The sequence below is a fragment of the Schistocerca cancellata genome, chromosome 7 (assembly GCF_023864275.1).
Source record: "Schistocerca cancellata isolate TAMUIC-IGC-003103 chromosome 7, iqSchCanc2.1, whole genome shotgun sequence".
NCBI classification, from domain to species: Eukaryota; Metazoa; Arthropoda; class Insecta; order Orthoptera; family Acrididae; genus Schistocerca; species Schistocerca cancellata.
Window position 1 is genome coordinate 68639643 of NC_064632.1, and position 72089 is coordinate 68711731.

Sequence of the window (72089 nt, forward strand, 5' to 3'; positions counted from 1 at the left end):
CTCTACATTAGCAAAAGATCTCCAGAAGCAAGGGGTGAGATGACCATGAAGAAAGAGTGAACAACCAATGAAAAGATAACGTTCTACGAGCCGGGACGTGGACTGTCAGAAGTTTGAAAGTGGTGGGGAAGCTAGAAAATCGGAAAAAGGAAATGCTAAGACTCAATCTAGATATAGTGAGGGTCAGTGAAGTGAAATGGAAATAAGGCAAGTATTTCTGGCCAAATGAATATAGGGCAATATCAATAGCAGCAGAAAATGGTTGACGGGAGTAGGATTCGTTAAGAATAGGAAGGTAGGCCAGAGAGTGAGTTGATGTGAACAGTTCAGTGGTAGGGTTGTTCTCATCAGAATTGACAGCAAAGCAACGCCGACAACAATAGTTCAGGTGTACATGCTGAAGTCGCAAACTGAAGGTGGACAGATAGAGTTAGTATATAAGAATATTGAAAGGGTAATACAGCATGTGAATGGAGATGAAAATCTAATAATCATAGGGGATTTGAATGCGGTTGTGGGGGAAGGCGTAGAAGAAAGGGTTACGGAAGAATATAGGCTTGGTACTAGGAATGAGAAAGACCAATTGAATTCTATAACAAATCTCAGCTAGTAGTAGAGAATGCTCTGTTCAAGAATCACAAGAGGAGGAGGTATTGGCCACCTGGAAAAGAGCGGGAGATACTGGAAGATTACAGTTAGATCACATTACTGTCAGGCAGAGATTCCGAAATCAGACGGTGGATTGTAAGGCTTACCCGGGAGCAACTACAGAATCAGATCACAATTTAGTAATGATGAAGAGTAGGCCGAAATTTAAGAGAGTAGTCAGGAACAATCAGTGCGGAAAGAAGTGGGATACAGAACTACTAAGGAATGAGGAGGTACGCTTGAGGCTGTAGATACTGCGATAATGAATATCTCAGTAAGCAGTTCAGGTGATGAGGAATCGACTTCCTTAAAAAGGGCACTGATAGAAGTTTGAAAGAAACCTGCAGGTACGAGGAAGGCAACTGCGAAGAAACCATGAGTAACACATAGAATATTTCAGATGACTGACGAAACAAGGAAGTACAAAAATGTTAAGCGAAATTCAGGAATGCTGAAATAGAAGTCACTTAGGAACGAAATCAACAGGAAGTGCAGGGCAGCTAAGGCGAAATGGCTGCAGGAAAAGTGTGAGGAAATAGAAAAATAAATGATGGTCGACAGGACTGACTTGGCATATCGAAAAGCCAAAACAACCTTGGGTAAAATTAAAAGCAAGGCTGGTAACATTAAGAGTGCAATGGGAATTGCACTGTTAAATGCAGACGAGAGAGCGGATTCGTGGAAAGAGTACATTGCAAGCCTCCATGAAGGGGAAGACTTGTCCGATGACGTGAGAGAAGTAGAAACAGGAGTCGATATAGAAGAGATAGGGAATCCAGTATTAGCATTTAAAAGAGCTTTGGAAGACTTACGTTCGGATAAGACGGAAGGATAGATAATATTCCATCAGAATTTGTAAAGTCGTTGGGGGAAGTGGCAACAAAATGTGGTGTGCGTGATGTGCAGGCTGTATGAGAGGCGCGATGTACCATTCGATATTCCGAAAACCCCATCCACACAGTTCCGAAGATTGTAAGAGCTGACAAGTGCGAAAATTATCGCAGAATCAGCTTAACAGCTCATGCATCTAAGCTGTTGATAAGAATAATATACAGATAATGGAAAAGAAAACTGAGGATGTGTCTGACAACGATCAATTTGGGTGTAGGAAAGGAAAAGTCACAACAGACGCAGTTCTAAAGTTGCGGTTGATAGTAGTAGTGAGACTAAAAAGACATCAAGACACGTTCATAGGATCTGTAGACCTGGGAAAAACGTTCGACAATTAAAATGGTGCAGGATGTTCGAAATTCTGCGAAAAATAAGGGTAAGCTATACAGAAAGGCGAGTAACATACAATATGTGCAAGAGCGAAGAGGGAACAATAAGACTGGAAGATGAAGAAAGAAGTGCGCAGAGTAAAAAGGGTGTAAGACGGGGATGAAGTCTTTCGCCCCTGCTGTTTGATATACACACTACTGGCCATTAAAATTGCTACACCACGAAGATGACGTCCTACAGACGCGAAATTTAACCGACAGGAAGAAGATGCTGTGATATGCAAATGATTAGCTTTTCAGAGCATTCACACAAGGTTGGCGCCGGTAGCGACACCTACAACGTGCTGACATGAGAAAAGTTTCCAACCGATTTCTCATACACAAACAGCCGTTTACCGGCATTACCTGGTGAAACGTTGCTGTGATGCCTCGTGTAAGGAGGAGAAATGCGTACCATCAAGTTTCCGACTTTGATAAAGGTCGGATTGTAGCCTATCGCGATTGCGGTTTATCGTATCGCGACATTGCTCCTCGCGTTGATCGAGATCCAATAACTGTTAGCAGAATGTGGAATCGGTGGGTTCAGGAGGGTAATACGGAACGCCGTGCTGGATCCCAACGGCCTCGTATCACTAGCAGTCGAGATGACATGCATCTTATCCACATGGCTGTCACGGATCGCGCAGCGACGTCTCGATCCCTGAGTCGACAGATGGGGACGTTTGCAAGACAACAACCATCTTCACGAACAGTTCGACGACGTTTGCAGCAGAATGGACTATCAGCTCGGAGACCATGGTTGCGGTTACCCTCGACGCTGCATCACAGACAGGAGTGCCTGCGATGGTGTACTCAACGACGAACCTCGGGGCACGAATGGCAAAACGTCACTTTTTCGGATGAATTCAGGTTATGTTTACAGCATCATGATGGTCACATCCGTGTTTGGCGACATCGCGGTGAACGCACATTGGAAGCGTGTATTCGTCATCGCCATACTGGCGTATCACCAGGCGTGATGGTATGTGGTGCCATTGGTTACACATCTCGGTCACCTTGTAAGTAGACTGTATATGTTTTTTATTGGTAACGCCACATAGCGCTCTGTATGAAAATCACTGGCTGTGCTGTGTGAAGTCTGTGGCTAGTTTGCATTGTTGTCCGCCATTGTAGTGTTGGGCAGATGGATGTTAACAGCGCGTAGCGTTGCGCAGTTGGAGGTGAGCCGCCAGCAGTGGTGGATGTGGGGAGAGAAATGGCGGAGATTTGAAATTTGTAAGACTGAATGGCATGAACTGCTATATATATTATGATTATTAAGGTAAATACATTGTTTGTTCTCTATAAAAATCTTTCATTTGCTAACAATACCTATCAGTAGTTAGTGCCTTCAGTAGTTTGAATCTTTTATTTAGCTGGCAGTAGTGGCGCTCGCTGTATTGCAGTAGTTCGAGTAACGAAGATTTTTGGTGAGGTAAGTGATTTGTGAAAGGTATAGGTTAATGTTAGTCAGGGCCATTCTTTTGTAGAGATTTTTGAAAGTCAGTTTGCGTTGCGCTAAAAAAAATATTGTGTGTCAGTTTAAGCACAGTCTTGGTTCTAGGGATTCGAAGGGGATATATATTATCATCTCCTGTATTCTACATAAGGTGCAGGTCCTTTGTCTCTCTATTTTAAGTGAAACATTGTTTCCCTTCTTAACAGAACGCAGCGTGTCATTCTCCATGGAGAGAAGTCTTCCGAAGTAAGAGTGATTTCAGGTGTGGGACGTTACATTTCAGATGTGTTACGACCCGTGGCTCTACCCTTCATTCGATCCCTGCAAAACCCTACATTTCAGCAGGATAATGCACGACCACATGTTGCTGGTCCTGTACGGGCCTTTCTGGATACAGAGAATGTTCGACTGCTGCCCTGGCCAGCACATTCTCCAGATCTCTCACCAATTGAAAACGTCTGGCCAATGGTGGCCAAGCAACTGGCTCATCACAATACGCCAGTCATCCCTGTTGATGAACTGTGGTATCGTGTTGAAGCTGCATGGGCAGCTGTACCTATACACGCCATGCAAGCTCTGTTTGACTCAATGCCCAGGCGTATCAAGGCCGTTATTACGGCCAAGGGTGGTTCTTCTGGGTACTGATTTCTCAGGATCTATGCACCCAAATTGCGTGAAAATGTTATCACATGTTCTAGTATAATATATTTGTCCAATGAATACACGTTTATCATCTGCATTTCTTCTTGGTGTAGCAGTTTTAATGACCAGTAGTGTATCAATTGATGAAACAGTGACGGAACTGAAAGGAAGGTCAATGAGTGGGATTAAAATTCAGGGTGAAAGGAAATCAGTGATAGGTCCGCTAATGACATCGCTATCCTCAGTGAAAGAGAAGAGAAATTGCATGATATGCTGAATGGAATGAACGGTGTAATGAGTACAGAATAAGGATTGAGAATAAATCGAAGTAAGACGAAAGTAACGAGAAGTAGCAAAAATGAGAACTGTAGAACTGTGAGAAACTTAATATTAGAATTAAGGATGGTGAAATAGATGATAGTAAGAAATTCTGGTACCTAGGCAGGAAAATTACCCATGATGGTGGGACCAAGAAGGGCATCAAAAGCAGACTAGAAATGGCAAGAAGGGCATTCCTGAACAAGGGAAGTCTACTATTATGAAACACAGACCTTAATTTGAGGAAGTAATTTCTGAGAATATACATTTGAGCACAACATTTTATGGCAGTTAAACATGGACTATGGGAAAACCAGAAAAACTGTAGCACCCCACCCGTCACTTATCTGGTTTTGGTGTGTGTTCACCCCAGGTAATTGACTAACAGATCAACAGAGAGTGCAAAATTGCCACAATGTCAGATAACGCAAAGAAAGTAATAAGGCCCTGTGACTCCTGATTGAACTGCGGTGGTAGTGTTGACATTAATTGATTCAGAACTGATTCCTTTTAATTAAGAAGGGATGCACATTGATGTTATATTCAGCTATTGAACACCAGATGCAAATGTTGAACATAAAATTAATTAAGAAAGTGACTTGGGATTTCAACTACTTGATTGAAAACAGATGCAGTCGATTAGCACAGATTTATTTTAACTCACGACATGCAATCATCACATTACATGACTCTCCTAACATGCAGTGGTAATAAATTGCGTTTGCGTGGAGTAAAGCGCGATAAATCAAAAGTAATTCCGATCGACTAACCCAGTTGTAATGCAAAGTACGAGAAGAATTCTACGATGCACGGCCTATGAAACCCTCGTGGAAACTTTGCCGAAGTGTTCCAACAAATTAATCAGTGGCTGGAGCGGGCGTAATATCACTGGATACAGCATGGCGGAGCAGCGTCGTTGTGCAGACATCGGCCGACCTCGTGGTGCTGCAAGGCTGCACTCGTCCATTCACTCCTAGCTATCTTGCTCAGTACATAGCTGAACCAAAACTTCTTATCTCCAAGCTCAATCGTTCCATTTGCTAAGTCCTAAACTGCAGAGATGCTCACTCTTTCTCAGGCAAGCTGAGTAAAGAAGCCACGTCTGCACTCTAGGCAAGCTGGGAACAGAAGACCTCTACTGAGACTTCTGCCAGTCCGCTCTTCACCTCGGTATCCCCTCCAGCAAAATCACTTACTCCAATTGCAGCGCAAGTCGCGTTAATTATGCGTCGCTTCCCAGCGCCGACCAATGCCTGCTCTGGGAAGTGAACAAATTACCACAAAATTTCCCTTCCTCTCAACTTCTTCTATTTAGCTTCCCTCCAGGCCACCCATCAAGGTTAGCGTCTGCACAAACACCAAGTTTTCCGGAATTCTGACTCCCAGGAGAGTACTTCAAATTCCTTGGTCCTACGTTGCCATTGGAGGCTGTCGTATTTCATTCTGTCGCTCTTCACCTGATTTACTTCAGATTCTGCGGACCATGAATTCAGCGTGAAGTCGCTATAGTCACGAACACGCATATTTTGACCTCTGTTGACCGCTCCACCGTAGCTTTGCGTGGCTTTCTTGCATGTTTCCCTGAAAACGGGACAACGGACATTTATCAACAGGCGTACAAATTCTCTGTCTGCTTCCCGGTACATCAGCATGGGGTCGGGGCCAACCACACATGCTGTCACTCATCTTAAGGTGGCTGGAGGCCGCGCCGCATTACCGTTTTCTCAGAGCTTGAGCCGCCCTAAGCTGCCTATTGTTGCTTCCCTTCGCTGTTCCCCAGCCAGCCACGGTCAACTCTAAATACTTCCCTGGGATAAACTAGCGTCCAGTAAATCGACTCGTTTCCACAAAGTTTTGATGTCGTGTGAATTACTTTAAAACCATCACCCGACATTAATTATTCCACTACGTCCATACTATACCCTCTACAAGATTCATTGTGCCTTGTCAGTCATTTTGTTCAGCCCTACTGTTCGCTCAACGTGAGTTAGGTGATCTTTAATGACTTCATGTAAGGGGCATAGTTCTTACCATCTTACAAAACAGAGAATCAAAGGTGTGGTGTCACAGAATAATGTAAAAAATTATGTGGGATGATGAGGAACGAGGAAGTTCTCCAGAGAATCGGCGAGGGAAGGAATATGTGGGAAACACTGAAAAAAAAAAGAAGGGACCGGTTGATAGGACATCTGTTGAGACAACACGGAGTAGCTTCCATGATACTAGAGGGAGCTGTAGATGGTATAAACTGTACGGGAAAACAGTGACTGGAATACATTCAGAAAATTATTTAGGACGTAGCTTACAAGTGCTACTTTGAGATAAAGAGGTTGGTACTGCAGAGCAATTCGGTGCGGCCGCATGAAACCAGTCAGAAGGCTAGTGACTGAAAAAAAAATAACCAGGAGAAATTATTCTGAGACGATGAAAGCTGTTGATGGTATACTCTGTTCGTTATAAGAATACACCTGATGTAAACAAACACGAATGCGAGGATCGTCAGAGGCCATAGCGCCGCACGCTGGTGTTGTTATGCTTTTGGAAGTCGGTCCTACTTATGTATTAGATACATTATTACTAATTTACGTTAAATCAAACGATAAGATATTCTAATGTACACTCCTGGAAATGGAAAAAAAGAACACATTGACACCGGTGTGTCAGACCCACCATACTTGCTCCGGACACTGCGAGAGGGCTGTACAAGCAATGATCACACGCACGGCACAGCGGACACACCAGGAACCGCGGTGTTGGCCGTCGAATGGCGCTAGCTGCGCAGCATTTGTGCACCGCCGCCGTCAGTGTCAGCCAGTTTGCCGTGGCATACGGAGCTCCATCGCAGTCTTTAACACTGGTAGCATGCCGCGACAGCGTGGACGTGAACCGTATGTGCAGTTGACGGACTTTGAGCGAGGGCGTATAGTGGGCATGCGGGAGGCCGGGTGGACGTACCGCCGAATTGCTCAACACGTGGGGCGTGAGGTCTCCACAGTACATCGATGTTGTGGCCAGTGGTCGGCGGAAGGTGCACGTGCCCGTCGACCTGGGACCGGACCGCAGCGATGCACGGATGCACGCCATGACCGTAGGATCCTACGCAGTGCCGTAGGGGACCGCACCGCCACTTCCCAGCAAATTAGGGACACTGTTGCTCCTGGGGTATCGGCGAGGGCCATTCGCAACCGTCTCCATGAAGCTGGGCTACGGTCCCGCACACCGTTAGGTCGTCTTCCGCTCACGACCCAACATCGTGCAGCCCGCCTCCAGTGGTGTCGCGACAGGCGTGAATGGAGGGACGAATGGAGACGTGTCGTCTTCAGCGATGAGAGTCGCTTCTGCCTTGGTGCCAATGATGGTCGTATGCGTGTTTGGCGCCGTGCAGGTGAGCGCCACAATCAGGACTGCATACGACCGAGGCACACAGGGCCAACAACCGGCATCATGGTGTGGGGAGCGATCTCCTACACTGGCCGTACACCACTGGTGATCGTCGAGGGGACACTGAATAGTGCACGGTACATCCAAACCGTCATCGAACCCATCGTTCTACCATTCCTAGACCGGCAAGGGAACTTGCTGTTCCAACAGGACAATGCACGTCCGCATGTATCCCGTGCCACCCAACGCGCTCTAGAAGGTGTAAGTCAACTACCCTGGCCAGCAAGATCTCCGGATCTGTCCCCCATTGAGCATGTTTGGGACTGGATGAAGCGTCGTCTCACGCGGTCTGCACGTCCAGCACGAACGCTGGTCCAACTGAGGCGCCAGGTGGAAATGGCATGGCAAGCCGTTCCACAGGACTACATCCAGCATCTCTACGATCGTCTCCATGGGAGAATAGCAGCCTGCATTGCTGCGAAAGGTGGATATACACTGTACTAGTGCCGACATTGTGCATGCTCTGTTGCCTGTGTCTATGTGCCTGTGGTTCTGTCAGTGTGATCATGTGATGTATCTGACCCCAGGAATGTGTCAATAAAGTTTCCCCTTCCTGGGACAATGAATTCACGGTGTTCTTATTTCAATTTCCAGGAGTGTATTAACATCAATCAACGTTTTTCTTAATTACACTTTAGCTATGTAGTTTTTATTTCAAAAAACGTGTTCAGTCACCGTCTCTCTATTGTTGTGCGCTGATTATCGCGCTGTTAATACGCAATATAAAAATGGCTGAGGCTGCTTCCTGCTCCATAGCGAAAGACACGTGTGGGACACGGTTGAACAGTGTCGATAAATAGGTTGTTCTTAATGCTTTTCATAAATTTACAGAAAAAATCGGCTGTGAAGTTTTCCGAGGACTGTATTTGATACAGTTGAAATACAGATACACATTGGATATATAGCGGTATCTGTAGTGTACTAGATGGATTGTTCAAATCTCGCTTTGTTCATCCTTTTTTTCTCGTTGAATTTGAAATACCTACATCTGATAATTGTAAATTTAATCACAATTTTTTATGAATAACGCAGGTCTTGTTGTATCTAATTACATATTGCACGCGGTGTTCCTGTTCTCGTTACATATATAAATTCTTAATCATCGATATTTTATCAAACATTGTTATCAAAGTTTGCTTAAATTAAGAAAACCAAATGCCCGAATGCTTTTTATTTGGTCTATGTCCATTGCTGTATACCACAGATGTAGTCTCACACGAACCAGGGTGATAAGTGTCGTAGAGACATGAAAATCAGTCGTTTTCGCAGCATCGAGCACACCATACAAACGCTGAATTTTTACATTTGTCACTGTACCATTAGAATATGAACCCTACAGAACTTTTCCGAAGCCTAGTTAGGGGATTTGTCGCCAGGAATAACGAGACTGTCAAGCTGCCAGACGCACTGAAACTAACGTACGCAGCTTTTTCACGTGTCACATGTCACGGCCGAACGCTGGCGGGATATCGAACGGCACGTCAGTAGAGGAGAAAATGCGGCGCATGTGTGAGTTCATGGACTCTGTTGTTGATCGACTCGTTACCAATGTAGCAGATGACAATTCCAGAACTGAAATATATTTCTCGGATTCGGATAAGGAAGGAGCTAAGAGATTACCGGACATCTGACCGTAATTAATACCTTCGGTGGCTTCAGTATTCAACGATACAGGGAAATCCCTGCAGTATGCGTTTGCATCACACATGGCTCGCTCGGAAAAATTACACTGTGTTTAAGGAATTGACATCACTGTTGTTTGTAATTAGAACTCTATATTAGGTGAGAACGAGAGCAATTTATGCTTTCCTTCTGGTCACCAAAGAAGCATGCGGTAGTACTGGAGTTTTGCCGAATATTATATCATTCTCTTTAAGAACTAAATGACATTCGAAGCTATATTGATTGTCTGCTGATCTCTTTTTACGTGAACAGAAACTGCTCAGCCAGCCGCTGTGGCAGAGCGGATCTAGGCGCTTCAGTCCGGAACCGCGCTGCTGCTACGGTCGCAGGTTCGAACCCAGCCTCGGGCATGGATGTGTGTGATGTCCTTAGGGTGTTAAGTCCCATAGCGCTCAGAGCCATTTTTGAGCAACCACTCACATCACTGTACGTTAGCTGGACCAGCTGGCTGGCCAGTGCGGTCCAAGTTAAATGCGCCGGTAAAGCTGCTGACTTGCATTATCGCTCAATCTATGTGCGTGTAACACAACATAAAAAGTATCTTTTTGATCGTACTTCACTGTACTGGACGCAACGTGGCTTCCGCTACCGGTGAAACGAAATCCAATGAGATGCAACCAGACGCGGAAGAATACATGCTGTAATGTTTACATCAGGTTTACTCTTACTATGAACACATTACGAGGTGCATTCAAGTTCTAAGGCCTCCGATTTTTTTTCTCCGGACTGGAAAGAGATAGAAACATGCGCATTGTTTTAAAATGAGGCCACGTTCATTGTCAATACGTCCCAGAGATGGTAGCACCGTACGGCAGATGGAATTTTACCGCCAGCGGCGACAATGAGAACTGTTTTAAATACTTAAAATGGCGACGTTTTCCTTACTTGGACAGCGTGCAATCATTCGTTTTCTGAATTTGAGTGGTGTGAAACCAATTGAAATTCATCGACAGTTGAAGGAGACATTTGGTGATGGAGTTATGGATGTGTCGAAAGTGTGTTCGTGGGTGCGACAGTTTAATGAATGCAGAACATTGTGTGACAACAAACCGAAACAACCTCAGGCTCGCACAAGCCGGTCTGACGACACGATCGAGAAAGTGGAGAGAATTGTTTTGGGGGATCGCCGAATGACTGTTGAATAGATCGCCTCCAGAGTTGGCATTTCTGTGGGTTCTGTGCACACAATCCTGCATGACGCCCTGAAAATGCGAAAAGTGTCATCCAGGTGGGTGCCACGAATGCTGACGGACGACCACACGGTTGCCTGTGTGGCACGTTGCCAAGCAATGTTGACGCGCAACGACAGCACGAATGGGACTTTCTTTTCGTCGGTTGTGACAATGGATGAGACGTGGATGCCATTTTTCAATCCAGAAACAAAGCGCCAGTCAGCTCAATGGAAGCACACAGAGTCACCGCCACCAAAAAAATTTCGGGTAACCGCCAGTGCTGAAAAAATGATGGTGTCGATGTTCTGGGACAGCGAGGGCGTAAACCTTACCCATTGCGTTGCAAAGGGCACTACGGTAACAGCTGCATCCTACGAAAATGTTTTGAAGAACAAATTCCTTCCTGCACTGCAACAAAAACGTCCGGGAAGGGCTGCGCGTATGCTGTTTCACCAAGACAACGCACCCCCACATCGAGCTAACGTTACGCAACAGTTTCTTCGTGATAACAACTTTGAGGTGATTCCTCATGCTCCCTACTCACCTGACCTGGCTCCTAGTGAGTTTTGGCTTTTCCCAACAATGAAAGACACTCTGCGTGGCCGCACATTCACCAGCCGTGCTGCTATTGCCTCAGCGATTTTCCAGTGGTCAAAACAGACTCCTAAAGAAGCCTTCGCCGCTGCCATGGAATCATGGCGTCAGCGTTGTGAAAAATGTGTACGTCTGCAGGGCGATTACGTCGAGAAGTAACGCCAGTTTCATCGATTTCGGGTGAGTAGTTAATTAGAAAAAAAAAAAAAATTGGAGGCCTTAGAACTTGAATGCACCTCGTATAGTCGTTCTCCACATATTGTAGCGGATCATTTACACGTCGCTATGGTCACTATTATGAGTGACAGCGTCGCTTTCCCGGCCTGCATGGGACGGGAACGGTTCTCACGCCTGGAGAGAAGTGTCCTATATCTGATTAATCCGGTTAAGGAGTGATGGCCTGACCCAACCTGGCGGTTTTCAGAGGCAAATGTATTCAGCAGAAGTGAGCTTGGAACCCTTAGGTGCAGAGACTGTGTGGAGGTGTAAACTGGCAGTGAGAGCAGAAGGACCACCTACCTAATAGCCGGTACGTCCACCTTTGGCACGGATTACAACGGCGACACGTCGTGGTATGCAAACTATAAGGTCTCGGTAAGTCGTCGGAGAGAGTCCACACCACATCTGCACACACAAATCACCTAACCTAGTTCCCGTAAATTGCGGGGGAGGGGGGCGATGAGCTCTAACGCTACGTTCAGTCGCATCCCAGAAGTGTTCGATTGCGTTCAGGTCTTGAGTACTGGGGGGCGAGTACATCAATTTGAACTCGCCGCTGTATTCCTCAAACAGCTCCATCAAACTCCTGGCGTTGTGACATTGTGAGGTGCCGGGGCAAGCAGTGTATTTAACACTAAATTCTTCTAGAATCTACATATGTAAATGATGCTCTAAGCCCCCCCTATTCTAACTCCGACTTTTGCTGTTGCACAAGGATTAAAAAAAAATACTCGAACTGACTCTAATCAACCCTGCCAGTGGAGTAGAAGAGAGTTTGGCACCTGCAATAATTTAATTTGATAAATAAGTTAAATAAACGAAGGTTTCATTAACATAGTGAGGAATGATAGGGTTGCTCTACCGATTAACAGAATGAAAGTTCTGTCCAAAATAACAATATGATTTATTAAGACTAAACACAAAATAATAAACAAAAACACATGAACATTTACAATACATCAGATTGGCTCAAATTGGATACTCAAACAAACGCTGTGAATGTGAAGTTGTCCCTAAACTAGATTGCGAGGATTATGACGAAGTGGTATGTGCAGCCAATTCCTTGCAACTCAAATCTTAGAGAAAACACATAGCCAACCCAACATTAATTGCTGCTACCCAAGACAGAACAAAGTTAGAAAAAGACGAACAGGCGCGCTCTGCTGAGCTCTGATTATCACCTAGGAAAATCCCTATCTGCCGGTGCTGCGGACATACATTACCAAACTGTCTTCTTAACTGCCAGAACACGATCTGGCGTACCGGAGGCGATGGCTGGTTGCTTCGACGTCCTCGACCGAAAGGCGAGAGCCGACTACCCCCAAGAGCACCCATACAAAATCGAACACAGAACATTCCCGCCCCCACGACAGTGGCCGTGGTTAACCGTTCCAATCAGCAACTCGAAAACCGGCGGAAAATTCCACTCCATTGCCGGAACACTACCATTCCACCAATGGAGATTCTTGGCGCCAATTTCTGCGCCGATTTTGCTACGTCACGGAGCTATGCCCTGAGTAAGCCAATCACAGTTACGATTTTGCAGAAAGCGCGGGAATTTGCCCGCCACAACTGCCTGGGTACACAAGTCATTCCCACGCCTCGCTGGTAGCCCGCCAGAAAGTGTTTTCGCCAAGTTTCTGCGAAGTAACGGAACCTCTAGCCCAGCCGCTACTTCAGGCACCTCCGGGCGTGCCTCTTGACAATGTCGGCGTCTGGAAAGCATTCACTCGACTCTCTCTCACCCATCGGCTTACCCTTTCAAAGTCAGCAGAGCCCGCCTGTCACCGGACCACCCGGGTGACGAGAGACGCTGTGTGGGAAGTCTGCGTGTGAAGCAATAGCAACTTTCCACCGCATGCAATTAAAGAGGAGAATCGTAAGATAGAAATATGAGAGGGGGCTCATGCCACCTCTCAACATGGCGCATTGTCTTGCTGAAAAATGCCACTGCTGTCGGGAAACATGAACGTCATGAAGGAGCGTGTGTGGTCTGCAGCCAGTGTACGATACTCCTTGGCCATTATGGTGCCTTGCACGAACTCCACTGGACCCACGAATATCCACATGAATGTTCCCAAGAGCACAATGGAGCCGCCGCCAGCTTGTCTCCGTCCCGTAGTACAGAAGCTGTTCCCCTGGAAGACGACGGGTTCGTGCCCTCCCATTGGCATAATGAAGAAGGTCGGAATTCATCATACCATGCAAAGCTCTGCCAATGTGCCAACGTAGTGCGGCGACGGTCACGTGGTTATTTGGGTCGTAGTTGCCGAAATCGAGGTGTTGACATTGGCACGTGAGTGGGTCGTCGGCTGCGAAGGCCCATCATGAAAAGCGGTCCAGGTATTGTGATTTCAGACGCACTAGCACTCTGCCCAGCCACAGTTCTCCACCTGTCCTGCTTTACCAGTTCGTCCAGCCTACAAAGTCCGACATCTGTATTGATGGGTGACTGCCCAACCCTACGACGTCTGGACATGGTTTCACCTTGGTTTCGTCACGTGGTCAAGACACTCACCACAGCGCTCCTCGAACACCCGTCGTTTCCGAAATTCTCATGCCGAGTAGCCGGGCCGTCACAAGCTGCGTTCGGCCAAACTCAGATAGATCGCTCGCCTTTCCCGTTCTACACACGGCCAGCACGCTCATTGAGACTACATGCCCCGTCCGTGCGTCTGACTAGCAGTCCTACCTTTCCAGGTGACGCTGCTATCCCATGGGCGAGTTTACATCGATAGTAGATGTTGTGGCCGTTCCGTGTCTTTCGGAAGTCAGTAGTGAAGGTTCAGTAAAGCTGTTCTCTAAGTGTCGAAAGTCTAGAAAGTGAAGGGAAGTGTATTCTCGTGCGCTGGCATGGGAAACGACTTCATCTATTGCCTCTTTTCGAGGTGAGGGTTGTTGTTTATCGAGCATGCACGTACTGCTTAGGAAGAGACTGTCTAACAGAGCTTCTGCCGGCCGGTGTGGCCGAGCGGTTCTAGGCGCTACAGTCTGGAACCGCGCGACTGCTACGGTCGCAGGTTCGAGTCCTGCCTGGGGCATGAATCCGTGTGATGTCCTTAGGTTAGTTAGGTTTAAGTAGTTCTAAGTTCTGGGGGACTGATGACCTCAGATGTTAAGTCCCATAGTGCTCAGAGACATTTGAACCTTACAGAGCTTGGAGCAACTTGCTTGCTGGAGCTGTTTTCTAACGGACGACACGGACATGGAAATACTCATTAGAAGATTACAAACTGCGTTTCGCTTCAGTGGAAACTGTGGAGTTCTTGTGTGTGACCTTATCCTCTTTAACTTTACACTGTGATTCTGTGTTGTTCACAGACGAAATAGTAGAAACGAGTTGATGACGACGCAGACACTGATTGCGGTGTTTGTAGTCCAGTCCATAATTCGGATTTGGGGGTCTTTTGAAACAAAAAATTTTCGATTTTTCGATAGTGCTGAGCCCAGTCATGAAGAGGGTTTTTTTTTAAGAATAAACCTCCGTTTGACTGTATATTACTATAGTTTTCTGCTGTACTATCTCGATTTTGGCTCTTACGCCATTATTGAGTTCAATGCTAAAAGTTCTTCGACCGTTAACACGTCATATCTGGTAAAATCAGCCCCAAAGGAACTGACCTTACCAGATTTGAACTGGTAATGATCTGAGAACTTTTAACAGTGTACTCGATAATGGCCCAAAAGTCGATATCTAGAGAGAACAGAAGAAAAATATAATAATATACAGTCATATAGCGATTTATTCTTTCAGAAAATCATTTGAAAGTAGTTAGATACCTCCTACAGGACTATGTTTAGTTCGAGGGCACTCAATAAGTAATGCAACACGTTTTTATTTTCTGAAAGCTTGTTGGTTTTATTCAGGATTCCAAAAAAAGAACATCTGAGGTCATCAGTCCCCTAGAACTTAGAACTACTTAAACCTAACTAACCTAAGGACAGCACACAACACCCAGTCATCACGAGGCAGAGAAAATCCCTGACCCCGCCGGGAATCGAACCCGGGAATCCGGGTGTGGGAAGCGAGAACGCTACCGCACGACCACGAGCTGCAGATCACTGTTGCAGTCACAGCTGTGTGCCGCCGGCCGGCACGCTTGAATTCGGACAGGTTTGCGCGACCTTGTTGCGATGACAGTAGCAGGGCGGAGTGGTCGCGTGGTTTGAGGCACCATGTCACTTACTGCGCGGCCCTTCCCGCCGTAGGGTCGATTCCTCCCTCGGGCATGGATGCGTGTGTTGTTCTTAGCATAAAGGCCGGTTTCCACTAGGACTGCCGCGCGTCAAAACCGCGCGTCAGCGCCGTGGTTGCCATGGAAACGGCGTCAGCGGCACGGCGCGGCGGGCTCTGCGTCGCGGTTTGACCATGTCGAACCGCTTCCGCTGCCGCGTGACGCGCCCCAGGTGCGCGCCGCCAATCACAGACCGCGCTGAGCATGACGTCAGGTACGCAACCCCGGACCACAAGAACTTTCGCCGAACCGCTGGCGCGGACGCGGCGGCAGCTATGAAATACTTATCATCCGATTCCAAGGAAACTATTCGGTAGAAAAATTTGATTCTTGGGCATGTTACAGCCTGATATCTTCTCTCGATAAAGGGCCGAATTTCTTTTCGATATTCGTCGTGGTTACTTGCTGTATCGCATTTACGTAAACCTTTACACGAAATTTTAATGAGTGTGCAGAGGTAAAAACGCATTGCGTGGACTTTGCGTACAGTTCATTTTAGGTAATACGTTATTGCGTATGAAATTTAGTCAACATTTCGAAATTTCTTTTCAAGCTGAGAGCAGAACGATAGCTATCACCGTTCTCGAGATATTGAGTGATATGTCGGCGGACGGGCTGTGCGGTGACCGCGCGCGGGTCGCTCGCGACGCGACCGATACTTCGTCCTGCTCGTCGTAAACCATGTGGTTGTATCAACTGCAAATTTCGTAAACGGTTCAAGAAATCGAAACGTGTTTTTTTGCAAACGATAACTTGTAAAAAGTCATGTATTTCGTCCCATGATAAATATCCAAAATCTGTTTATCTACCGAGATATGAAAGAAACTACAGTTTTCAGAAGGGATAGATGATTTTTTTTAAACAGCATTTAATAGCGTGTGGAATGAGAAGTTAAACAGAAACTAATTTGCTCGTATGTCATAAGATATAATTTGCTAAGTATCTACAGCTATTGATTATTTCCTTTGGTAAGTAACAAACTTTTTTCTTTATCGAGTGTACTTTATTGGTTCAAGACGCGTTTCGCCTTTTACTTTAAGGCATTTTCGGTGGAATCTAGAATGATTCAGTTTTGTTTTAACTGATTACTTACAGTGAATCGAGTTTTGGCGGACATGTACATATACGTTTCCCCACACCTGGTCACATGCTGGAGGTTGAACTAAAACTTAGATTATGGAACATAAGCACATTTTCATGTTCGCTCTTTTTTCTTCTGTCACTAGCTGTAGACATTTTACCGAAAACACTGATTTGAAGTCGTAACCACAGTGTGTTCACCTCATGCCCCTTCCTGTTTGGTTTGTTTATGTACATGTTGCCAACCTAAAGAATTATATGCTGAAATTGTTTGTTTATTTCTGTTCTCCTTATATCTGTATATGTGTGGGGCTAGCCAGTGATAGTATTAGAAAGTTGAAAGTGAATCCAGTAGTTGTCAGACAGTGGTTGAAAGGTTTGGTGTTCAGCTGATTTCAGTTTTAAACCAAAACTGAAATCAGCTGAACACCAAACCTTTCAACCACTGTCTGACAACTACTGGATTTAAACCAAATGTTTTGTGGAGGAGTGCATGGAAGACTAAATTTACTGCTTACATTAACAGATAAAATAGTAGAATAGCATTTGAACAAATGATTATTATCAGAATACTATCACCCAACCCCTTTGTCCTCACTCTTTGACGCCTCATAATATGTCCTGTCAACTTACCCCTCTTGTAGCCAAAGTTGTGCCGTAATTTCCTCTTCCTACTCTATTTAATTCCGTACCTCTTCTTTAGTTACACGATCCTCACATCTAATCTTCAGAATTCTTATTGATCACCACGTTTTGAAAGCGTCCATTGTCTTCTCGACAGAACTGTTCATCGCCCACGTTTCACTTACAAGGCTGCACTCCACACAAATACCTTCGTAAAATAGTACCCAATCATTACAATTTATATTCCATGTGAACAAATTTTCTTTTTCAGAACGCTTTTCTTGCTATTCACAGTCTCCATTTTATATCCTCTCTACTTCTGCCTTCTCAATTACTGCTTCCCTTTAAACTCATTGAAGTCTTAGAAATGCAGTTTGGTTTCTGTACAAGTTGTAGATAATCTTGTGTCCCAGTGTTTTATCGATGACATCTCCAGAGCTTCAAAGAATGTTTTAATTAAGATTGTCAAAACCTTTCTCTAAACATGCAAATGCTATAAACACAGTTTCGCTGTTCTTCAGTGTGTCTACTTAGTTAAGTGGTAGGATCAGAATTGCCTTGCGTGTTCAAACATCTCACAAGAATCTAACATTGTACTTATGTTAGTTTGTACAACCCCTCCTCCTCTCCTGTCTACATATTCCTTCCACTATGTAGCCTTCTCTTATTTGCTTAGTTCTGGCTTGCCAAATGAGTTCTTGACAGTTGCTTCTCCTTTGAGCAAAGTTTTCTTTGTTCTTTCTCATTTTCATTCCCTTATGTTTTCCAAGGGCAAAATCACGTTGCAATTTAGGACATTCTGTCAACGTCATGTTTAGACATTTCTATTTCCAATGGCCTACTTTATTTGCTGCATCTTTATATTTTTCCCTCTTGTCAGATTTAATATTTCACGTTTTATCTAACGATTTCTACTGTACCTTCTTCCCGTTCTCATACTCTGCTGCATTCACCACATCTTCTCTCAAAGATATCCATTCGTATTCTAGCGGATTCCTTCCTCTGTTTCAGTCAGTCGTTGCATTACGCTAACTTTAAGATTATCGAAAAACTGTGGGTCTTGACTTATTCAAGTTCCATTTCCTTAATTTGCTACCGTTTACTGTCTCTTTTGCCGGCCGCGGTGGTCTAGCGGTTCTGGCGCTGCAGTCCGGAACCGCGGGACTGCTACGGTCGCAGGTTCGAATCCTGCCTCGGGCATGGGTGTGTGTGATGTCCTTAGGTTAGTTAGGTTTAAGTTGTTCTAAGTTCTAGGGGACTTATGACCTAAGATGTTGAGTCCCATAGTGCTCAGAGCCCTACTGTCTCTTTAGTTGTAAACTGCAGCTCGTAACTAATAAAGTATTGTGGGTTTGCGTCTGCACCAGGAAATGTCTTATAATTTAAAATCTGGTTTCGAAAACTTTGTTCCAAATATGTATTATTCTTTCATGATTCTTAAGCAATGTGCTAGATAGTGAACAATGATGAACGGTAGTCATGAAATCTGTTTATGGTGAAATGAGAAAACATGCATAATGGAATATGTGAAAGAGTACATTGCACAGAAAATGAAAAATTGGTATGTCTTCACCCAACTAGATACTGTTTTTCAAACGCACCGCGCGTTTCAGTGGGTCCTGCCCCGTACCTCAGTGGCTGTCCGTCATTGGCTACCGCTAACGTCTGCCGCTTCCAGATGGGAACGCCAATTCCGCGAGCCGCCGCGTCAACGCGGAAAACGCTTGCCGCTGCCGTTGCCGCACGCCGCGCTGCCGCGCTCTAGTGGGAACCGGCCTTAAGTTAGTTCAAGTTAGTTTAAGTAGCGTGTAAGTCTAGGGACCGATGACCTTAGCAGATTGGTTCCTTAGGAATTCGCAATTTGAACGTTTTTCGATGATGATAGTCGCTGATACGCTCGCTAAACCCGCCAGGCACAACAGGTAATTAGGATTGTGGAAAGGGCCAAATAAGTTTGGGATCTTTTCACCTTCTAAACGTAGTTTATTGTAATTTAATAACACTTTTACAACCAAAGCAGCACTTACCCGGACCTTTACCCAATACAACTCTTTCACGGCTGAAGACCTCCAAACAAGAAATCTTGACAAATCAACAAGATAAAAATCCAATTAAGATAGCAATAAAATAATAAAAATAAAAAAAAACATCACAGCAAGGTGGACAGAACAAACATATGCAAGGTGCAACACCAAAGGCTGAAGGCTACACTTAAGTTTCAAAATTTTAGATTATGTTACCACAGACTTTTAAAGGCAGAAGGCCAGAATGTTTAAGAACAATAATCTCAAAAATCAACAAAATAAAAATGCAATTAAAAGGCACCTTGCATATGATTGTTATATATGCCTCAAGGCAAAGCATATATAACAAACATATGCAAGGTGCAATACCAATGGCTGAAGGCAACAATTAAGTTTCAAAATTTTGAAATATGTTACCATAATCTTTCAAAGTCAGAAGGCAATGAAAGATAAATTTAAGAACAATTTTTTTCAAATTTTTAAGAAAAAAGAATAAATAACCATAAGCCTTAAATTTTTAGTAGCTGAAAACAGATAATTAAACACTGGTGGCACTCCGAAGCCTCCAGGGAGGTCGGTTTGCCCTCTTTCACTTAGGCGAGACAGGTGGTGAGCCCAACTACACTTGATCCGTCGGAACCAAACCAGGGGACAGCCACGGACCGACCGACACAACGACTTGCTTCCCATCAATCAGTAAATGAGAGCTCAAACAGAAAACGTGATAATCCACAATACAGTCTGTATTAGCGGTCAAAATTACACACCATATTGGACAGCGACAACAGGTGAGGAAAGGACGCTGCCTGAAATTACGTTAGTGGCCAGGGCAGGTAACCGGAACACTAACGGCCACTAGGCAGAAAATTCCACTGGTGCACTCGAATTGTAGTGAACCAAAATAGTTAATTGCACCGCATGGCGGCTAAATTTCAGCACTAGAAACATTCAGTGCTGCTCACAGGAAAACCTCGTCAACAGCAAACCACCGAAACGAACCACCACAATATGAATGAACGTGGCTTGGGTAGTTGAAACCACTTCTCGACTTTGACGTCCTGAGTCGGTGAACCACGAAGCTCGTAGCGATCGGACAGCTCCACACACGCTCCGACACTGCGCAGGGACTGCCAGCGGACCCAGCCGACTGCACCGCTCGGAGACAACTTCCCTCGTCCACAACAACCGACGGACTCGCCTCAGAAAGCCGACATCTACAATCGTCGTCAGTGCAAATAACGCCAAGTAACACACACAACCTGACAAACATTTGCACGAACACCAGAACAATAAACAACAGTAACTGAGCACGCACGATGACAAATCGGCAGTCGATGCAGACACAGCCGACTCATGAACGATCGGCGAGCCAAAACGCGTCGTCCGGTATGACGACCGACCGACGATCCACCAACACCGTCGCCCGGATCAAGTGTTGCGTGGCGGCAATGGTCGGGCGAGCCATGTAGACTCGGACCTTACTCGTGCTCCACCCCGACTGCACTAGTATTGCATTGCAACTCCCAGCTCACTGACAGCCAGAACTCGCCTCCCGAACTCCTTTACGACAGACAACGACCGGGGAGTAATAGTAGTCGAGCAAAGATACACTACTGGCCATTAAAACTGCTACACCAAGAGGAAATGCAGATCGTAAACGGGTATTCATTGGACAAATATATTATACTAGAACTGACATGTGATTACATTTTCACGCAATTTGGGTGCATCGATCCTGAGAAATTAGTATCCAGAAGAACCACCTCTGCCCGTAATAACGGGCTTGATACGCCTGGACATTGAGTCAAACAGAGCTTGGATGGCGTGTAGAGGTACAGCTGCCCAGGCAGCTTCAACACGATACCACAGTTCATCACGAGTAGTGACTGGCGTATTGTGACGACCCAGTTGCTCAGCCACCATTGACCACACGTTTTCAATTGGTGAGAGATCTGTAGACTGTGCTGGCCAGGGCAGCAGTTGAACATTTTCTGTATCCAGAAAGGCCCGTACAGGACCTGCAACATGCGGTCGTGCATTATCCTGCTGAAATCTAGGGTTTCGCAGGGATCGAATGAAGGGTAAACCTACGGGTGGTAACACATCTGAACTGTAACGTCCACTGTTCAAAGTGCCGTCAATGCGTACAAAAGGTGATCGAGACGTGTAACCAATGGCCACCGTATACCATCACGCCGGGTGATACGCCAGTATGGCGATGACGAATACATGCTTCCAATGTGCGTTCACAGAGATGTCGCCAAACACGGATTCGACCCTCATGATGCTATAAACAGAACCTGGATTCATCCGAAAAAATGACGTTTTGCCATTCGTGCATTCAGGTTCGTCGTTGACTACTGCATCGCAGGCGCTCCTATCTGTAATGCAGCCATGGTCTCCGAGCTGATAGTCCATACTGCTGCAAACGTCGTCGAACTGTTCGTGCAGATGGTTGTTGTCTTGCAAACGTACCCGTCTGTTGACTCAGGGATCGAGACGTGGCTGCACGATCCGTTACACCCATGCGGATAAGATGCCTGTCATCTCGACTGCTAGTAATATGAGGTCGTTGGGATCCAGCACGGCGTTCCGTATTACCCTCCTGAACCCACCGATTCCATATTCTGCTAACAGTCATTGGATCTCGACCAACGCGAGCAGCAATGTCGCGATACGATAAACCGCAATCGCGATAGGCCAAAATCCGGCCTTTAGCAAACTCGGAAATGTGATGGTACGCATTTCTCCCTCTTACACGAGGCATCACAACAACGTTTCACCAGGCAACGCCGGTCAACTGCTGTTTGTGTATGAGATATCGGTTGGAAACTTTCCTTATGTCGGCACATTGTAGGTATCGCCACCGGCGCCAACCTTGTGTGAATGTTCTGAAAAGTTTATGATTTGCATATCACAGCATGTTCTTCCTGTGGATTAAATTTCACGTCTGTAGCACGTCATCTTCGTGGTGTAGCAATTTTAATGGCCAGTAGTGTATTACGAGAGGGGATATATCGATACGCGCTGCTATCACCGCTCACGGTCAGTCAAAGCAGCAACTCAGTGACAGTAGCAATTTAAATTAACGCAGTGAGATCTAAGTACGTTAAAACAGTGTGTAAAGTACATGATGGCGGGAACACGAGCCACGCACGGCTCAGATGCCACATCCAACGACTCACCGTGCTTTTGTTCACTGCCAGGTCTCCAAAGACACTAATATCTTTGACGCTCTGGTTTCCCTCGAAAAGAAACATCAAGCACTCTGCTTGCAACGTACCTACGTTACCGACCCCGTTTTGGAGGTTACGTATGGGGCCTCTACCCATCGGAAGCGGAATATTCCACGATGTTCCAGAAAAAATTCCGCATTTTTTCAACCGAAATTGATAGAAAAACAAAAGTGTTCCGCATTATTTACTGAACGCCCCTCGTACGTATGTAACTGTTAGCACAGAATAGAGGGATAGAGAAACAATTAAAATAGCTCAAAAGATGAAAGGCCGCTGGTCCTGATGGGATACCAGTTCGATTTTACACAGAGTACGCGAAGGAACTTGCCCCCCTTCTTGCAGCGGTGTACCGTAGGTCTCTAGAAGAGCGTAGCGTTCCAAAGGATTGGAAAAGGGCACGGGTCATCCCCGTTTTCAAGAAGGGACGTCGAACAGATGTGCAGAACTATAGACCTATATCTCTAACGTCGATCAGTTGTAGAATTTTGGAACACGTATTATGTTCGAGTATAATGACTTTTCTGGAGACTAGAAATCTACTCTGTAGGAATCAGCATGGGTTTCGAAAAAGATGGTCGTTTGAGACCCAGCTCGCGCTATTCGTCCACGAGACTCAGAGGGCCATATTTATTTTATTTATTTAGCGTATGGCTATACATGCAACATTAATACATCAAGTGTTAGACATTAAAATCTTATAACAATCATGAATATAATTTATGTTTATATTGGTGAGTTAAAAGGTTATATCGAGGTTTGAGATCCATTCTAGCGCCGATGGGGATGCCTCCAGGAAGTCGGACCAGTTCCCTGCATATGCTCGCAAGGAGCATTCACCATGGATGTGTTGGATCGTCTGTCTAGGGGCACCGCAGTCGCATTCTGGTGACATCGCTCTTCCCCATTTGTTTAGTGAATCCGCACACCTGCCATGTCCAGTACGTATTCGATTTAATGCGGACCAAGTTTTCCGTGTTAGTTCCATTCCAGAGATGTTGCAGTTATAGCTCTCAAACCAGGTCTGTAGTTGGTCATTTGTCTTTTGGTTCCAATCTAGTCTCCATTGTTTCATATGGTCATAGTTATTATTTTGAAGCTGCTCAGCTGTGCGTATGGGTGGCTTTCTTGATTTCAATCGAGTGTGTCACAGTTGTGAGAATTCTTTTTTAATTCGTAGTTCTGGTTTCGTCTCAATCTTTATGAATTCGTGCAGTAGGTCCGGGGGCAGGATATTACATAGCACCGGTAGCCAGTACGTGGGCGTTGATTTAACGGTTCCAGAAATCAACCTCATTGTGTTATTTAATTGCCTGTCAATAAGTTTGGTGTGACAGCTATTAATCCAGACTGGAGCGCAGTACTCAGCCACAGAGAACACTAAGGCGATAGATTAGGTGCGTAATGTTTTTGCGTTAGCTCCCCAAGTAGTACCGCTAAGTTTTTGAATGATGTTATTCCGTGTTCCAATTTTTGCAGTGGTGTTCTCCAGATGTTTTCGGTAAGAAAGAGTGCGATCCAATGTTATACCTAAGTACTTTGGAAACTTATTATGTTTGAGGTTGGTGTTTCCGAGTTTTATGTTAATAATTTCATTTGCCATTTTGTTATTAAGATGGAATGTAGATACTTCAGTTCTGTTAGGGTTTGAAATAATTGTATAGTATTTCGACGTCATTATTAAGGACTTCCTCTGTATTGAAGAGATACTTGTCTTTGGTAGCCAGTGCTATGTCATCCGCATAGCAAAATTTTCTTGACTTTGTGTTTGGGAGATCTGCTATATAGAGGTTAAACAGAAGAGGGGCCAATACGGAACCTTGCGGAAGCCCGTTGTTAATAAGTTTTGTTTTGCTTGTCTTTCCGTTTAGGGTGACCTGCAAGGTTCTGTTACTCAGCATATTATGTATTAAGGATGTTAAAATCTGGCAAGGAATCACTCTTAAGAGTTTGTAAATTATTTCATCTCTCCAAACAGTATCATATGCAGATGTTAAGTCTAGAAATACAGCACTTGTTTTCAATTTCTGTTGAAAGCCAGCCTCTATGTAGGACGTTAATGCCAGAACTTGGTCACAGCAACTACGGCCAGGTCTGAAGTCTGCCTGTTCTGTAGGTAAGTTCTCCATAATGATGCCGCTAATTCGATTATGGACAAGTCGTTCGAGAAGTTTGTATGTACAGCTAAGAAGTGCTATTGGTCTGTAGCTTAGCGGTTGGTCTGCTGGTTTCCCTGGTTTCAGCAAAGCTATTATTCTTGCCTTTTTGAATTCTCTAGGGAGATGGTTTGTAGTCAAAATGTTCGAAAAGAAATTTGCCAGCCATTTGACTACGTTCTTTCCAGCGTAGGTTAGAAATTCTGGACGTATGTTGTCAAAACCTGGGGCTTTGCCCGGTTTCATATCCTTGAGGGCAGTAATGACATCATCCTCAGTGAATGGTCTCGAAAGCTCTGATATATTTGGAGTATTCTTTTTTAGTGTTCTGAGTTCGCGCTTAATCATCCTGGTATGTGGTTTGTCTCTCGGAGCTCTTGACATTTCGACAATGTTATTTGCAATTTTATCTGGTGTTATGGTTGGATTTTTTTGGGCTGGTCTTGTCGTACCTCCGAGTTTACGTAACAAACTCCATGCTTTCCTGCTTGATTGAGTGAAATTCATTCTTTCAGTTGCTTCAGTCCATCGTTGTCTTCTTGCGGAATCTAGATTGTGGAGGAGGTCATCAGCTATTTCTTGGTCACCACTACTAGTAAAATCCTCATATAGCTGATGGCATTTTGCGTCCCATCCTGGGATGTATTCTTTTCGAAACCCCCTAGGAATGTGTTTTTTAGCTGTGGTAATTATAGCTTTCCTGAAACGATCGTAGCATTTAGGTAGTGACGGTATAAACCGGATGCATTATCAAGGTCCGCTGAATACTTCTCCCAGTCAGCTTTTTGGAAATTCCATCTAGGTCGAGGGAGGGACCGTATCAGGGGTATAGTGACACCGATGTCTAAAATAACAGGCCTATGCTGGCTGTGTGGGAAATCTGTGGCAAACCTTCTATGTATAGGCACTGGTTTTCCCTCGTTATCGGTAGTTACAAAGCAGAGGTCCGGATTGTAGTCCCTGCGCCAGGCGGCCGAGTGGAATGTGCCCCTCTCCTTGGCGTCGAATATAAGATGTAGATTGTTCTCGTCGGCCCATTCCACCAGCGCTTCTCCGTGTTCATTATTTTGGGTGTATCGCCACATTTCATGATGGCTATTAAAATCACCGGCGTATATCGTTGGGGTATGTACGGGTATGTGCGGGTAGTACAATACTTGGCCAGATTTGGTTTGGTGGTTTGTAGACATTTATAAGTCTTATGTTGTCTACTTTTATATCAACAACATGGATGTTGTTTTCTGTGCTTGTGGACAGCAGGTGTGCATGTTCAATATCGGATCGGGCATATGTGGCGGTGCCATAGGCGTGATGATATGTTGCGCCTATTTCTTGGAAGCCTTGAATACGTCCTCTTCTTTGTAAGTCTTCCTGCGAGTCGGTATGTGTTTCCTGAAGGAGTACCACATCGATGCTATTGTCCAATAGAAACTTTGAAAGATATTCAGATTTGGATCGGCTAATTCCCTCAATATTTAGCTGGCAGATCCGGATTGATGGTCCCAATCTTCTAGTCGGATGGTTCCCAAAGGAATCGTTCGTTTGGTCGCTTCGTTGCATGTTTGAATTACCAGGAGATCCCAAAGGATAGTCTGGTAGCCAAGTTTGTAGACTATTTAGCCGTGATATAATCACGTTGCCCGGGGTGCACCACGAGGAGGCTAGTCTACTACGCACCCCAGAGGGCCATAGACACGGGTTCACAGGTAGATGCCGTGTTTCTTGACTTCCGCAAGGCGTTCGATACAGTTCCCCACAGTCGTTTAATGAACAAGGTAAGATCATATGGACTATCAGACCAATTGTGTGATTGGATTGAAGAGTTCCTAGATAACAGGAAGCAGCATGTCATTGTCAATGGAGAGAAGTCTTCCGCAGTAAGAGTGATTTCGGGTGTGCCGCAGGGGAGTGTCATAGGACCGTTGCTATTCACAATATACATAAATGATCTTGTGGATGACATCGGAAGTTCACTGAGGCTTTTTGCAGATGATGCTGTGGTGTATCGAGAGGTTGTAACAATGGAAAATTGTACTGAAATGCAGGAGGATCTGCAGCGAATTGACGCATGGTGCAGGGACTGGCAATTGAATCTCAATTTAGACAAGTGTAATATGCTGTAAATACATAGAAAGATAGATCCCTTATCATTTAGCTACAAAATAGCAGGTCAGCAACTGGAAGCAGTTAATTGCATAAATTATCTGGGAGTACGAATTAGGAGTGATTTAAAATGGAATGATCATATAAAGTTGATCGTCGGTAAAGCAGATGCCAGACTGAGATTCATTGGAAGAATCCTAAGGAAATGCAATCCGAAAACAAAGGAAGTAGGTTACAGTACTCTTGTTCGCCCAATGTTTGAATACTGCTCACCAGTGTGGGATCCGTACCAGATAGGGTTGATAGAAGAGATAGAGAAGATCCAACGGAGAACAGCGCGCTTCGTTACAGGATCATTTAGTAATCGCTAAAGCGTTACAGAGATGATAGATAAACTCCAGTGGAAGACTCTGCAGGAGAGACGCTCAGTAGCTCGGTACGGGCTTTTGTTAAAGTTTCGAGAACATGCCATCACCGAAGAGTCAAGCAGTATATTGCTCCCTCCTACGTATATCTCGCGAAGAGACCATGAGGATAAAATCAGAGAGATCAGAGCCCACACAGAAGCATACCGACAATGCTTCTTTCCACGAACAATACGAGACTGGAATAGAAGGGAGAACCGATAGAGGTACTCAAGGTACCCTCCGCCACACACCGTCAGGTGGCTTGCGGAGTATGGATGTAGATGTAGATGTAGATGGAGAATATAGTCTGTCTGTAAACTCAAGAGCGAGCAGCGCTTTTGGTGGGGGAAGTGGCCTTTTCCGGAAGAACCCTGGCACTGGCCTACAGGGCAACCCAAAATCAGTTGCGCGTTACCTATCTAGCGGTGTAGTTCGGGGTGCAGTGATGTACGTCGTTTCTGTTCGTGGGATCTTAGTTGCCAATCTCAGTCAGTTGACTTTGTGTACTCACTGATACACCTCAGTATCCGGAAGTGATGGATAATCGCCCTGCATTGCAAGAAAATGTGCAGAATACAAAGGAGATATTGGCGCAGAACGAGCGTTCGATCGTCTCTAACGTTATTACAGCTTGTGTTAAGGAAGCTACACAGAAAGAACCGTTGGTTAATACTACCAGTCCTAATCAAAAGGCTGCAGTTTATGCAAACGTCAGCCTCGCCAAAATAGGACGAATAGGAAGGAACGCGAGAACAAGGCGCATGGTTTACTGGAATCGCCGCGAAGAAAAACTAATAATTTAGGGAGGAAACCCATCGTTATAGACAGTTTCACAAAATCGGTCATTCGACAAACGATGGAGGACTTTAACATACACCAAAAAATAATGCCCACATTACGTAAATTACTCACTGGCGTGAAACAAAAAATACGTTTTCGTTGCAGAAAGATGTTTTACACAAGACATTGCGTGAAATGGGATTTACCTGGAAATTCTTTTCGGACATGTTTACGAAGACAATGACAAAAAAAGCACTGCGAATCGAACTAATACAACACATGTAATTATAAATTTCTGGTTATTTTGAAAACACCCTTCGTGTTCCAAGAATTGTTAAGTTTTAATGCATCCCTTCAAAGAAAACTTCTACCTTTTAGTAGAAACACAAAGTAAGAACAAGCCTTAAATTCTACAGTCCGATTGCACTATATCTGGTTCGTCTTACGAATACAGGAACATACATTCATATGAATAGGCATTCGGTTCTATGTTTGTAGTAGAATCCTAACTTCCGTTCTTATGTTAATATTATTTAGTCTATAATGTTTTGTTTCAAAGAAGCTATCGTCTTTGTTTTCCTTGTACTCTTAACGCATTTGTCTAAAAATAAACGCAGACGGGACGTATCTGTACACGGCGTCGTCACAAATTTAAAGCGCGCGCCGCGGCAGGGACTGTACTACGTTGTGGAACAGCCTGTAGAAGCGCCCTGTGACGTAGCACGGAAGGCAGAGTGGGGTCTCGCGCGCTCGCTCTTCAGTTTACCGACAGACTATACACTCCTAGGAACGCACGTCTCTGCAGGCGGGAAATAATACTCTGGGATATGCGTTTTGAGACAGACGTCAGGGCGACGGCCGCGCCGCGATGGAGCAGAATAACGATGAGAGGGAGCCCTGAGCCCCAGTGGCTGTGCATCACGGCGCGCGACGTCGACTGGATGACAGACGCGGAGGTTCTGCGAAGCGCGGCGCGTGCCGTGACTGTGTCAGAGCCTGTGGCGCTTCTGCCCCGCCCCCGGGCGGCGCCTTTGATCTCCCTGCTCGTGCGTCACTCCTCAGCAGACCCGCCGCTTACACACTGCCGAGGGCGGGCGGTGCGCGCAGGTAGATTCACTTGTCACCGTTAATACTGCAACGCGAGGGAGGGTAGCAGACAACGAAATGTTACTTACTGTACTGCTAGCTTCTTATGAAACTGATGGTGTTACTAGTGTTGTACTGTGGGTTGCATACGTCGCAGGACGCTAAACATCGTAGGCATGCAAAGTTTTAAACATGGCTGCTTGTTTCAGTGTGCAACGTCCCCTTAGAAAAATTGTACATGACTGTGCTTAAACTGACACACAATATTTTTAGCGCAACGCAATCTGACTTTCAGAAATCCGTACAAAGGAATGGCCCTGATTAACATTAACCTATACCTTTCACAAATCACTTACCTCACAAAAATCTTCGTTACTCGAACTACTGCAATGCAGCGAGCGGCACTACTGCCAGCTAAATAAAAGATTCAAACTACGGAAGGCACTAACTACTGATAGGGATAGTTAGCAATTGAAAGATGTTAATAGAGAACAAACAATGTATTTACATTAATAGTCATAATATATATAGCAGTTCATAATATCCAGTATAAGAAATTTCAAAACTCCGCCATCTCTCTCCCCACATCCACCACTGCTGGCGGCTCACCTCCAACTGCGCAACGCTACGTGCTGTTCACATCCAGCTGCCCAACACTACAATGGCAGACAACAATGCAAACTAGCCACAGACTGCACACAGCACAGCCAGTGATTTTCATATAGAGCGCTACGTAACGTTGCCAATTAGAAAACATAAACAGCCTACTTACATAAAGAAAACATAAACAGCCTACTTACATAGCCCCCATGCTCCCCACAAAAAATTTTACAAATTGTTTTGGGCAGTGGCCAATAATGATTTGATAAAATTTTTCATAATTACAATAAGAAAGATATCAAATGTACACACTTATTGATATAATGTTGGTCAAAAGCTAAAATTTTCTCACAGTCCATAAAGATAGTCCTGATCATTCATCATAATAGTAATTACAGTTTTTTTCGCAAAGTCTCATTAGTAAAAGAAATTGCACACAGAAGTAGTGGATTTCCCTGCAGTCTTGAAGATGTAGTGTTGGCCTTCCAACGAAAAGTACTGACTCTTGACATGCAGACAGGTAATGGGCCACAACAGAGCAAACCCACAGCAGAGTCATTCGACATTTGGAAGAAGATTGGTAGGTAGGTCATCACAGAGCAGACCACCCACTGTAGTTCTGGTAGAGATTATGGTATAGGTGGGCCACCAGAGGTGCAGACCCACTGCAGTCCTTGTAGAAATTGTGGACAGGCCCACTGTAGTCCTGGTAGAGATTGTGGTATTGGTGGGCCACCAGAGGTGCAGACCCACTGTAGTCCTTGTAGAAATAATGGTATTGGTGGGTCATCAGAGATGCAGACCCACTGTAGTCCTTGTAGAGATGGCCAGCAGCCATCTGTTGTGACTGTGCGGGTGCACAATCACCATTGAAGAGTCTTGCAGTTAATATAGCAAGTCCATAACCACCACTTGTGCACTCACAAAGTTTTTGGAATTGTCCTTAGAACCAGCAATGCTGTTATCCAGTCCCTTGCTGAATTATCAACACACGTGCAAACACTAACAGTCCCTACTTCTCACATATTGTCCATATACTATGACCAACAGAAAAGTGTGCAGTGAAATGTAACTAACAAGTTAATAATATGATGAACTGGTGTCAATTACAATTTTATAACATAAGAATACAATAACAAAGGTACAAAATACATCATTAAAAACATAACAATACAGATAACATTTGTAGTAAAACAGGCTTTACAAAAGAATAGAAATAGACATATACGTCAGTGTTACAGGAATTATGACATAAGTAAATATATAAAAGATCAGAATAATTATTGAAACATCAACTTCACACATGAGCATTAAAACAAAACAGAATAAATAATGTCTAAACATCTTTACAAAGTAAATAACGTATTATTAATGCAAAGTATATTTGAGGATAACAGTATTCCTCATCATAGTTCATGTAGCTGAGTATTAGAAAAATTCTACAACATAAGTCTTATCAGATAAACATATAAAGACAGGAAGAACATAAATACACAAGGGTACACAAACACATAGTGGGATAACACAAAAGGAAAGGACAGGGTTCGTTTTCAGTGTAACATTTGGTACTGCAGTCCAACCCAAAACTTCATTCCATAGATCGTTCCTCTTATTTCGACATTTGCTCCAGCCAAAAAATTCTATCCAAGCATGCTTTCTGTATTCTGTTCACACATTTCTTACCTCATTATTTATTTACCATTATCTTACCTAAACATTTATTTCCAAGAAAATCCTGCCTAAACCTGTTGTCCCTAAACCCTACTTTTTTTGTTCATATCCTCTTTCAAAATTCTTTTTTTGGCCACACCATTTTCTTATAGCTTCTCAATGCATTTCTTCCAATTCATCATAGTTAGTTTCTTATATAGTCTACCCCCTCTTAAGCTAACTTAAATCTACTGAGCTCAGATGCTAAACTAAGGGACGAGGCAATGCAGCAGCACAAAACAATTAACACAAACAGCAATGACAAAAAAAATGGAAAATTGCAAAGCAAGCTACAGTAAATCTAAATTACCGCAACATTACAACTAATATGAGCCAATGTGCAGCAACAAGAAAAATAAATCAGTAGTAAAACTAGCTTAACAGAGTAATACAAAGTGAAATTTAGTAGCACTATGCCTGGCAAACAGCAGTAACTTATACCTAAACATGACATAGCTCAAGCAGAAAAAATATTACAGTAAAGACAACAATGCAGATAAGGGAAATGTATATTCACATCTTAATGTCTATGTAATTAAAGTGGTGCACCACAACTTATCTACGAAAAATATTATCAAGTAGTTGAAAAGAAAACTCCGTATGCAATTCCTGTGAAGGGAAATGTCTTTGTGCTCCCCCATTTTTGGGAAATGTATTACAAAATTAGTATTTACTGGATCTGTAGACAGAAAATATTTATATTAGTACATCTATAACATTCTATTTTAACCAATGGTGCAGTGCAGCTAGAAACTAGATATTAAAAAAAATTACAAATAAATACATAAAGTAAGCCATATGGCATTTCTCTCAACTAGAAAGACAGTAGTCATAATCAGGTGTATAGACATAAAAATATTTCTCGTCATTTCATTAGGCATTGCAGTAAATATCATAAAATAAGAGCTCCAAAGCGTTATCATGTTTTCAAGTTTGAGGGTGTCCTATTTACGATGCTTTCTACAAAGGAATGTCAATATCGAGGATAATGGCCTCCCTTTTTTTTTTTCTTTTACCTGTGCCTCTGGAAAGGCACACCCTAATGGCTTTTTCTCCAGGCGTCTGACACAGCTGGGTGCCCACGACGCATTACGTGCAGGTGGTCACTTAACTTTCTTACGGAAATATTTACGACAGCAGTTTCCACTACAGTGACAGTCTCATATGAAAATTTCACAGGTCGAAAATTTACGTTACAAATGCGTAGAATCGAAATCCTATGAATATAACAGTGTCCAAAAAATTTCGCCGGCATTGTGATATATTCACGCATTTAGACACATTTCATAACTCTTAAAGTACGATTCTTGGTTTCCAACATCCTTTTTCACAAGCCAGAGTCCCTAACCACTACTCATTATTCCTTACCTTATTCGTCGACACTTCTTCAATATTTTATCATAACAGATACATAGCATACTCAAATAACTCATATAGCATCAGCTTATTGTTCATAAACATACCGCAACAGCATAATACACATCGTCGTCGTAAAAATAACATCAAAACACTCTCAAACAAATCTCAAAATCGTCGTAGCTTCCTCCAATAATTTCAAAACCTAAAAAAATTCTCTGCTCATGTCAAAAGTGTCATCTGCCTCAAACGTACTTTAAAAATCGTGATCCCATACCAAATATATCATTCAAAGCTCTCATAATATCACAATGGTTCTGAAAAAAATATGAACAGTTCACAAAGTACGGACAAAATACGATTTCATAAGTGTGAAGTTACCCAATTGTGTAATTGCGTAAACATGTGTCACTGATGTAGTAAAAAAATGTTTGTCTCTCTCAGTTAAATGATCAGCTAGCTGTGTAATTTATATGTTAGAGAAATATGGTACCGATGTGTTGTATAAGCAAATACCATATTAGCTAGGGCTCCTTGTGCTTGCCACACACATGGTACACAAAGTAAGCGTGTACCCCCCTGAGGATTATTGTAATTATACCCTCAGGTGTTACAGATTACAGCAATGGAATGAAATGTATCACGGAAAACTTTCGTATCATTGTACTTCAAATATCTTTAAAAATAAATGATTTAAGTACAAAATTAATCACTCAAATACGTGTCCTGTAGCGGTAAATGTGCTTCTTGCTGTAAGATAATCTCTGTGGAAGTGTCGTAGTTATTTTTCTCCGAAAGCTAGGTTCTGCAGAAGTCAATGTACTTACCTCATGATAAACAAAAGTGAAATGCTTTGCGTATAGATATCTTAGTTATTACGCTTATTGCCGTGATGAAGAAAGTACTGTGCTGTAACGTATTGTTGTGCTACGGAAAAGGCAGTCTCATTGTAGCTATACCAAAAAAGTTACTACTAAAACATGTTTTACTTTCGAGAATAATACAGAAAAACTGAGCAGATATAAAACAGAAACACTGCAAAAGCAACATTGTAAATTGTCGCTCATTAGTAGCGTCGTGATAAAATCGTGTAGCTGTCACATAAACTAACCACTGTGTCATCTGGTATTTCACTGAAAGTACTTTAAATCCAGAATGTTTCTTCAAGTAAACCAAAATGTTGCACTAAAATCTCATTGGCAGTAACAGTATATGTCCTAAGTATGTGAGCCTTACAGTCGTTATGTAATCGTGCAACTAACAAGCAAGAATGTACACACACAATAACACTGTGTCGTCTGTTCACAATAACAATGCATTCGTAATTTCTGTTTAAATAAGTTCTCTTGGTTCTTGACTGGATATTTAACTTCAAACATTGTTGCATGTTAACAGTTTATAAAGCATACTAGTAACGTGAAGTGAAACGTTTTATGGCAAAGACAAAGTTAAAAAGCAGATTATCTTTCAATAAACGGTTTTACAAGTGAAATGTGGTCTAAACCTTTATTCTTCCTAGTACGCAGAGTTTCAACTTCAACGCAATTATCATGTGGTATACGTCGGATTCTGTAAGGTCCATTGTAAACTAGAAAGAATTTGTGACTGAAGTGTTTCTTCTTATGTGACAATGAATGAGCTTTAATGAGAACTTTCTGACCAATATATAATTTCTTTGCATTTGCTTTACCGTGTAGTTTTCTCCTTTTGTTTGCTGCAGATTTTATATTTTTAAGAGCCAAATCAATTATGTCTTTGTGTCGAAGTTTACGTGTATTCGGGAAAGGTACAAGCTCTCTGATTCTGTTCGGTGGTTCTTCATTCTTCAGTACAAGAGTAGGTGGTAAAGCAGTGGAGTCATGAGGCATTTCATTCAGCACGTTTTGAAATAAGTGTAAATATCTGTCCCAATGCTGATGCTTTCTGTGACAATAAAGTCTGCAAAACTTATTGATTTCTTTCATAATCCGTTCAGACGGGTTACAATGTGGTGAGTGATGAAATAAAAACAGGTTTGATTTTATGATTCCGAAGCATGCGTGACCAAACAGCAGATCTGAATTGCGGTCCGTTATCTGAAATGACTTTAGCAACATGGCCAACTTCACGTAAGAAATTTTTAACAAAGGCGTTGGATACAGACCGTCCAGTGGCTTTACGTAACGGAGTGAAAGAAACAAATTTTGAAGTAAGTTCAGCAGCGACTAGAACGCACGAAAATCCATTCGATGTTCTGACAAGGGGTCCCAAGAGATCAACAGCAGCAAATTCTTTTACTTTAGAAGGAATGATAGGAAACAGCGGAGCACGATGGGAGATAATAGATGGTTTCGCCTTTTGACAAAGTTTACAAATAGACAAGACTCTTCGAATTCTCTTTTCCATATTGTTACAATAACAAGTCGTTCGAAGAATATGATAACATTTTAGTGGGCCAAAATGTGCGTAGCTGAAATGAATGTACCAAATGAGCTTATTAACAAAATCGTCAGGAATGCAAAGTACCCATAGCTTGTCATCATCAGTGCAGCGTTTGAACAGTATGTTGTTTCTAACCAGATAATAATGCCGAATCTGTGTGTGTGTCTTTTCATGCCATTTACTTTTGATGTCTTTCCAAATCGGATCTTTATCTTGTTCATGAGCAATGTCCTTTAAAGATGTGGTGATAAAGTTTTCAAAGGCGACTTTCTGAATGTAAAGAATACTGAAATTTTTCTCGAGGTTGCCTTCTGTGTTACTTTTCTCAAGCCCAGCTGGTGCGCGTGACAGTGCGTCCGCAACAATGTTCTCCTTGCCGGGAATGTAGACTATTGTGAAGCGGAATTCTTGCAGAAACAATGCCCAACGTTTTAACCTGTCATGATTTAATTTTGAAGACATAAGAAATTGTAATGCACGATGATCATTGTATACTTTTACGTGCTTACCAGAAAGAAAGAAACGGAATTTGTTAAATGCCCAAACGATAGCTAAAGCTTCTAATTCAGTAACGGAATAATTTTTTTCAGATTTTGTAAGCACTCGGCTAGCAAAAGCAATGGTTTTCTGAACAGTAGTGTCATTTTCTGTGGCTTCTTGAAATAAATGGGCACCAAGACCGACTTCTGAAGAATCCGTGCTAAGGCAGAAATCTTGTGACAGATCTGGATGAGCTAGTACTGGCGCGTGAAGTAACGCTTCTTTCAAAGAATTGAATTCCAACTGTGCTTGTTCGTCCCAGTTCCAAATAGCATTTTTTCCAGTGAGAGAACAAAGTTTTGGTGTAACAAGAATTTGCATATTCAGAAAACGACGGTAAAAATTTACGAGACCTAGAAAACTGCCGACTTGTTTTTTTGTGGATGGAACTGGAATGGCTCTGATTGTTTCTAACTTTTCAGGATCCGGCTGAATGCCTTCAGAAGAAATAATATGTCCCAAAAACTTCACCTTTGACCTACCGAATTCAGACTTTTCCAAGTTAACTGTAATTCCAAATTCTGCAAAAATACGTAACACACTGTTGAGGATGCGATTGTGTTGTTCCCATGATGCTTCTGCTATCAGAATATCGTCCACATATAAGGTGATGTGACGTTTTAAGAACTCAGGTAATATATATAGAATTTAGCCCGCGAATGAATGCTGCCGAAGAAATGTTCAAACCAAAAGGAAGTTTCCGAAACTGATAACAAACGCCGAAACAAAGAAAAGCTGTGTATTTTCTACATTCTGGATGAAGTTCGATCTGATAAAAACTGGATCTGAGATCAATGGAAGACAACACTTTTACACCATTAAAATTTTGAAGAAGTTCTTCCATCGTCTGCGGCCTATCTGTTCAGGAATGATGATAGTATTAATTTGTCTCGAATCTAAGACAAGCCTGATCGATCCATTTTTTTTCTCAACAACATGTAATGGATTGTTGTATGAGCTTACTGCAGGCTCAATGATGTCCTCGTCAAGCATAGATTGTATTTCTGTTCTAACACGGTCCCTATAATGTGCTGGAATTATGTATGGTCTAACACAAAATTTAGTATGCTCACGAACACGAAATTGGTATTGAAATCCCTTGATTGTTCCTGTTTTGTGAGTAAAAACTGTGGAATGTGCTTGTAAAATCTCAAAAAGGTCCTGCCTATCAGTGTCATTACAATTCTCAATTGTTTGAATTTTATTCTGAATTAACTAATTAATTTCAAATATGCCGTCGATATCATCCCTGTCAATACTTGCAGAGTGATTGTTAGTTTCTAGTTCTGCAGAAAATTCCGAACTGTTGTCTAACAGAAGGTAAAGCCGATTAATTTCCTCGTCATGGTTTGAGAGCCAATCTTCAAATTTCAAAGCTATTGACTTACCTTCTTTCTCTAAACTTATTTCAGCATCGTGAAAGCTTAAGATTGCTTTGTATTCATTCAAAAAGTCTACTCCCAGTATAATTTCCGTCGACAATAATGGAACAATAAGGAAGTTCATAGAGAAGCTGTGGCTTTGACAAAAGAATTCTAAGTTGGTTTGTTGGCGTACATCTACACTTTTTCCAAAGATTGCACCTTGTAATTTAATCTTACGTAACGGAAGTGTGGGGCAATCATTTGATTTGTTGCACTTGCTAAAAGCTGTTTCACTAATTACTGAAACGGGACTGCCAGAGTCAAATACTGCCGCAAATTTTACGTCATTTACTGTAATGTGAATCACAGGATATGCAATGTTGTCGTGTTCCTGGAGTAAGATGTCTCTAATGTCTTCCATTCTTACGTAATTACTAGCTACGGCAGCTGTGTCGTCAGTTTCATACGTACGTTTTGTGGCTGCCAGCGGTATGAGTCATTGCCTATTGTCTCTCTGTTGGCGCGCGTCGTTATTGGGATTTGGAGACCTAACTTCTACAAATTCACTGTGACGAGAGGGCCCTGCCCTGTTTAAATCCCGCCAGTTCTGATGCAGTTCAGGTCTGTCGTTACGATCATATCGTCTGTCGTCATGTCGGTAGATTCCATAGTTTCTTTCTTGTCTGTCACGTGGTGGAGAATTTCTCCCTGAGTCGTAACTGCGCGCTGGACCGTTGCGTCTAAAGTTATTCTGTCTCCCTTGATAATAATTATTTTGGTTCCCATATTGTCTGTTTCTCTGATTGTCTGTGTGATAGTCATTACCGCGGAGAGGTGATCTTTCCCTGTAATTATTACTACTCTGCCAATGGTTGTCATACGGGTGGTGTCTGTTTTGGTCACGATTTACGTTATAAGAATAGCCTTGTCGTGTATTATTCCTGTCATTGCGGAATTGTGACAGATGTGACCTGTAATTGTTGTACTCCTGTTTTCGCGTTCTGCGATTGTCAGTGTCAATTTCCAGTTCTTGTAGCAGTCCCTGAAAAGCTTCAATGTCGTCTTTGCAACGTCCTGCTAAAATAATATGTCGTAAATGTTCAGGTAATTTGTTTAAGCAAATGCGGATGAGTTCTGAGGGGCTGTATGGGTTTGAAAGATACTGATTCTTATGCAACATGTCTTCAAAATATTTCATAAGACTGGAAAATTCAGATTGTTCGAAACATTTCATCATTATGATGCTATGTTTTACTCGGTCTTGTGTAGCTTGAGACCAATACGCTGAGTGGAAGGCATGATAAAATTCTCCTTCACTGTGACAATCGTGAATGACTGATCGCATTCTTACAGCTGGTTCATTCTCCAAGTAGCCACACATAAATTCTAATCTGTGTTCTAATGACCAGTTGGGAGGAAAACAATGAGAGAATTGCTGGAGCCACACTTGTGGATGAATGTCATTGGCAGAATTCTTAAACGTTTTGAATTTACGTGTAGTAATGAACAGCTTATAGTCAAAATCATCATGTCGGCGAGTCGCATGTCGGTCATTGTTACGTCGTGTCGGCGGTTCCATCTCAAAATTCGGTGCACATTGCCAATTTCTTTCATAACTTCCGAAATGCCCTGTGTTATTATTTTGTGGCTGTTCCGTATTTCTATGTCCCTCTTCCTGTATTGGGGCGCGAGTGTCCTCTGAAATACGTAATTCTGGTATTACCTGTGTCAGCTGATCTTGTACTTCCTGGATTTCTCTTTTGTGTTGCGTATTAATTTGATTCTGATTTTGTTTGAATTTCCTAATTTGTTCGCACTCTTCTGTGTCATTAGAGACTACTGGTTTTGTGTCATTCAGATTATCATCTACTTTCGTAGATAAATTATTTAGCTGATCCGAAAGTTCAACTACTTTCTCTGATAATGAACTAATTTCCTCCATGTGTCTTTCTGAACCAATTTTCAGAGTATCTACTGTGTCCTTTAAGTTTTCTTGAGTTTTTGAAAGTTGCGTAACCAAATCGGTAGATGCAACTGAGTCAATTTTAGCTTGCAAGGTCTCATGATTTTCATGAACAATAGTTTGCGGTTCTTTTATGGCTGCTTCGTGATTCTGTAATGCATTTTCATGCCGCGAAAAAATAGGTTGAAAATGCTCACAAATTAGTGTTTTTACGTCATTACAGACTTTTTGACATTTCGATTCAATGTTATGTAACTCAGTAGTTAAATCTTCACGTGTTTGTTCAAGTGTGGTGTCTAACTTTTGAAGATTTTGTTCCATTGTGTCTAACTTTTTAAGATTTTGTTCCACTGTGTCTAACTTTTTAAGATTTTGTTCCATTGTGTCTAACTTTTGAAGATTTTGTCCCATTTGTCTCTGATTTTGTTCCATTTGTTGCATTAATTGCAATAATAATGTATTAGTGTCTGGAATCTGTTTCTCTATGCTTTTTGGCAGTGCATTTTCACCGGCAACATTCACATTTTGACAAGCAGAAAATATGTCTTGACTCATTTGAGAAAACGGTGAGGACCCAAAACCTAAGTCTACAGTATTTGCAATATTGTGTTCTGTCATTTCGGATTCCTGAGGCGAGCTGTTGCCGACCGATCGATCGATAATGCTTCCCTGTTCACTAATTGTTTCACTGCCTACGCCATTATTTGCCGCCCGCTCCATTTCCCTATGCACAATTACCAAATTACTACTTCGAATGTCTGTTAATTCACTACACAGTGGTGCTGATAAGCTACGCTCTTCGTCACTATTATTTATCAGTTTACTTTGGAGCCTAGTGTTACGTTTTTCACACGCCATTATTGTCACAATATTTCACACGACAACACAGAAAAGCACAATTTGAAGAGCAAAAATAAGAGAACACATTAACATAGCACTGAAAATAATATCTAGTTAATTGCAAGCGCAGCTGCGAAATACTTGGTACAAATATAAATGCATGCCACAACTGTGTACAACAATGAAAAACTACAACTACAAAGGAAATTCTCTCTACAATTACGTGCTAGCAATAATTAAAAGCTACAATAATTACACAAACTAGAAGAAAATATCAGAAGATTCCAGTGAAGTATCCTTGGCTAAGGGTCGACATATGCAACGTCCCCTTAGAAAAATTATACATGAGTGTGCTTAAACTGACACACAATATTTTTAGCGCAACGCAATCTGACTTTCAAAAATCCCTACAAAAGAATGGCCCTGACTAAATTCACTTCTCACCGTTAATACTGCAACGCGAGGAAGGATAGCAGGCAGCGAAATGTTACTTACTGTACTGCTAGCTTCTTATGAAACTGATGGTGTTACGAGTGTTGTACTGTGGGTTGCATACGTCGCAGGACGCTAAACATCGTAGGCATGCAAAGTTTTAAACATGGCTGCTTGGTTCAGTGTGCAACGTCCCCTTAGAAAAATTGTACATGACTATGCTTAAACTGACACACAATATTTTTAGCGCAACGCAATCTGACTTTCAGAAATCCGTACAAAGGAATGGCCCTGATTAACATTAACCTATACCTTTCACAAATCACTTACCTCACAAAAATCTTCGTTACTCGAACTACTGCAATGCAGCGAGCGCCACTACTGCCAGCTAAATAAAAGATTCAAACTACGGAAGGCACTAACTACTGATAGGCATAAATAGCAAATGAAAGATTTTAATTGAGAACAAACAATGTATTTACCTTAACAGTGTTGAAAAACCATAATATACATAGCAGTTCATAATATCCAGTACAAGAAATTTCAAAACTCCGCCATCTCTCTCCCCACATCCACCACTGCTGGCGGCTCACCTCCAACTGCGCAACGCCTCGCGCTGTTCACATCCAGCTGCTCAACACTACAATGGCAGACAACAATGCAAACTAGCCACAGACTGCACACAGCACAGCCAGTGATTTTCATGTAGAGCGCTACGTAACGTTGCCAATAAGAAAACATAAACAGCCTACTTACATAAAGAAAACATAAACAGCCTACTTACAAGTGACCGTTTCTAAATTAAAATTGAAATAAATGAGTCCTCGGTCACAATTATTTTCGGTCTTATTGACCAGGTTTCAACATTTCTAAGAGTGCCTTCATCAGAATTAAAACAATTAAAATCGTCTATAGCATAGTCCACCAATTCTAAAGGTGGCAGGGGTAAAATAGAGGGAGCGAAAGGCTGTTTACAATTTGTACAGAAACCAGATGACAGTTGTAAGAGTCGAGGGGCATAAAAGGGAAGCAGTGGTTAGGAAGGGAGTGAGACAGTGTTGTAGCCTATCCCCGATGTTATTCAATCTGTATATTGAGCAAGCAGTAAAGGAAACAAAAGAAAAATTCGGAGTAGGTATTAAAATCCATGGAGAAGAAATAAAAACTTTGAGGTTCGCCGATGACATTGTAATTCTGTCAGAGACAGCAAAGGACGTGGAAGAGCAGTTGATGGGAATGGACAGTGTCTTGAACGGAGGATATAAGATGAACATCAACAAAAGTAAAACGAGGATAATGGAATGTAGTCGAATTAAGTCGGGTGATGCTGAGGGAATTAGATTAGGAAATGAGACACTTAAAGTAGTAAAGGAGTTTTGCTATTTGGGAAGCAAAATAACTGATGATGCTCGAAGTCGAGAGGATATAAAATGTAGACTGGCAATGGCAAGGAAAGCGTTTCTGGAGAAGAGAAATTTGTTAACATAGAGTATAGATTCAAGTGTCAGGAAGTCGTTTCTGAAAGTATTTGTATGGAGTGTAGCCATATAAGGAAGTAAAACATGGGCGATAAATAGCTTGAACAAGAAGAGAATAGAAACTTTCGAAATGTGGTGCTACAGAAGAATCCTGAAGATTAGGCGGGTAGATCACATAACTAATGAGGAGGTATTGAATAGAGTTGGGGAGAAGAGGAGTTTGTGGCACAACTTGACAAAAAGTAGGGACCGGTTCTGAGGCATCAAGGGATCACCAATTCATTTAGTATTCGAGGGCAGCGTGGAGGGTGAAAATAGTAGAAGGAGACCAAGAGATGAATACACTAAGCAGATTCAGAAGGATGTAGGTTGCAGTAAGTGCTGGGAGATGAAGAAGCTTGCACAGGATGGGGTAGCATGGAGAGCTACATCAAACCAGTCTCAGGACTGAAGACCACAACAACAACATAGCATAGTTACAAATTTATGGGAAAAGACATTTTTATATAAAAAGTGTAAGTACTGACTAACAATAAAAGACAGAGGCAGTACTTACATGTCACATATAAAGTAATTAACAGGCGAGAAGGGCTTTAGTCACAAAATACATAAAAACGAATGCGTGGAAGCGAGCCACTAAGGGCTGCTCGTACCTGTACAGCCACATGTTGCAATGGACTAAAGCCCTTCTGTCCTATTAATTATTTTATATGTGACATGTAATTACTGCCTCTGTCTTTTATTGTTAGACAGCACTTGCACTTTTTATATAAAAGCGGTCATCAGTCCCCTAGACTTAGAACTACTTAAACCTAACTAAGCTAAGCACGTCACACACATCCATGCCCGATGCAGGATTCGAACCTGCGACCGTAGCGGTACGCGGTTCCAGACTGTAGCGCCTAGAACCGAGGGCTCATTTATTTCAATTTTTATCGTAGGCATGTTCATTTATCGGTACACTAATGAAGAAAAAATAGTAGTTCCACTTTCCGCCACCGGATGAAAATATGGAACTGTTAGCAGTCAGAAAGTGGTCTGGGTGCAGGACAAGGGGAGGAACGACCAAACACATGATAACGGCGGTTCTGGCACATTTATTAGGATATGGGCACAAGTTACTACATGTGTTCAATATGGTCTTACAGCCCAGCAACATGCTTCATCCGTAACACAGCACGGTCGACAGCTATTGGCAGCATAATTAAACTGGACTGTCGGTATATGCCATCCTTCAGATCAAGAAGAGTCCGGATACATCCCTGATGCACACGATCTTTCAGATAACCTCACAACTACAAGGCACATGGATTTAGGTCGGGAGATCTGCAAACACATTTTGAAATTGCGTAGAGATGGTGTCGTTGTTGAAGGATTGTCGAAGCAAATCTTCCATCTGGCTAGCGACCTGCGGTGTCGCCCCATCTTGCATGAAAATAGTGGTGTGGACACAGGAGCGTTCTTGCAAAGCTGGAATCACGTGTTGCAGAAGGAGGTCCTCATAACGTCCAGATGTCACTGTACATCTAACAGGCCCGCGAGATGTCATCTTCTCGAAGAAATCACACCACACAGGCACATCAGATGAGTGCAGTGGATATTCCCGCACGACGTGTGGTGAAGTATAACCTAATGTGCGACAGTTGTGTGCATTCGTGGTGCCGTGCAGAGTAAAATGTGCCTCGTCCGTCCACAGAATGTTTCCCGGCCGCATGTCATCCATTTCCGTGCATACAAAGAAACGAAGGGGCAAGTCACGGCATTGTAGCCCATCTTGGGGTTTCATCTGGTGCACGTTCTGAATCTTGTAGGGATACCAGTGTAAAATATGCCACAAAGTCTTTTGAATTGTTGACCAGGGGAGAGACACTTCTTATGACGCAGCTGGAGCGCTGGTTGCAGAATTTGAAGCAAGCGCTGCGCGGTCGACTGTAGCTGCAGCAACCTCATCAACTGCCATGAGAATAGCATGCCTCCCTCTCCCTGCTGCATAACCTAACGCGCCCGTTTCTTCGCATTCTTTCTCCCAGTTATTGACATGTGGCCTCTGCGTAGCTGTTTCTATCGGCGATATGCCCGCAATGTAATGTTGCTTTTGCTGCCGTTCTTTCTGCCGTTCTTTACCAGCAGTGCACGGTCTTTCTTCTTAATATCTGTCGCGTTCCGTATGGAGATCTTCAACCTTCTTAAGCCTTTACATTAACAGTCACATGACAAAAAAAATCAACACGCATCATCAAGTGACAAACAACACACTGCCGCCAAAGCAGGAAACAATTAATATTCTGACTGCCTGCAGCGCCATATTTTCACCTCGTGGCAGAAAGTGGAATTGTTTTCCACCATACTCCGCAGGCGCACCGATTAATGAACATAATGTCTTCTGTATTAGCTACGACGTTTCAGTGTACTGCAATGTATACAGTCCACAATATAGCACTCGGCACACCCTCAGTTTAATTATAAGCACGCAGTACACGTATGCTATAGTAGGTATTGTGTTGGCAGAAGAGCCAACATCGTGTAGCTAGAGGAGGCCGAAATGCACGCCTTTAACCTCACGCTGGCTGGCGTGAGGTCTGGAACAGTTATAGGAGTTGAGTCTAGTTAAAAAAGGAGGTAACTGGTAGAATACTTAACTTTAATCCATAATTGGTGTACATCGGTCTGACGGTACAGGCATGACAAGATAAATAACCAATGTTAATGGCGCCTTGCTAGGTCGTAGCAAATGACGTAGCTGAACGCTATGCTAACTATCGTCTCGGCAAATGAGAGCGTATTTGTCAGTGTAGCATCGCTAGCAAAGTCGGCTGTACAACTGGGGCGAGTGCTAGGACGTCTCTCTAGACCTGCCGTGTGGCTTGCGCTCGGTCTGCAATCACTGACAGTGGCGACACGCGGGTCCGACGTATACTAGCGGACCGCGGCCGATTTAAAGGCTACCACCTAGCAAGTGTGGTGTCTGGCGGTGACACCACAGTAGGAGCAATACATGATTAAATTTAGAGGTGATTTGGAAGTATGTCTTGTGAGAAACTTGATACATAGGTGTGGTATCCCTGGTAGCAGCAATGGATCTAACTTTGCTGATCATCAAGTCGACTGAGTTCGAATGACAGCTGTGTGCACGTTCTGGTAGACGATTCTCCTTCTTACACGAGAACATTCAGATGCGATTTTGAATGAGAAACCTGCTGCATAATCATCCTCTGTCGATGGTGTTACTCCTACATGCTAAATGTGGTTGCGCTGCGATGTTAATCATTTCCATGTCCAAGACTATAATACAGAGCGCTGTTAGTGTGATGTTGCCTTCATGATACTCCAATTTTAACGGTCTATGCGTTAAACAAAATAAGATTTGTTGTTCTTTGTGTTCAAACATACACTGTCTGATCAAAAGTATCCAGGCACCTGTTGGTGGAGGGTAACGTGGGTTGTGACACTTTTCGCCTGTCTGACCACTTGAAATCTGCTGGAGACACTTTCAATGAGGTGTCTGAATGTCTGTAGAGCAATAGCACACCATTCATCCTCTACACCCGAAGCCAGAGAACGTAGCGACTATTTTTAGTTGTTTCGTTTATTTGTTATTTTACCATGGTTCACTTTCTTGGTTCTAACTATAGACACCTACATACACTGATGAGCAGAAACATGATGACCACCTGCTTAACAGCTTGTTAGTCCGTCTGTGGAACGAAATACATCACTGATTCTACGTATCAGGGATCCGACAGTTTGTTGGTATGCTTATGGAGGTGTGTGGCATTGGATATCTAGGCGTAGGTCATTCGCGTAAATAACGGGCCGTTGATTTGCATACGCAGTGATGGCGTCTGATAGCGACCCAGACAGGTTCAATGCGATTAACATCAGACGAATTTTGTCGCCGTGACATCAACGTGAGTTCACTATAATTCTGCTCAAACCACTGTTACACGGTTCTTGTTCCGAGACACGGACAGTAATACTATTCAAAGATGACATCGCCAGTGGAGAAATAAATGTAAATGTCGTGTGACTAGGGCCTCCCGTCGGGTAGACAGTTCGCCGGGTGCAAGTCTTTCGATTTGACCCCACTTCGACGACTTGCACGTCGATGGCGATGAAATGACGATGATTAGGACAACACAACATCCAGTGCCTGAGCGGAGAAAATCTCCGAACCACCGGGGAATCGAACCCGGGCCCTTAGGATTGACATTCTGCTGCGCTGAGCCATTGGAGAAGACATCAAGCGTGAAGAGATGCAGGTGGTTCGCAGCTGTCAGCGTGTCTTCGATTACGGCCACAGATCCCGTGCAAGGGCAGGAAAATGTCTCCCATAGCGTGATTAGTGCTCCCACCAGCCGGCGTCCGTGGCGAACTCCACGTTTCGAGTCCCCGTTCACGTCGATGACGGCGTTTGTGGAGACGACCAGCGACCCAGTGTAGCAAAAATGTGCTTCACCCGAAGAGTCGACAAGTGTACGTTGACCGACAGTATAATCCAGATGGTCCCGTGCCCACTGTAGTCGTTATTGACGATGTCGTTGGGTCAACATAAGAACATGTAAGGATGGTCTGCTGCGGAACTCTATGTTCAACGATGTACGATGAACCGTGAGCTCCGAAACAGTCGTGCGTGCACCAGCATTGTGCCCTTTCGGCAGAGATGCCACTGATCACCATCTACGAGGTGTCGCTAGAAAAAAACCGGACTAGTACTGGTGAAACAATAAAACGAATGCAATAAGGCTGAAAGTCGCGTGGCCTGTCAAGTGACTCTCGCTCCGCCTACTGCTCGAGTTTCATCTGCCTCCTGCACTCAGTCTGCCCGTGGCGTCTGTTTTAAGTAGTTGACGTTTTGTCTGTGCGTCGGAAAATGTTGAGTGTACAGAACGAACAGCGTGTTAACATCAAATTTTGTTTCAAACTAGGAAAATCTGCAAGTGAAACGTTTGTAATGTTACAACAAATGTACGGCGATGATTGTTTATCGCGAACACAAGTGTTTGAGTGGTTTAAACGATTTAAAGATGGCCGCGAAGACACCAGTGATGACACTCGCACACTTTGTTCATGTTGAAACTTTCATGAAGAATCTGCCTAACACTTTCCTTGTCCACTCCTGTTAACTGAGACACTGCTCTGATTGTTAAACGGCGATCTTGTCGAACAAGTTTACCGATTTTTTCAATGTTTGCATTAGTTTTTGCTGACAATGGTCTGCCAGTGCGAGTGTCATCACTGGTGTCTTCGCGGCCATCTTTAAATCGTCTAAACCACTCAAACACTTATGTTCGCGATAAACAATCATCGCCGTACACTTGTTGTAACATTACAAACGTTTCACTTGCAGATTTTCCTAGTTTGAAACAAAATTTGATGTTAACACGCTGTTCTTTCTGTACACTCAACATTTTCCGACGCACAGACAAAACGTCAACTACTTAAAACAGACGCCACGGGCAGACTGAGTGCAGGAGGCAGATGAAACTCGAGCAGTAGGCGGAGCGAGAATCACTTGACAGGCCACGCGACTTTCAGCCTTATTGCATTCGTTTTATTGTTTCACCAGTACTAGCCCGGTTTTTTTCTAGCCACACCTCGTATCATACTTTACACAGCACAAAATGGTTCAAATGGCTCTGAGCACTATGGGACTTAACATCTCTGGTCATCTGACCCCTAGAACTTAGAACTACGTAAACCTAACTAACCTAAGGACATCACACTCATCCATGCCCGAGGCATGCCCGTAGCGGTCGCGCGGTTCCAAGCTGAAGCGCCTAGAGTCGCTCGGCCACAGCGGCCGCCTACACAGCAGACAATCCTCTGAACCCCACTTTCTGTGAACGTTCGAGGACGTCCAACCATTTAGTGCTTAGTCGTGGTTTCACTGTCCTCCTATTTCTTTCCGTAGATCCTCACGATAGTAGAACCTGAACATTCGTCCAGCTTCGCCGTTTTCGGTATACTCGTTCACAGGCTTTGGGTATAATAATCTGGCCTTCGACAATGTCGCTTATCTCAGTGGATTTCTCCATTTGCGGCCCATATCTTCGCTAGGGTGATACCTATCCGCCTCTGCCACCCTTACGTGCTTTTATTACCTCATCACTTGCCTGCAACGCCACCAGGCGACGTCCAACGTCCACTGGGCACTGGTCGTAATGATTTGCCTTATCTGTGTATCGAATTACACGTATGTGAATTGTCATGCTAATCTACTTATTTTCCTCTGCCTTATATTTTTCTGTTCTGAACACTGAATTAAGTTTACATTGGTTTTAGCAACATGTTTTCCTTGTCCGTATTCCTTTCCACTACTATCACTGTCATTTAGATGACTACCTATACTTTTCCTCTGGCATATCTGTCCATCCTCATTTGAAGTCAGAAAGAAGGTCATACGTTTTCGTTATTTCAAATTGTCTAGACTAATTGTACAGTTATTGAGCCGTGGCGCTCGTTACTGGCGCACCAGTCTCTTGGATGTCCATTATCGATCCTTCGATGTTTCTTATCTTTGCTTGCCTTGTTGTTTTCCGCATTCGCGTGGCGAGTGGCAGTTGAAGTTTGCTCGGGCGACCTGCTGAGACGCCGCGAGGTACGAGGTGGGAAGCAACCACGTATATGTGGAGTTGGTTGTACGCGGTCTGCCGGTTCAGGATGGAGGATATATGTTGGCAGCCTGCCTGTCTGCTCTCCTGATTTTGCTCGCCGTGCCTTGCGACCGCCTAGCTTGGGTTGCTGCCTGGTGTATCCTACACCAGCCGTACCGGACGTCCAGCAGAAGTTAAGCAGCCTTGTTTTTCTTTTAAAGAAAAGGAGCAAATGTATAAGACTTTTCGTAACCAATTTTGGTGGCCTCTTAAGTGTGGCCTTAGCGTTTACACTGCCTTTGGGGAAAGCTAATTCTTTTAAATTTAAATAGTTGGGGTTCCCTGACCTTTTTAATCTTTGGGGGTTTTATTTGAATTTTCTCTTTGGGGTTCCTTCCTTGTGCTTGGTTAAATGTTTACTTGTATAGTGGGAAGTGACTCTTGGTTAAAACCCGGAGAAGGTATTTGATGTTACTGCCGCCTCCGGCATTCGTCTTTTCAATTAAAGTGTTGTCATCCCTTCGAGCGACCTGGTGTCACTCCTCGTTAATTAATGCTGGTTTATGTGTACTTAATTTTGAATTGGCCATTTGAATTAATATTTTGGAGCGCAGTATAGCACTAAGGCAACCCATTGTATACCACCTTGTGCCCTGGTCTAGTACCTTAATTTTCCGTGGCACGGGTTAGCTCCACTACCGGTTTTACTGATGTGCTCCCTTCAAAATCTTGTCTTGTATATGTTTGTCCCACGTGTGTCTGGGAACACAGAGATGAGCTTTGGTGTGACTTCAGTGCTAGTCAGTTAATGGAATCTTCATTTTTGCTTGGCTTCCACTGAAGAGTTTGAGTGGAGCGTAGTGTGTTTGATTTGTTATTCGTTTAGTTACTGTAAGTTTGTTTATTTAATGGGGAGCAGGACATTTAAAGACTGTTGGTATTAATTCCCCTAGTTGCTGGGTGTTGGTAATTCGTTCCAAATGGCCTACTATTTACTCAATGGCAAGGCTGTTGATTAGTTGGTTACTGTGAGTACAAATTTACGCTATTTATTTGTTGCCGAAATTGTTAAAGTGTCTGTGTCATGATTCAATCACTAGCTACGTGTTTGAGCTGAATTGTTATAAACCTTACATTGCTCCTTAAAATTTGTTGTCAGCAGAAACCCTTAAGAGAACTAAGTTTTGTCACTGTTTATGTTAACCTTTACTGGGAGCAATATTTCATGTAGTTAAATTTTGTCTTAAAATGTGTATTTCTCTGATGTAATAAACAAGTGATAAAAGAAAAAAGCAAAGGAGCCTGGTCCTTCCTATTGTGCCCGGTTTGTAACACGTATCAGTTATCGTTATACCTACTGCTGTTACTACTGCCACAACAGTATATTCTACTCTACAACAAAAGACAATATAACTGTTAAAGTCGTATTAAAAATCCTTAATATTATTATCAAGACCTAGATTACTTCAGCAAATGCTACAACTACTGAAAATTATGAAACGTCCCCTTAGAAAAATTTATTAATTACTGTGCTGATAAACCTCTTACATTATTTGATCTTCAAACAGCTGATCAGAACTGAACGTACTCAGACATTTCTCTCTTTACTTATTCTGACCAACACTAAACTGACACACAATATTTTTAGCGCAACGCAATCTGACTTTCAAAAATCCCTACAAAGGAATGGCCCTAACTAACATTAACCTATACGTTTCACAAATCACTTACCTCACAAAAATCTTCATTGCTCGAACTACTGCAATACAGCGAGCGCCACTACTGCCAGCTAAGTAAAAGATTCTAACTACGGAAGTCACTAACTACTGATACGCATAGTTAGCAAATGAAAGATTTTGATAAAGAACAAACAATGTATTTACCTTAATAGTGTTCAAACGTCATAATATATATACCAGTTCATGATATCCAGTATTACAAATTTACTCTTTCTGGCGGACACACGTCCAGATCGTCCGCTCTTAAAACTCTGCCATCTCTCTCCTCACATCCACCGCTGCTGGCGGCTCACCTCCAACTGCGCAACGCTACGCGCTGTTAACAGCCAACTGCCCAACACTACAATGGCGAGTATTACAACAATGCCAACCAGCCACAGACTGCACACAGCACAACCAGTGATTTTCATACAGAGCGCTACGTGGCGTTACCAACATAAAAACCTAAACAGCCTATTTTTATTACTAACATTAATATTTTTCTTGTGATTACATATGACGACTACTACGTTTGTTAGGGTTATTGAAACTCGGCGAACAGTTAAAAGTCTGTTGTGTAGTCTGAGATGGTCACACATACACAAAAACAATTTACTACTACCAAATGTAAATAGTTGTTCCGTACCAGATAGGCCACCCCGTCGGATCCAGTAATATTTTGCTACCTCCAGGTAAGTTAGAATGGCGACGGATCTAAGCACATCACTTATACTTCACCGATCCTTCTCGGTTTTCTTGGGTGCAATGGTGACCGACTCCCTTCACATTTTCGCTTCAGGGCCAAGCAATCGTAGAGTTATCGGGCTTCGATCACGTTCACTAAGATGGTGCACAGATCTTAATCGTCTCTGCTGTGGTGTCTGGTGGCTACAATCACGTCTTTTCCTGAGATAGCATCAGCTACACGATTTAAGCTATCAAAGCCCTATTATACTCTAATTATGTCATAAATAGATTAACCCCTTAAAACTTGGTTAGTAGTTCTCGCATTTTCTTCAACAAGGGGACTTTCCCATAGAACACGATCTGGTGGGCCGAGTTCGCCAGCCACAGTTCTTCTTTGTCCTTTCGCCAGTTCTATTAAGAAATGAAGAAATGGTCCAGGTCCGGAAAGGTAGAGAACCAGCTCCCTGCTTGATTCAAAAAGTCATCTGAAGTCTTTCGCTTACTTCAGGGAGAAACTGAAAGAATCTCCTTCCTGTGTGAGGAGTTTCATCTCCGATGCCATTCTGCAAATACTGAGTTCTTTTATCAGAAATTGAGTCCGCCTTGATGCAAAACACCTGTTATTCGTTCATTTCTTTATTTTCTCTAACTAGTTTCGGCGACAAACATCACCAGCATCAGTGGGTTTTTTAATCTTATTTATTGTATGTTAGAGCATGTTTTTGAGAATTATTGTCGCTGTTTGCGACATATTTTCTGTGCGCTTTATTTTGCCGTTTTTACTCATGTCATCTGCAAGTTCGTTAGATGGTATGTAGCAGATTCTATACACATAAACACAAAACTTTCGCACTTATGTGTATAGAATCAGCTACATACCATCCAACGAACTTGCAGATGACATGATGTTCGCTGAGTAAACACGGCAAAGCATACAATAAATAAGATAAAAAACCCCACTGATGATGGTGATATTTGTCGCCGAAACTAGCTAGGGGAAAATAAAGAAATAAACGAATAACAAGGTGTTTTGCATCAAGGCGGACTCAGTTTCTGATATTGTTGTTTTTCTATGCAAACACGAACCAAATGGAAGAGTTTCAAGATAACATTATTGAATTACTTTTTTTTTATTATTGAGCACTATGGGACTTAACTTCTGAGGCCATCAGTCCCCTAGAACGTAGAACTACTTAAACCTAACTAACCTAAGGGCATCACACACAACCATGCCCGAGGCTGGATTTTAACCTGCGATCGCAGCGGTCGCGCGGTTCCAGACTGTAGCGCCTAGCACCGCTCGGCCACCCCGGCCGGCAATTCTTTATTAGTATTGGATTTCCGGCAATTCTTTATTAGTATTGGATTTGTTCCCGATTCTCCCAGAACTTCGTGCATTTTTTCCTATAGTTTCTTCATCAGCCAATGGATGGTAGCCGTTCCGTTTTCCTGATTTATAGGTGCAGGAGACATTCGCCGGTTAATATCCTTAGGACGTCTGTACGTGTGGCGCTGAAGGCTTCCCAGCATCATAGCAGAATTCCTCGCTATTATTTTCCTACTGCGGCGGCAGGTTCTAACAGTCGTAACCTATGAGCCCCAACACTGCCAACATAGCTCACAATTGAAGTTAATAGAGACTCGTGGTGCAATTTAATTACACTCAGTTTCAAATGAAATCTCCTCAGCCCCATATTAATAGTTTTACCCTTTATACGTTCTCCTTTCCATGGTACACATTCTATGTGGCCACTGAATGTCTAGTGTTCGTCCAGGTGCACACCCAAATACCTGTTCACGGTATGCCTTCGAATGATCTGATTTTTTTTAATTGGTCGATTCCTAATCAGTTTCCCCCTTAAGTACGACGTAAGTCGGTATTTGTTGCGCTACCAGAGTCGCGCCTGCAAGCACAATATCCATTCCAGATTCCAAGGAGTTTGTCACAGCTGTTTTCAAGCGAATCTCGTCTGTCGGCGTGCACTAAAAATAACAAGTCATCGGCGTATGAAACCACTCCTGACTACTTTGTAATGTGTCGAGATGTCGTTCTACGTTAACGTTCCATAATTAGGCACCGCAAACAGAGCCTTGAGGGCATCCTTTCGTAATACGTTTGGTAACTGTTGAAGTGTGGCTAGACAGCGTCACATATCGGTCTTTGCAATAATCCAATAGAAACTGGTATAACATTTTTGGGTAGCCCATTTCCCTTAGCCTTAGTCAATCAGCGCATAACTGCACTGATTGACTGTTCCGACTGTTCTTGGTAGAATATTTTATACATTATGGATGAAATACACACCATGCTAGTGTAATATTCTACAGTATTTATGATTTGTTACACGAACCAGTTTTCAGCTGTTACGCCATCATCACGTACGAGGAAAGGTATGTGGTGCAGTGAAAGTTTGTTGGTTTAACGACCTGTCGACATCGAGGTCATTAGAGACGGACCACAAGCCCGGATCGTGTCAAGGATGGGGGAAACAAATCGGCTTTGCCCATTCGAAGGAGCCATCCCAGCATTTGCCTGGAGCGATTTAGCGAAATCACGGGAAACCTAAATCTGGACGGCCGGACACGGGTTTGAACCGTCGTCCTGCTGAATGCGATACCAAAATGCTAACCACTGCACCGTCTCGCTCAGTGAAATTTTATTGGGTCAAAAATTTTAAACTAGTGCGTGTACTCAGTATCTCCATTTCCAGAGATGAAGAATGTTAATGTTAGAATTAGGGATTATTCCAGAGTAAATGCGATGAAAGATAATTTAAATAAGATAAAATATGTGACGCATTAACTAATTACCAAAAACAAATTACACCTTTTGTACATAGGAGAAAATAACTGAAGAATAAACTTTGGTGACATATTCCAAAGATGTGGCTGAACAAAATAATCTTTTCAGAATGAGATTTTCACTCTGCAGCGGAGTGTGCGCTGATATGAAACTTCCTGGCAGATTAAAACTGTGTGCCCGACCGAGACTCGAACTCGGGACCTTTGCCTTTCGCGGGCAAGTGCTCTACCATCTGAGCTACCGAAGCACGACTCACGCCCGGTCCTCACAGCTTTACTTCTGCCAGTATCTTGTCTCCTACCTTCCAAACTTTACAGAAGCTCTCCTGCGAACCTTGCAGAACTAGCACTCCTGAAAGAAAGGATATTGCGGAGACATGACTTAGCCACAGCCTGGGGGATGTTTCCAGAATGAGATTTTCACTCTGCAGCGGAGTGTGCGCTGATATGAAACTTCCTGGCAGATTAAAACTGTGTGCCCGACCGAGACTCGAACTCGGGACCTCTGGAAACATCCCCCAGGCTGTGGCTAAGCCATGTCTCCGCAATATCCTTTCTTTCAGGAGTGCTAGTTCTGCAAGGTTCGCAGGAGAGCTTCTGTAAAGTTTGGAAGGTAGGAGACGAGATACTGGCAGAAGTAAAGCTGTGAGAACCGGGCGTGAGTCGTGCTTCGGTAGCTCAGATGGTAGAGCACTTGCCCGCGAAAGGCAAAGGTCCCGAGTTCGAGTCTCGGTCGGGCACACAGTTTTAATCTGCCAGGAAGTTTCAAAATAATATTTTCTTTCTTAGGTCCTAAATTACAAACAGATATGATTTCCTTTAGTTCAGTTACTGAAGTTCCTCGTTGTGTTAAATTTTTTTTACTTTGTACACTCACAGCTGCTTCACTTACCTGCTTAATATCGCTATTATATCTTATCTGTTTGTAATATAGGACCTACGAAACAAAAGATTATTTTGTTCAGCCCCATCTTTGGAACATGACACCAAAGTTCATTGTTAAGTTAATTTCTTCTGTGTACAGCAGTTGTAATTTGTCTATAGTCATTACATAATCTGTCACATATTTTATCTTATTTACATAATCTTACATCGCTTTACATTGAATAAAGTAAGCAGGAGATACGGCAAGAAAGGAAGCATCAATTGATTGTTGGTGTTAATAACTATCATCCTCCTTTGCCTCCTCTGCATTACTGCAGATGACGTGTCACTGAGCACATTTGTTCCGTGCATGCAGTACACGGGGGGCGCCTAGTTGTTTCCACTGCACTGTGTGGAATACGAAGGTTCTGTTATAGTTCACTAACCTGCTGTCTTCAAGTTGATGTCCCCAGCGCGGAAAACAGCACGCAGGTCGTAGGTTCTGTATCTTGAGGCTGAAACTGACTTTTAGCGAGGTTCTGTTCTGAAATAATGTATCACTTCTTTGCGATGCCACTTGCGTATTTTAATATAGCCACACGAGAAGACTACATGATCTTAATACAACACCTTCTGATACAGCAAAGTACATGATCAAACACAATGTTTACGAAAGTGTATCTTTACACTATTTGTGGCACGTGTCTGTGCCTCATGGCTACCGGAGTGAATCTTTTAATACTGAATACTGGCAAACACATCCTGCCACAGACAACATGACTGTACATCTCGACTGCCTAATCCAGAGTGACGAACAGGAACTTAAGTAAAAATTGGAAACACATCCTACGACAGACAACATGTCCATTCTTCTCGACTGCCTAATACTGAGTGACGAACAGCTCGAAACACTTCGCGCCACACCAGAAAAGGCGTGACCCGAACGCTTCCGAAGTACTTAGTCTGCAATTTCGTCAGTCTTTTGTTTTTGATTTAAATTGTTTTTAATAATTCTAAAATGACTGATTCATAGTCAGCTGTAGAGAGATATTTGTATTCAAAAGTGAAGTCATTCCAATGAGTAGCTTAACTAATAATAATAACTATACTTTAACGTTTTGGCGCCCTTGCTCCGAACACAGCAGCCAATCACAGAGCAGTAGCATTATGCAGGCGGTTTTCTCACGGGAATGGTACCGAATCTAACATCTGTGACAGGTACCTCACACCAAATTTCGTCATCTATATACTGCTTGCATCTCCACTGCTCTGGGAACAGCTTCTTGGAGCCTAATATGATGGCTGACTAAGCCAGAAATATTACAGCGATCCTGGGTTCGAATCCCGATCCGGCACAGATTTTCACTCGTCGCCGCTGATACCACGTAATGTCCTGATTCAGCTGACATCACTAATCCCTTTCCTTTCCTCCCCCCCCCCCCCTCCGTCCAACTACAATTGACATTTATGCGAATGACATATGCTTTTCCCTCTTTCACTATCCTTTCATCGTACACGTATTTAGACCGCACGCGTTTCACTTTATGTCAAGGCATCTTCAGATGGCATTGTAACAAAGTCTTTCTCATGAATCTGTTTGCAAAAACAGTTCTCATGTTTTAAGTTACTACTGTAAGGGGCAGTAATTAAAACCAAACACTCACCACAACGGACCATGGAATGGTTCCATTCAAAAGTAATCACCCCACAAGTTAAGACATTCATCTCAGTAAGAGACGAGACGATCGATTCCCGTTTCGTAGAACGCGGTTGGCCGCTGACGTATCCACAACCGCACCCACTGTTGCACTTCCTCGTCCGACTGAAACCGACGCCCACGCACGTCTTTCTTCAGCTTGTCAAAAATACGAAAATCACGCGGTGGAATATCCGGGCTGTACGGAGGATGTTGCAGTGTTTCCCGACCAAATCACTGAAGCGTAGCCTTCCTCCAATTGGCGATGTGAGGGCGTGCGTTAGCGTGACATTCTTCTTCGTCACAATCAATGCGCAGTGATATGAAGACACTTTGTAGCATCTGTGACGCACCATAAAGTCAAAACGCCCAGGGATGCTATCGGACGGTATCATCCCTTTGCCCGCTCCCGCACTGCCAATTTGAAGAAGGCTACGCTTCAGCGATTTGGTTGGGAAGCACTGCAACATCCTCCGTACAGCCCGGATATTTCATTGCGTGATTTTCACGTCTTTAGCGACCTAATGCTAGACAGGCGTGGAACTCGTTTTCAGTCGGACGAGTAAATGCAAAAGTGGATGTGGTTGTGGATCCGTAGCGGCCAACCGCATTCTACTAAGTATAGTAACTGATTGCTTCACCTCCCAGTAGTATAAATGTCTTAACGCGTGTGCTGAATACTTTTGAGTGGAACGATTCCATGACGCCGCTGTGGCGGGTGTTCGGTTTTAATTTAATTGTTCCTCACAAAAAATGGCTCTGAGCACTATGGGACTTAACATCTGAGGTCATCAGTCCCCTAGAACTTAGAACTACTTAAACCTAACTAACCTAAGGACATCACACACATCCATGCCCGAGGCAGGATTCGAACCTGCGGTTCCTCGCATTAAACAGCGTAAAATTACTATTATTACTCCCGATTTTTTGTTTCCTACTTTATTCCTAATGTTCTTCTACACATAGGTGTTCGATTTTAGTGCACTGCACTTCACTGACACTGAATTTGAGTAATAATTGTAATTTAATATTGTTTAATAGTAGTAATCTCTCTCAAGACAATCGTTCACGTTCATGAAGAACAGATTTGTAAGACAAACTGCATTGTTGCAGTCACCACTGAAGACGCTTTGAAATAAAGCGAAACAGTAATGATCCTAATAAGACTTCTGATACAATAGCAAAACACGATGTACAGCTGCAACTGCGAAAACGGGGGCTAACAACAAAAATTACAACATATTTATAAACAATAATTTATCCACTTTCGGTCTAATTTTGTGCCCTTGATTTGATTTTGATGTACTGATAGGTTCGCAGTTTTGTTTCGCACATGATGCAGACTTTTAAAATGGAAACCATAGCCGGCCGGAGTGGCCGTGAGGTTCTAGGCGCCACAGTCTGGAGCCGGGCGACCGCTACGGTCGCAGGTTCGAATCCTGCCTCGGGCATTGATGTGTGTGATGTCCTTAGGTTAGTTAGGTTTAATTAGTTCTAAGTTCTAGGCGACTGATGACCTCAGAAGTTAAGTCGCGTAGTGCTCAGAGCCATTTGAACCATTTTTTTGGAAACCATAGACATACAGACAATGATGAAGGTGGGCAACCTAAAGCAAGTTCTTGACAGCGTCAGAGAACTTGGATTGGCAAACTGGTACTACAGGAAACAAGATTCAGAGACGAAAGCACTATGGAATCAGAGGGATATGTAATTCTGAAAGGGAAACCCGTTACTGTGGGGGCCAAAGCAGCTTTCTATGTTTGCCACAGCCGTTGTAGTAGATCGTAGATACCTGGATAGTATCACTGCTTGGAAGGGCATAAACGAGAGGCTGTCATATCTGACAATGAAAAAATGAAAACAAAATCTATACAACAGTAATGCACCTGCACTAACAAATGATAAGAACAAAAAAGACAAAGCAGGAACTGAACATTTTTGGTCCACTTTGGATAACGTAGTGACAGATGTGGACAAAAGAGGTGTCACTATTTTGCTAGGAGATTTTAACGCGCAAATAGGCACGGAAAGGAAGTTTAGAGGTTTTGTGGGAGATTATCCAGCCCACAAGAGCACAGACAAGAATGGTGAGAGATTAGTGGAACTGTGTAAGAGACACAAGATGAGAATAATGACCACCTATGATAAAGCTAAGGCAAGCAAGGAAACAAAGTGGGTCAGCCCTGGAAACAGAACTGGGGAAAAACAGCTAGACCACGTAGCAATCCGTGACAAGAATCACTGACAGATTATGAACATGACAGTAAGGAAAAATAGCAGGATGAAATCAGATCACTGCCTTGTCGAAAGAAAATGCAGACTGATAACCAAGAGAGCAAGGAAGCGTAGGACCATAAACGCTAACAGAATCAACCTAGATCTTCTGAAAAAACACAGAGCAAAGTATGCAAAGAGAATGGTAGTTCAGAGTGATTGGAAGAGAGTGGGAGATATGAAGGAAGAACAGGCAGTGCGACTGGCTTCTAACAACAAGGAAAGGAAGCTTGAGTGTTGGACGGATGAATATGAGAATGCAGTCGAGACCAGGAGGAAAGCATGGATGAAATGACAATCCTGTAAAAAGCAAGAAGAACTTCCAGGATGCGAGAAAAACTGCTAGCAAAACGATCAGAAATGGCAAGCGAAGTAGACTGAATTAGGAACTTGAAGAAGCAAACGCAGCGTTCAAGAAACACAAATCACGAGGCTTTTTCAGTGAAATGAAGAGCAGAATTAAAGGCTTCGAGGCAAAAGAAACCTTCGTAATAGGGCAAGACGGCGCAATAAAAACTGGCGAGAAAGAGGTGTGCGAGGAAGTGGCTAGGTATTTTATGGATTTGCTGAATGCTGAAGCACCGACAGTAAAGTGGACACACTTACGCTCTAGGGACGAAAAAAGTCATGATACTCTACAGAATGCACCCAAAAGGGCAGAAGTAGCAGAGGCAATTAAAAACCTCAAAAACAACAAGGAATCAGTGGTCTCTGTGCTGAAGAGATCAGGTGGGATGGGCCTGAAATAGAAAGAATGGATATCTGGAGATATAAGAAAATACCCATAGACAGGAAAGAAGCCATTATAGTACCACTACACAAGAAAGGGGACAAGAAAGTACTGGATAACTAAAGGGGCATCTCTCTCTTAAACATAGGGTACAAGGTTCTGTCGAGAATCTTGCTGCACAGAGTTGAAAGACAACTGGGGCCGACAATAGGAGAGTACCTGTGTGGCTGTAAAAAAGGGGGGAACTATACAGAACAGATATTTGGAATAAAAAGGATATTAGAACACAGACACAGGAAAGAGAAAAGACAATAGTGACATTTTTGACTTCCAAAAGGCCTACGATTCAGTTGGCAGAAGTACCCTGTGATGTGTTAGAAGATAGAGGACTGAACGCTACAACACACGCAATAAAAAAGGAAACGTTAAGCGACACTACTGCCAGACAGCTTCGAAATAAAAACAGGAGTCTGGCAAGGGGATGAACTGTCACCAATTTTACTTAACCTGGTTTTGGACGAAGTAGTGAGGCAGTGAAAGCAACTAAATACACTACTGGCCATGAAAATTGCTACACCAAGAAGAAATGCAGATGATAAACGGGTATTCACTGGACAAATATATTATACTAGAACTGACATGTGATTACATTTTCACGCAATTTGGGTGCATGGATCCTGAGAAATCAGTCCCCAGAACAACCACCTCTGGCATTAATAACGGCCTTGATAAGCCTGGGCATTGAGTCAAACAGAGCTTGGATGGCGTGTACAGCTACAGCTGCCCAGGCAGCTTCAACGCGATTCCACTCTTCATCAAGAGTCGTGACTGGCGTATTGTGACGAGCCAGTTGCTCGGCCGCCATTGACCAGACGTTTTCAATTGGTGAGAGATCTAGAGAATGTGTTGGCCAGGGCAGCAGTCGAACATATTCTGTATGCAGAAAGGCCCGTACAGGGCATGCAACATGCGGTCGTGCGTTATCCTGTTGAAATGTAGGGTTTCGCAGGGATCGAATGAAGGGTAGAGCCACGGGTAGTAACACATCTGAAATGCAACGTCGACTGGTCAAAGTGCCGTCAATGCGAACAAGAGGTGACCGAGACGTGAAACCAATGGCACCCCATACCATCATGCCGGGTGATTCGGCAGTATGGCGATGACGAATACACGCTTCCAATGTGAGTTCATCGCGATGTCGCCAAACACGGATGCGACCATCATGATACTGTAAACAGAACCTGGATTCATCCGAAAGAATGACGTTTTGCCATTCGTGCACCCAGGTTCGTCGTTGAGGCGCTCCTGTCTGTGATGCAGCGTCATGGGTAACCGCAGCCATGGTCTCCGAGCTTATAGTCCATGCTGCTGGAAACGTCGTCCAACTGTTCGTGCAGATGGTTCTTGTTTTGCAAACGTCCCCATCTGTTGACTCAGGGATCGAGACGTGGCTGCGCGATCCGTAAAAGCCATGCGGATAAGACGCCTGTCATCTCGACTGCTAGTGATTCGAGGCCGTTGGGATCCTGCACGGCGTTCCGTATTACCCTCCTGAACCCACCGATTCCATATTCTGCTAACAGTCATTGGATCTCGACCAACGCGAGCAGCAATGTCGCGATACAATAAACCGCAATCGCGATAGGCTACAATCCGACCTTTATCAAAGTCGGAAACGTGATGGTACGCATTTCTCCTCCTTACACGAGGCATCACAACGACGTTTCACCAGGCAACGCCGGTCAACTGCTGTATGAGAAATCGGTTGGAAAATTTCCTCATGCCCGTTGAATGTGTCGCCATCGGCGCCAACCTTGTGTGAATGCTCTGTAAAGCTAATCATCTGCATATCACACATCTTCTTCCTGTCGGTTAAATTTCGCGTCTGTAGCACGTCATTTTCGTCGTGTAGCAATTTTAATGGCCAGTAGTGTAGTAACATGAAGATCAAAGGTCTGCAAGTAGGGTCAAACATAATGCAACAGTGAACTGCCTGGCATTCGAAGACGACATGGCACTCTTAAATGAGACAGAAGAAGAGGTTAAGACAGCACTAAAAATGTGGGCGAAAGCAAAGGTCGGACTGAAGATTGCATATAAGAAGTCCAAGACATTGAACACTGAGTCTGACTGGAAGATAGATGGCCAAGTGGTTGGGAAAGCCAACAGTTTTCGTTATTTAGGGGGAGAAGGTAACTGGTGCCCTACAGAGCAACAGCAGCGCAGTATACAGGGCACAGCTTCCGCAGAAGCTTCGGTATGCGGTGAAAACAACATATCTGTCACGGAATGCCAAATTGTGACATTACACAGCAATTGTAAGAAGTGCTGCTCTGTATGCATCAGAAACGATCACACTCGGCAAAAGAGGTTGTATACAGTTGGAGGAGGAGGAGCGGAAAATTTTGAGAGACATTTGGGGCACCAAAAAACATGGGGATATCTGGATACATAGCACACGACAGGAACAATATGAAAATATTGAACCCATATCGAGCGAGATAGGGAAGAGGAGGTTACAATTTGTTGGGCACATCATGAGCGTGGACGAGGAGACGTTGACTAAGAAGGTATGGAATGCAACGTGTCATACGGGAAACCACTGGGTGAAGGAAGTCAAAGGTGACTTGAAGGCCGTATGAATAAAAGAAAGGAGTCTGCAGGCAGTAGTACAGGACAGGGAGAATTATAAAGGGTTGGTGGATGGTCACAGGCAGCCGGACGCCAAAATCAAAGTTGTTTTAACAGAAGAAGAAAGAAACAAAAGAAGCGAGAGAATGAAGAGGTATTGGAAAGAAAGAAGACGTGCAAAACAAGCCACACGTGATCCTGAAGGATCCTAACAAAGCGGAAGAAGAATTTAGCCACTTTATTGGTAGTTGAGCTCCTTGGCTGCGGATTTTATTATGTTAAGTGATACGGCAACCAAACACATTTTTACGTAGTTTTATTTACGCCATTGCGCTTTTAGGGTCTTCACACATCTTCAATTGCCGTAATTCATACTTCAATCTTCAGTTATTTTTGTAATATTCTAAACAGTTTACTTAATCAATCACTACTGCAGTTATTAAATAACCATTCATAGAGTCAGAACATTCATGCTAAATAATTTAAATGTACACTAGAAATAGTACTATCACTGTTAGTAAAATGTAAATTTGACCATAGGTATAGTTTCTATTGTAAATAATGCCGATAATCGGCAATAACGCGGATTATGCGCTGTTTTTGTGCAACATACAAATGAAAAAGTGTTTGTACCACGATTATAAATGCGACAATCGGAACAACAACAAGCATAGTAAAAAGTCAGATCTAACGACTAATAAATCGTGGATATACAACTCGCGAAGTATAGTAGCTAAATAAAACTGTTATTTTGTCCTAGCCAGCTGCAGCATCGCAATCAGTGTCGATGTTTGAACGATATGCAAACTGAAGATTGAAATACACTCCTGGAAATTTAAATAAGAACACCGTGAATTCATTGTCCCAGGAAGGGGAAACTTTATTGACACATTCCTGGGGTCACATACATCACATGATTACACTGACAGAACCACAGGCACATAGACACAGGCAACAGAGCATGCACAATGTCGGCACTAGTACAGTGTATATCCACCTTTCGCAGCAATGCAGGCTGCTATTCTCCCATGGAGACGATCGTAGAGATGCTGGATGTAGTCCTGTGGAACGGCTTGCCATGCCATTTCCAACTGGCGCCTCAGCTGGACCAGCGTTCGTGCTGGACGTGCAGACCGCGTGAGACGACGCTTCATCCAGTCCTAAACATGCTCAATGGGGGACAGATCCGGAGATCTTGCTGGCCAGGGTAGTTGACTTACACCTTCTAGAGCACGTTGGGTGGCACGGGATACATGCGGACGTGCATTGTCCTGTTGGAACAGCAAGTTCCCTTGCCGGTCTAGGAATGGTAGAACGATGGGTTCGATGACGATTTGGATGTACCGTGCACTATTCAGTGTCCCCTCGACGATCACCAGTGGTGTACGGCCAGTGTAGGAGATCGCTCCCCACACCATGATGCCGGGTGTTGGCCCTGTGTGCCTCGGTCGTATGCAGTCCTGATTGTGGCGCTCACCTGCACGGCGCCAAACACGCATACGACCATCATTGGCACCAAGGCAGAAGCGACTCTCATCGCTGAAGACGACACGTCTCCATTCGTCCCTCCATTCACGCCTGTCGCGACACCACTGGAGGCGGGCTGCACGATGTTGGGTCGTGAGCGTAAGACGGCCTAACGGTGTGCGGGACCGTAGCCCAGCTTCATGGAGACGGTTGCGAATGGTCCTCGCCGATACCCCAGGAGCAACAGTGTCCCTAATTTGCTGGGAAGTGGCGGTGCGGTCCCCTACAGCACTGCGTAGGATCCTACGGTCTTGGCGTGCATCCGTGCGTCGCTGCCGTCCGGTCCCAGGTCGACGGGCACGTGTACCTTCCGCCGACCACTGGCGACAACATCGATGTACTGTGGAGACCTCACGCCCCACGTGTTGAGCGATTCGGCGGTACGTCCACCCGGCCTCCCGCATGCCCACTATACGCCCTCGCTCAAAGTCCGCCAACTGCACATACGGTTCACGTCCACGCTGTCGCGGCATGCTACCAGTGTTAAAGACTGCGATGGAGCTCCGTATGCCACGGCAAACTGGCTGACACTGACGGCGGCGGTGGACAAATGCTGCGCAGCTAGCGCCATTCGACGGCCAACACCGCGGTTCCTGGTGTGTCCGCTGTGCCGTGCGTGTGATCATTGCTTGTACAGCCCTCTCGCAGTGTCCGGAGCAAGTATGGTGAGTCTGACACACTGGTGTCAATGTGTTCTTTTTTACATTTCCAGGAGTGTATGTATTAGGCCAACTGAAGATGGGCGAAAGCCGGAAACGCGTATTGGCATTAATAAAAATACATAAACATTAGGTGAGATCTGTATTTCTTACAGTAATATTTTTATAATAATACGTGGAAGAGATAAATACGTAAATGTGCGATATTCCTTTAAATGCAGGACTGTTGTTACCACGAACATGAGAAGGTGCGAGTCGTCACAACAAAGAAAACACAAAAAGCTACGCGAAAATATTTATATTGCAGAGTGCCAGGAACTTGACATTACTATTGTGATACGGTGGTAACTGCAAATCACATACGTACTGACGTGTGCTATTCCATTTCTACTACATACGGGGTGATCAAAAAGTCAGTATAAATTTGAAAACTGAATAAATCACGTAATAATGGAGATAGGTACAAATTGACATACATGCTTGGAATGACGTGGGGTTTTATTAGAACCAAAAAAATACAAAAGTTCAAAAAATGTCCGACAGAAGGCGCTTCATCTTATCAGAATAGCAATGATTAGCATAACAAAGTAAGACAAAGCAAAGATGATGTTCTTTACAGGAAATGCTCAATATGTCCACCATCATTCCTCAACAATAGCTGTAGTCGAGGAATAATGTTGTGAACAGCACTGTAAAGCATGTCCGGAGTTACGGTGAGACATTGGCGTCGGATGTTGTCTTTCAGCATCCCTAGAGATGTCGGTCGACCACGATACACTTCAGGTAACCCCAAAGCCAATAATCGCACGGACTGAGGTGTGCGGACACGGGAGGCCAAGCATGACGAAAGTGGCGGCTGAGCACACGATCATCACCAAACGACGCGCGCAAGAGATCTTTCACGCGTCGAGCAATATGGGGTGGAGCGCCATCCTGCATAAACATCGTACGTTGGTTGTTTTGGGGAAGGAGACCAGACAGCGAGGTCATCGGTCTCATCGGATTAGGGAAGGATGGGGAAGGAAGACGGCCGTGTCCTTTCAGAGAACCATCCCGGCATTTGCCTGGAGTGATTTAGGGAAATCACGGAAAACCTAAATCAGGATGGCCGGACGCGGGATTGAACCGTCGTCCTTCCGAATGCGAGTCCAGTGTAACATCGTACGTTCCAACAGGTGTTTATCAGCCAGGCTGGGGATGATGCGATTCTGTAACATATCGGCGTACCTCTCACCCGTCACGGTAGCAGTTACAAAACCAGAATCAGGCATTTCCTCGAAGAGAAAAGGTCCGATAACGCTAGATGTGGTAAATCCAACCCATACCGTGACTTGTTCGTCGTGCAATGTAGTTTCCACGACAGTTCTAGGATTTTCGGTAGCCCAAATTCTGCAATTGTGGGCGTTGACAGACCCTCGGAGCGTGAAATGATCTTCGTCGGTCCACAACACGTTACTGAACCAATCGTTATCTTCCGCCATCTTTTGAAACGCCCACACCGCAAATGCCCTCCGCTTCACTAAATCGCCAGGTAACAGTTCATGATGCCGATGGATTTTGTACGGATAGCATCGGAGGGTACGCCTCAGTGCCAACCAAACAGTAGTGTATGGAATGCCGGTGCGACGTGCGACTGCACGACCGCTGACTTCCCCGTGCATAGATGAACCCGCTACAGTCTCCATTTCTTCCTGAACTGTCTCAGCAGCATTACGCCTTGTGATCGGTCGGTCACTACGGGGTCTATCGTCTAAACAACCCGTGGCAACGAACTTCGAAATCATTCTCGCCACTGCTGCATTTGTCGACGGACCTTTACCCATTCGAATCCCCTTCCTATGGCGATAGGATCGTAACGCTGAACTAGCACATTCCCCATTCTGATAATACAGCTTCGCTAAAAGCGCCTTTTCAGGTAACGTCAACATGCTGCGACTGCTGGCGCATCTGATTCTCTCTCTCATTACAGCTCCTTTTATACACGATTGTCATGCGCAGTCACTGACGTTTTGCTGTCCAGCGCTATCTGTCGGACATTTTGTGAACTTTGTTTTTTTTGGTTCTAATAAAACCCCATGTCATTTCAAGTATGTGTGTCAATTTTTACCTCTCTATCTATATTATTCCGTGGTTTATTAAGTTTTCAAATTTATACTGACTTTTTGATCACCCGTTATATTAGAGAGGCTAAAATACAGAAATTAAAAATTTAAAAAAATAGAGTTTAAGTTTTTGGGTGCGGTAGTTTGATTATTATGATGGTTTAAAATTATAAAGAAAATCGTTCAACTAGGTTATTATAAAAGATTAGTAATGACGTACAATGAAAGAGAAGACATAAGGCATTAGACCTAAAAAAATTGTAAAAACTTGTGGTACAATTCCCATTGTGTCATGCGTAGGCCTACGGATGTAAGTTGAAGCCTTCGTGGATGACACACTTGAAGTTTACTGCACCTAGTTGTTTTCTTCAAGATCACGTAGCCTTCACCTTCCAAACAGTAAGGTTCAATTACTAAATGACACCGCGTGTGGGTATTACGTGGGAGCGAGCCAGTAAGCTACAGACGGCCGTGCTGGGCCGCCTACGCGTTATGCGCATTGCAGTGCATCTCTGACGTGGACCAATCCCATCTGCACCGGAACCGGCTGGCTCGCGGGCGGCGCCGATTGGTCGAGGGGCGTGCTCAGCGCCGCAGCATCCCACCAGATGCGGCGTGGACCGCGGCGTTGGTGGGGGCAGCGGAGGGGAAGTGTCCCGTTGCGAGGGGCAGGGAGGCAGCGGCTGCAGCGGTGCTGGCATCTGCGGGTGCTCTCGCGACACACCGACAGAGGTTGGCACCACTGGCCGCAGCTGTCAGCGCGCACAGATGGGCGACTCCTGTAGCCGACTTCCTTTAGCGAAGCAACAAGAAATTACAATTTCTATCTAATTTGTGGTATCAACAGGAAAAAAAATTAAATATAAAGAGATATTCATGAACTTCCTAAACAAAGCCTTTAAAAAACTGTGACAACAGTCAGCTACTACACCGGCCAACAAACTGACCCGACAACACTGCAGAACGAGAGGGCTGCTGTTGACTGTTGATATTAAGACGCAGCAACACAGCGCGGCAAGACTCGAGGAGGGGTCTGTAGCAGACGGACGAATGAGGCATCCATCTGTACAGTGTCAGCTTCCCAGGACACTAGAAGAACACTATCCGAAAATATCACGAATGGACAATGATCTCGAATATTCAGCTTGAAAGATGTACTTCTCATAACTGAAATTACAGTATTCGGTTTTTTATGCATTCATTAATTTTTGCTACCTCTTTCTCACTCCTTTTTATGCTGTTGCTGTGTCGTTTGCACGGCATACATTTTGTAATGCTTAGCAACAAAATAATTTTTTTAAAGTGTCTCCTAAGTACAGAGTTATGCGTCTGTCGAAAGGAAATTTGGTTTATTAGAACTGCAACATCTGCAATACAAGTTTCACTTTTCCTTTTCTTAAAATAGACAAGAAAGACGCTACAGATGACTCATACATGTCGAAACACATGGAAAAATTAAGAAAGGGAAAAATATTGTGTTACGAATCCAGATTTAATTCGCAAAGACGGAAAAACATCAGTTTTTTTTCCGAACGCCGCATGGTGATTCCTGTTGAAAGCAAGCCGGCCGGTGTGGCCGAGCGGTTCTAGGCGCTTCAGTCTGGAACCGCGCAACCACTACGGTCGCAGGTTCGAATCGTGCCTCGGGCATGGATGTGTGTGATGTCCTTAAGTTAGTTGGGTTTAAGTAGTTCTAAGTTGTAGGGGACTGATGACCTCAGATGTTAAGTCTCATAGTGCTCAGAGCCATTTGAACCATTTTTAAACCTGTTGAAAGCAACTCACATAAAGGCTACATATACAACAGGGGTTCAAGCGCCAAATGATTTAATGAGTTGCATGGAGCCATTCAGACACAAAACAGGATAAGTAAGACACATGAATTTTATCCCATTATCCAAAGATAATAAAAAATTAAAGGACGTTAGGTTTTAATCGGGCAAAGCAACGCACTGGCCGTAGAAGTGGATGCAGCACAATGTAGCATTTTCAAGTTGCGGACGACATTATATTATCTTCCGTCTGATATTCATAGTTGTTGCTGTATCTGTAGAAGAGATGGCAATGAGTACAATGTGCATCTACATCTACATGCACACTCCACAAGCCACTGCCCGGTGCGTGGCGGAGGGTACTCTGTACCACTACCGTGATTTCCTTATCTGTTCCAAATAGAGCGAGAAAAAGACTTTCTATCGATTCATTACGAGATCTAATTTCTAGTATCTTATCTCCATGGCCTTTACGCGAAATGTATGTTGGCGGCAGTAGAATCGTTCTGCAGTCAGATTCAAATGCCGGTTCTCTAAGTTTTCTAAATAGTGTTCCTCATTTGAGTTCCCGAAGCATCTCCGTAATACTGCCGTGTTGTTCGAACCTACCGTTGACAAATCTAGTAGCCCGCTTCTGAACTGCTTTAGATGTCTTCCTTTAATTGGATCTGATGCAGATTGGCAAATGGCTCTGAGCACTATGGGACTTAACATCGGTGGTCATCAGCCCCCTAGAACTGAGAACTACTTAAACCTAACTAACCTAAGGACATCACACACATCCATGCCCGAGGCAGGATTCGAACCTGCGACCGTAGCGGTCACGCGGTTCCAGACTGAAGCGCCTAGAACCGCACGGCCACACCGGCCCTGATGCAGATTCCAAACACTCGAGCAGAACTCAAGAATAGGTCGCACTAGCACTTCCTTTACAGATTAGCCACACTTAGGTCTACCTAAAATACTCGGATCATTCGCCTTCCCTACCACAATCCTCTCACACTTTGTTCCATTTCATATCGTTTTGTAACGCTACACCCAGATATTTAACCGACGTGTCTGTGTCAAGCAAACCACTACTAATGCTGTCCCACGCCCGGGTTCCCGGGTTCGATTGCCGGCGGGGTCAGGGATTTTCTCTGCCTCGTGATGGCTGGGTGTTGTGTGCTGTCCTTAGGTTAGTTAGGTTTAGGTAGTTCTAAGTTCTAGGGGACTGATGACCATAGATGTTAAGTCCCATAGTGCTCAGAGCCATTTGAACTACTAATGCTGTATGCGAACATTACAGGTATGTTTTTCCTACTCGTTGCTGTGGTCTTCAAACCGAATGCTGGTCTGATGCCTCTCTCCATGCCACACCATCCCAGTCAAGCCTCTTCACCTACGAATAACTAGTGCAGCCTACATCCTTTGAATCTGATTGCTGTATTCCCTTCTTGGGCTTGTCTACGATTACCTCCCCCCCCCCCCCACCCTCTCATCTCACACACACATACTTCTCTCCAGTATTAAGTTGGTAATCCCTTGATGTCTCACAATGTGCCCTATCAACTGATCCCTTCTTCTAGTCAGGTTGTGCCACAAATTTCTTTTCTTCCCAGTTTTATCTAGTACCTCCTCATTAGCTACGTGCTTTACCCATCTAACCTTCAGGATTCTTCTGTACCATTCTTTTGTAGCATTTTATATCCTGCTTACTTCATTCATCATCAGTTATTTTGCTTCCAAACAGCAAAACCCATCTATTATTTCAAGTATTTCGTTTTCTAATGTAATTCCCTCAGCATCACTTGATTTAATTCGAGTAAATTCCATTACCCTTGTTTTGCTTTTGTTGATGTTCATCTTGTATCCTCCTTTCAAGACACTGTACATTCCGTTGAATTGCTTTTTGGGGTCTCTGATGGAACTACAGTGTTTTGAAGACTGAGGGTATTTAGCCTGTCTCATATATCTTGCGCAAGACTTATTTTATTACTGGTTCTCCTAGTGCCTTCAGTATTCAGATTCAATGTCGTCTACTCCCAGGGCCTTGTTTTGTCTTAGGTTCAAATGGTTCAAATGGCTCTGAGGACTATGGGACTCAACTTTTGAGGTTATCAGTCCCCTAGAACTTAGAACTACTTAAAACTAGCTAACCTAAGGACATCACACACATCCATGCCCGAGGCAGGATTCAAACTTGCGACCGTAACGGTCGCGCGGTTCCAGACTGTAGCGCCTAGAACCGCTCGGCCACTCCGGCCGGCTTGACTTAGGTGTTTGAGTGCTCTTTCATATTCTTCTCGCAGTGTCTACGTCCTCTTCCATTTCTATAATACTGCCCTCAAATATATCTCTATTGTATGGGTGTTCTACACATTCCTTGCATCTTTAGCTCTCCCTTCTTTGCCTTGGACTGGCTTTCCATTTGAGCTCTTGATATTCATATAGCTCCTTCTCTTTTCTCAAAAGGCCTCTTTACTTTTGCTGTTAGCGATATCTATCCTTGCCCTATATATGTATATGCTTCCAAAGGCTTACATTTGCCCTCTAACCATTTCTTCTCAGCCATTTTGCAATTCCTTCCAGTCACAGTTTTTGGACTTTTGTAACCCCTTTCGACTATAGCCTTTGCTGCATTTTTATATTTTTTTCCTTTCATCAATTAACATCAATATCTCCTATGATACGCAAGGATTTGTACTAGGCCATTTTTTACCTGTTTGATCCTCTGTCGCTTTCACTATTTTATCTCTCAAAGCTGCCCTTTCATCTTTTATTGTATCCTTTTTCCCTGTTCTTGTCAATCGTTCCTTAATGCTCCGTCTGAAACTCTCAACAACCTCTGATTCCTCCAACTTTTCCAGGTTCCACCTTTTCTAATTTCGTACCTTTGAGCAAGTTATTCAGTTTTAAGTACTATTTGTAACCTATAAATTGTGGTCAGAGTTCACATCTGGCCCAGGGTATATCTTACAAATTTAAAATCTGGTTCCGAAAACTCTGTCTTACCATTAAATAATTAATCCTGAACCTTCTGGTTTCTCCAAGTCTCTTCCACAAATATAACCTTCCATGACTCTTAAACCAAGTGTTAGCGATGATTAAATTGTGCTCTGTGCAAAATTCTACAATGTGGCTTTCTCTTTCATTCCTAACTCCCAGTCTATATTCCAATACTATTTCTCCTTGTGTTCCTTTTCCTACTTTTGAATTGCAGTCCCCCACGAAAATTAATTTTGGTCTCCCTTAACTGCTGTTGTTGTTGTTGTGGTCTTCAGTCCTGAGACTGGTTTGATGCAGCTCTCCATGCTACTCTATCGTGTGCAAGCCTCTTCATCTCCCAGTACCTACTGCAGCCTACATCCGTCTGAATCTGCTTAGTGTATTCATCTCTTGGTCTCCCTCTACATTTTTTACCCTCCAAGCTGCCCTCCAATTCTAAATTGGTGATCCATTGATGCCTCAGAACACGTCCTACCAACCGATCCCTTCTTCTAGTCAAGTTGTGCCACAAACTCCTCTTCTCCCCAATTCTATTCAATACCTCCTCATGAGTTATGTGATCCATCCATCTAATCTTCAGCATTCTTCTGTAGCACCACATTTCGAAAGCTTCTATTCTCTTCTTGTCCGAAATATTTATCGTCCATGTTTCACTTCCATACATGGCTACACTCCATACAAATACTTTCAGAAACGGTTTCCTGACACTTAAATCTATACTCGATGTTAACAAACTTCTCTTCTTCAGAAACGCTTTCCTTACCATTGCCAGTCTACATTTCATATCCTCTCTACTTCGACCATCATCAGTTATTTTGCTCCCCAAATAGCAAAACTCCTTTACTACTTTAAGCGTCTGATTTCCTAATCCAATTCCGGCAGTATCACCCGATTTAATTCGACTACATTCCATTACCCTCGTTTTGCTTTTGTTGATGTTCATCCTCCTTTCAAGGCACTGTCCATTCCGTTCAACTGCTCTTCCAAGTCCTTTGCTGTCTCTGACAGAATTACAATGTCATTCCCTTAATTATCTGAATAATTTCTTTTGTCTCTTCATACATTTCTCCAGTCTCTTCATCATCTGCGGAGCTAGTTGGCATGTAAATTTTTCCTACTTATCCGCATTAACTTACATTTTTCTACGCTTAAAGCAAGCTGTCATCATCAGAGCAGTCG